The sequence below is a fragment of the Triticum aestivum genome, chromosome 1A (genome assembly GCF_018294505.1).
Source record: "Triticum aestivum cultivar Chinese Spring chromosome 1A, IWGSC CS RefSeq v2.1, whole genome shotgun sequence".
Lineage (NCBI taxonomy): Eukaryota > Viridiplantae > Streptophyta > Magnoliopsida > Poales > Poaceae > Triticum > Triticum aestivum.
The window spans coordinates 13,821,781-13,893,869 of NC_057794.1; the positions used below are offsets into that span (position 1 = coordinate 13,821,781).

The window sequence follows — 72,089 nt, forward strand, 5'->3', positions numbered from 1 at the left end:
CCCCAAGTATTTGGCGGATAAGAAGGATGGCAAAGTGAACAAAAGTATATTTGATATACATATTATTGATGTGTACTTTACTAGTGTTTATAGCAACCCCTCAGTATTTGATACTGGATCAGTTGCTAAGATTAGTAACTCGAAACGGGAGTTGCAGAATAAACAGAGACTGGTTAAGGGTGAAGTGACGATGTGTGTTGGAAGTGGTTCCAAGATTGATATGATCATCATCGAACACTCCCCTATACTTTTGGGATTAGTGTTGAACCTAAATAAGTGTTATTTGGTTTTTGCGTTAAGCATGAATATGATTTGATCATGTTTATTGCAATACGGTTATTCATTAAAGTCAGAGAATAATTGTTGTTCTGTTTAAATGAATAAAACCTTATATGGTTACACACCCAATGAAAATAGTTCATTGGATCTCGATCTTAATGATACACATATTCATAATATTGAAACCAAAAAGATGCGAAGTTAATAATGATAGTGCAACTTATTTGTGGCACTGCCGTTTAGGTCATATTGGTGTAAAGCGCATGAAGAAACTCCATGCTGATGGGATTTTGGAATCACTTGATTATGAATCACTTGATGCTTGCGAACCATGCCTCATGGGCAAGATGACTAAGACTCCGTTCTCCGGAGCGAGCAACTGACTTATTGGAAATAATACATACTGATGTATGCGGTCCGATGAGTGTTAAGGCTCACGGCAAGTATCGTTATTTTCTGAACTTCACAGATGATTTGAGCAGATATGAGTATATCTACTTGATGAAACATAAGTTTGAAACACTTGAAAAGTTCAAAGAATTTCAGAGTGAAGTGGAAAATCATCGTGACAAGAAAATAAAGTTTCTACGATCTGATCGCAGAGACAAATATTTGAGTTACGAGTTTGGTCTTCAATTAAAACAATGTGGAATAGTTTCACAAACTCATGCCACATGGAACACCACAACATAATGGTGTGACCAAACGTCATAACCGTACTTTATTGGATATAGTGCAATCTATGATGTCTCTTACCGATCTACCACTATCGTTTTGGGGTTATGCATTAGAGACAGCTGCATTCACGTTAAATAGGGCACCATCTAAATCCGTTGAGACGACACCGTATGAACTATGGTTTGGCAAGAAACCTAAGCTGTCGTTTCTTGAAGTTTGGGGTTGCGATGCTTATGTGAAAAAGTTTCATCCTGATAAGCTCAAACTCAAATCGAAGAAGTGCGTCTTCATAGGATATCCAAAGGAAACTATTGGATACACCTTCTATCACAGATCCGAAGGCAAGACATTCGTTGCTAAGAATGGATCCTTTCTAGAGAAGGAGTTTCTCTCGAAAGAAGTGAGTGGGAGGAAAGTAGAACTAGACGAGGTAATTGTACCTGCTCCCTTACTGGAAAGTAGTTCATCACAGAAAACTGTTTCAGTGACACCTACACCAGTTAGTGAGGAAGTTAATGATAATGATCATGAAACTTCAGATCAAGATACTACTGAACCTCGTAGATCAACCAGAGTAAGATCCGCGCCAGAGTGGTACGGTAATCTTGTTCTGGAAGTCATGCTACTAGATCATGATGAACCTACGAACTATGAAGAAGCGATGGTGAGCCCAGATTCCGCAAAGTGGCTTGAAGCCATGAAATCTGAGATGGGATCCATGTATGAGAACAAAGTATGGACTTTGGTTGACTTGCCCGATGATCGGCAAGCAATTGAGAATAAATGGATCTTTAAGAAGAAGACTGACGCTGATGGTAATGTTACTGTCTACAAAGCTAGAATTGTCGCAAAAGGTTTTTGACAAGTTCAAGGTGTTGAATACGATGAGAGTTTCTCACTCGTATCTATGCTTAAGTCTGTCCGAATCATGTTAGCAATTGCCGCATTTTATGAAATCTGGCAAATGGATAAACAAAACTGCATTCCTTAATAGATTTATTAAAGAAGAGTTGTATATGATACAACCAGAAGGTTTTGTCAATCCTAAAGGTGCTAACAAAATATGCAAGCTCCAGCGATCCATCTATGGACTGGTGCAAGCATCTCGGAGTTGGAATATACGCTTTGATAAGTTGATCAAAGCATATAGTTTTATACAGACTTGCGATGAAGTCTGTATTTACAAGAAAGTGAGTGGGAGCACTACAATATTTCTGATAAGTATATGTGAATGACATATTATTGATCGGAAATAATGTAGAATTATTCTGTAAAGCATAAAGGAGTGTTTGAAAGGAGTTTTTCAAAGAAAGACTTCGGTGAAGCTGCTTACATATTGAGCTTCAAGATCTATAGAGATAGATCAAGACGCTTGATAAGTTTTTCAATGAGTACATACCTTGACAAGATTTTGAAGTAGTTCAAAATGGAACAGTCAAAGAAAAGTTTCTTGCCTGTATAACAAGGTGTGAAGTTGAGTAAGACTCAAAGCCCGACCACGGCAGAAGATAGAAAAAGAATGAAAGTCATTCCCTATGCCTTGGCCATAGGTTCTATAAAGTATGTCATGCTGTGTACCAGATCTATTGTATACCCTGCACTGATTTGGCAAGGGAGTACAATAATGATCTAGGAGTAGATCACTGGACAGCGGTCAAAATTATCCTTAGTGGAATAAGGATATGTTTCTCGATTATGGAGGTGAAAAAAAGGGTTCGCCGTAAAGGGTTACGTCGATACAAGTTTTGACACAGATCTGGATGACTCTAAGTCTTGATCTCGATACATATTGAAAGTGGGAGCAATTAGCTAGAGTAGCTCCGTGCAGAGCATTGTTGACATAAATATTTGCAAAATACTTACGGATCTGAATGTGACAGACCCGTTGACTAAGATTCTCTCACAAGCAAAACATGATCACACCTTAGTACTCCTTGGGTGTTAATCACATAGCGATGTGAACTAGATTACTGAATCTAGTAAACCCTTTGGGTGTTGATCACATATCGATGTGAAGTATGGGTGTTAATCACATGGTGATGTGAACTATTGCTGTTAAATCACATGGCGATGTGAACTAGATTATTGACTCTAGTGCAAGTGGGAGACTGAAGGAAATATGCCCTAGAGGCAATAATAAAGTTATTATTTATTTCCTTATAATCATGATAAATGTTTATTATTCATGCTAGAATTGTATTAACCGGAAACATAATACATGTGTGAATACATAGACAAACAAAGTGTCACTAGTATGCCTCTACTTGACTAGCTCGTTAATCAAAGATGGTTATGTTTCCTAACCATGAACAATGAGTTGTTATTTGATTAACGAGGTCACATCATTAGTTGAATGATCTGATTGACATGACCCATTCCATTAGCTTAGCACACGATCGTTTAGTATGTTGCTACTGCTTTCTTCATGACTTATACATGTTCCTATGACTATGAGATTATGCAACTCCCGTTTGCCGGAGGAACACTTTGGGTGCTACCAAATGTCACAACGTAACTGAGTGATTATAAAGGAGCATTACAGGTGTCTCCAAAGGTAGATGTTGGGTTGGCGTATTTCGAGATTAGGATTTGTCACTCCAATTGTCGGAGAGGTATCTCTGGGCCCTCTCGGTAATACACATCACATAAGCCTTGCAAGCATTACAACTAATATGTTAGTTGTGAGATGATGTATTACGGAACGAGTAAAGAGACTTGCCGGTAACGAGATTGAACTAGGTATTGGATACCGACGATCGAATCTCGGGCAAGTAACATACCGATGACAAAGGGAACAACGTATGTTGTTATGCGGTCTGACCGATAAAGATCTTCGTAGAATATGTAGGAGCCAATATGGGCATCCAGGTCCCGCTATTGGTTATTGACCGGAGACATGTCTCGGTCATGTCTACATTGTTCTCGAACCCGTAGGGTCCGCACGCTTAAGGTTACGATGACAGTTATATTATGAGTTTATGCATTTTGATGTACCGAAGGTTGTTCGGAGTCCCGGATGTGATCACGGACATGACGAGGAGTCTCGAAATGGTCGAGACGTAAAGATTGATATATTGGAAGCCTATATTTGGATATCGGAAGTGTTCCGGGTGAAATCGGGATTTTACCGGGTTACCGGGAGGTTACCGGAACCCCCCGGGAGCCATATGGGCCTTCATGGGCCTTAGTGGAAAGGTGAAAGGGCTGCCCACAAGGGCTGCGCGCCTCCCCCCTTTCCCTAGTCCTATTAGGACTAGGAGAGGTGGCCAGCCACCCTTCTCCCTCTTTCCCACTTGGGGAGTCCTAGTTGGAATAGGATTGGGGGGAGTCCTACTCCCGGAAGGAGTAGGACTTCTCCTGCGCCCTCTCCTCCTGGCCGGCGCCCCCTCCCCCCTTGGCTCCTTTATATACTGAGGTAGAGGCACCCCAAAGACACACAAGTTGATCCACGTGATCTATTCCTTAGCCATGTGCGGTGCCCCCTGCCACCATATACCTCGATAATATTGTAGCGGAGTTTAGGCGAAGCCCTGCTGCTGTAGTTCATCAAGATCGTCACCACGCCGTTGTGCTGACGGAACTCTTCCCCGACACTTTGCTGGATCGGAGTCCGGGGATCGTCATCGAGCTGAACGTGTGCTCGAACTCGGAGGTGCCATAGTTTCGGTGCTTGATCGGTTGGATCGTGAAGACGTACGACTACTTCCACTACGTTGTGTGATCGCTTCCGCAGTCGGTCTGCGTTGGGTACGTAGACAACACTCTCCCCCTTGTTGCTATGCATCACATGATCTTGCGTGTGCGTAGGAATTTTTTTGAAATTACTACGAAACCCAACACCTCCCTCCCGAGATCCAGGGCGTGCTCGTCCTCGCCGTCGTGGTCCACGGGATCCAGGACACCGGGGAAAGCAGCGGCGCAGCACGGCCCCTCGTCGCTGGCGACCCCAAGCCAGCAGCGCACCCGCGCGTACGACCCATCCGCTGCATCCTCCTCTGGCGGCCGTCCTACCACCGCCCGATGAGGACGCGGCATCACCGGCCGACGGTGACACGCCGCCCTCTTCCCCCTCTGGGCGCTGTGGCCATGGCTGACGACGACGGAAACCACGGGATTGGCGGCGGCTGTGGTGCAGCAGCCGCTGGAGTCGTCGTCGGAACTGGCGGGGTTGTACTACCCGCAGGCGTCTAGGGGACAGGAGTGGACCACGAGGGTTGACCCGTGCACGGCCTGGGCGCAGGGTCGCGAGCACCGCTGCCTCCTCGACAGACCCGTGCATGGCCTGGCGGTGACCGGCGACCCTGTGTTCGCATTCCAGGTGGGTGACCGCGGGTGACCCCGACAGATCCAGGTGGGTGCTCGGGATGGCCGAGGAACTCCAGGCCACGGAGGTTCATCGCGCGGGGGAGGCCGGTCCAAAGGGGCAGGCGGATGCGTTCTTCCACCGGCGAGCTCGGGCTGCCACAAGGACGGCGGCGACGGACGGCTCTGCGGCGGGCCATGCTCGAGGTCTGAGCAACTAGCCAACGACGGCGAGCAAGCAGCAGGAGCGGCGCACAGCACGGGCGCATCCAAGCAGGAACCCTCGCCGGTGAGCTCCGCCGCCCCCGGGGCACCGGCGTGGACAAGAGCGCACGAGCGCGGGATGGCCGGCGGCAGAGTATGTCTGAGCTGGGTATGACAAGGGCCTAATTGCATTTTTGTTTTCAGATTGAAGGGTGCCTCTGTAAAAATACCAGGAACTGACAGTTATGATACATCATCAAATATAGGCCCCACATGTCATAATCACGGTTAAAATGTCCAAATAGACCTATCAGTGTTTTTTGCAAAAGATTAGGCCAAAAATCAGTGGTTTCTGGCCCAAATTCGTAAAAGAGTCTTTTCTGCAAACCTATGCGCTAATGTGGTGGTTTTCTATAATTCACTCTAAGGCCCCGTACATAACTATTTGCTTGCACTTCTTATGGCTCCGTAGAAAATTATTTACAAATTAGTGAGTAGCTTGCGGGTTCCGGAAGTCATTTTCGTTTTTTAGGGCAAAACTAAGCTTTATTGATGATAATCCACATGGAGTGGGATACAAATCGGATTGTAGGGGTTAACCAACAAGTGTGGCGCCCCGCACCGACAGAAAGTGCATGCTTAGCTAAACTATGGGCTTCGCCTTTCAAAGAGCGGCTTTCAAACACAAAATTACAAGTGAAATCCGAAGAACAAAGTTTAATTTCTGTGATCACAGAACCATAAGTGCCCTGGTTGCCAAGATTGATGTCGTCAACAACCCGCTTGCAATCTGAAGCGATGATTAAATTCATGACGAGAAGATCCTCCGCCAGAGCAAGGCCTTCACAACACGCTATTGCTTCCAACGTGGGCGGATCCGTTATCCCTAGAACGATAAGTGCCGAACTTCTCATATAGTTACCCGCCTGATCACGGCAGACAGCCACCGTGACACCTCGCCGGTTGCGTAGAACAGCGCCATCTACATGGATCTTGACGTATCCCACCGGTGGCGCTTTGGGTCTTGCATGTGCTGTCACATTTGCCCGAGGGGCAACTGATACGTCTCCATCGTATCTATAATTTTTGATTGTTCCATGCCAATATTATTCAATTTTCATATACTTTTTGGCAACTTTTTATATTATTTTTGGGACTAACATATTCATCCAGTGCCAGTTCCTGTCTGTTGCATGTTTTTGGTTTCGTAGAATATCCATATCAAACGGAGTCCAAATGGGATAAAAACAGACGGAGCTTATTTTTGGAAAATATGGAAAATTCGAAAGGAAAATCAACGCGAACCAGTGCCCGAGGTGGTCACGAGGCAGGGGGCACCCCCCTAGGGCGCGGCCCCTACCCTCGTGAGCCCACCGTAAGGCGGTTGACGCTCTTCTTTTGCCACAAGAAAGCTAATATTCGGAAAAAAATCACGGCGAAGGTTTCAGGCAATCGCAGTTACGGATCTCCATATATACACGAAACGGTGAAATAGAGCCGGAACAGAACGCAGAACCAGAGAGAGACAGAGAGACAGATCCAATCTCGGAGGGTCTCTCGCCCCTCCCACGCCATGAAGGCCATGGACCAGAGTGGAAACCCTTCTCCCATCTAGCGAGGAGGTCAAGAAAGAAGAAGAAGGAGGGGGGCTCTCTCCCCCTCGCTTCCGGTGGCACCGGAGTGCCACCGGGGGCCATCATCGTCACCACGATCTACACCAACACCTCCGCCATCTTCACCAACATCTCCATCACCTTCCCCCCTCTATCTACAGCGGTCCACTCTCCCGCAACCCGCTGTACCCTCTACTTGAACATGGTGCTTTATACTTCATATTATTATCCAATGATGTGTTGCCATCCTATGATGTCTGAGTAGATTTTCGTTGTCCTATCGGTGGTTGATGAATTGCTATGATTGATTTAACTTGCTTGTGGTTATGTTGCTGTCCTTTGGTGCCCATCATATGATTGCGCGCGTGGATCACACCCTAGGGTTAGTTGTACATTGATAGGACTATGTATTGGAGGGCAAGAGTGACGGAAGCTTCAACCTAGCATAGAAATTGATGCATACGGTGAAGGAAATATGCCCTAGAGGCAATAATAAAGTTATTATTTATTTCCTTATATCATGATAAATGTTTATTATTCATGCTAGAATTGTATTAACCGGAAACATAATACATGTGTGAATACATAGACAAACAGTATGTCACTAGTATGCCTCTACTTGACTAGCTCGTTGAATCAAAGATGGTTAAGTTTCCTAGCCATAGACATGAGTTGTCATTTGATTAAACAGGGTCACATCATTAGAGAATGATGTGATTGACTTGACCCATTCCGTTAGCATAACACTTGATCGTTTAGTTTGTTGCTATTGCTTTCTTCATGACTTATACATGTTCCTATGACTATGAGATTATGCAACTCCCGTTTATCGGAGGAACACTTTGTGTGCTACCAAACGTCACAACATAACTGGGTGATTATAAAGGTGCTCTACAGGTGTCTCCGAAGGTACTTGTTGGGTTGGCGTATTTCGAGATTAGGATTTGTCACTCCGATTGTTGGAGAGGTATCTCTGGGCCCACTCGGTAATGCACACCACTATAAGCCTTGCAAGCATTGCAACTAATGAGTTAGTTGCGGGATGATGTGTTACGGAACGAGTAAAGATACTTGCCGGTAACGAGATTGAACTAGGTATTGAGATACCGACGATCGAATCTCGGGCAAGAACATATCGATGACAAAGGGAACAACGTATGTTGTTATGCGGTTTGACTGATAAAGATCTTCGTAGAATATGTAGGAGGCAATATGAGCATCCAGGTTCCGCTATTGGTTATTGACCGTAGACGTGTCTCGGTCATGTCTACATAGTTCTCGAACCCATAGGGTCCGCACGCTTAAAGTTCGATGACGGTTATATTATGAGTTTATGTGTTTTGATGTACCGAAGGAGTTCGGAGTCCCGAATGAGATCGGGGACATGAAGAGGAATCTCGAAATGGTCGAGACGTAAAAATCGATATATTGGACGACTATATTCAGACATCGGATAGGTTCCGAGTGATTCGGGTATTTTCAGGAGTACCGGGGAGTTACGGGAATTCATATTGGGCCTTAATGGGCCATACGGGAAAGGAGAGAAAGGCCTCAAAGGGTGGCCGCACCCATCCCCATGGGCTGGTCCGAATTGGACTAGGGAGGGGGGCGCCCCCTTCCTTCCTTCCCTCCTACTCCTAATACTTGGTAGGACTCCCCTAGGGCGCACCATAGAGAGGGCCGGCCCTTCCCCTCCTCCACTCCTTTATATACGGGGGCAGAGGGCACCCCAAAGACACAACAATCGATCTCTTGATCTCTTAGCCGTGTGCGGTGCCCCTCTCCACCATAATCCACCTCGGTCATATCGTAGCATTGCTTAGGCGAAGCCCTGCTTCAGTAGAATATCATCATCGTCACCACGCCGTCATGCTGACAAAACTCTCCCTCAACACTCGACTAGATCGGAGTTCGAGGGACGTCATCGAGTTGAACGCGTGCAGAACTCGGAGGTGCCGTGCGTTCGGTACTTGATCGGTCGGATCGTGAAGACGCACGACTACATCAACCGCGTTGTGCTAACACTTCCGCTTTCGGTCTACGAGGGTACGTAGACAACACTCTCCCTTCTCGTTGCTATGCATCACCATGATCTTGCGTGTGCGTAGGAAATTTTTGAAATTACTACGTTCCCCAACATACGGGATTGAAGAGGGACCAATATATCTTAATGCTATGGTTGGGTTTTACCTTAATGAACATTAGTAGTTGCGGATGCTTGCTAATAGTTCCAATCATAAGTGCATAGAATTCCAAGTCAGGGATGACATGCTTGTTGGGGAACGTAGTAATTTCAAAATTTTCCTACGCACACGCAAGATCATGTGATGCATAGCAACGAGATGGGAGAGTGTTGTCTACGTACCCAACGCAGACCGACTGCGGAAGCGATCACACAACGTAGAGGAAGTAGTCGTACGTCTTCACGATCCAACCGATCAAGCACCGAAACTATGGCACCTCCGAGTTCGAGCACACGTTCAGCTCGATGACGATCCCCAGACTCCGATACAGCAAAGTGTCGGGGAAGAGTTCCGTCAGCACGGCGGCGTGGTGACGATCTTGATGTACTACTGCAGCAGGGCTTCGCCTAATCTCCGCTACAGTATTATTGAGGTATATGGTGGCAGGGGGCACCGCACACGGCTAAGGAATAGATCACGTGGATCAACTTGTGTGTCTAGAGGTGTCCCCTGCCTCTGTATATAAAGGAGCCAAGGGGGAGGGCTGGCCGGCCAAGGAGGGGGGGCGCAGGAGAGTCCTACTCCCTCTGGGAGTAGGATTCCCCCCCCCCCCCAATCCTAGTCCAACTAGGATTCCTCGGTGGGGAAAAGAGGAGGAGGGGGCCGGCCACCTCTCCTAGTCCTAATAGGACTAGGGGAAGGGGGAGGCACGCAGCCCATCTAGGGCAGCCCCTTCTCTTTTCCACGAAGGCCCACTATGGCCCATATAGCTCCCGAGGGGTTCCGGTAACCCTCCCGGTACTCCGGTAAAATCCCGATTTCACCCGGAACACTTCCGATGTCCAAACATAGGCTTCCAATATATCAATCTTTACGTCTCGACCATTTCGAGACTCCTCGTCATGTCCGTGATCACATCCGGGACTCCGAAAAACCTTCGGTACATCAAAATGTATAAACTCATAATATAACTGTCATCGTAACCTTAAGCGTGCGGACCCTACGGGTTCGAGAACAATGTAGACATGACCGAGACACGTCTCCGGTCAATAACCAATAGCGGGACCTGGATGCCCATATTGGCTCCTACATATTCTACGAAGATCTTTATCGGTCAGACCGCATAACAACATACGTTGTTCCCTTTGTCATCGGTATGTTACTTGCCTGAGATTCGATCGTCGGTATCCAATACCTAGTTCAATCTCGTTACCGGCAAGTCTCTTTACTCGTTCCGTAATACATCATCTCACAACTAACATATTAGTTGTAATGCTTGCAAGGCTTATGTGATGTGTATTACCGAGAGGTCCCAGAGATACCTCTCCGACAATCGGAGTGACAAATCCTAATCTCGAAATACGCCAACCCAACATCTACCTTTGGAGACACCTGTAATGCTCCTTTATAATCACCCAGTTACGTTGTGACGTTTCGTAGCACCCAAAGTGTTCCTCCGGCAAACGGGAGTTGCATAATCTCATAGTCATAGGAACATGTATAAGTCATGAAGAAAAGCAATAGCAACATACTAAACGATCGGGTGCTAAGCTAATGGATTGGGTCATGTCAATCAGATCATTCAACTAATGATGTGACCTCGTTAATCAAATAACAACTCATTGTTCATGGTTAGGAAACATAACCATCTTTGATTAACGAGCTAGTCAAGTAGAGGCATACTAGTGACACTTTGTTTGTCTATGTATTCACACATGTATTATGTTTCCGGTTAATACAATTCTAGCATGAATAATAAATATTTATCATGATTATAAGGAAATAAATAATAACTTTATTATTGCCTCTAGGGCATATTTCCTTCAATGCTAGCAGTGGCCTCTCCCACATAATACTTGCTATCAGTCTAGTAAAGTAGTCAATTGCTTAAGGGGCAATTTCGCAACTCCTACCACCAATTTTCCACACTCGCTATATTTATTTTATTGTTTCTTTACCTAAATAGCCCCTACTTTTTATTTACGTACTCTTTATTATCTTGCAAACCTATCCAACAACACCTACAAAGTACTTCTAGTTTCATACTTGTTCTTGGTAAAGTGAACGTCAAGCGTGCGTAGAGTTGTATCGGTGGTTGATAAAACTTGAGGGAATATTTGTTCTACCTTTAGCTCCTCATTGGGTTCGACACTCTTACTTATCGAAAACTGTTGCGATCCCCTATACTTGTGGGTTATCAAGACCTTTTTCTGGCGCCGTTGCTGGGGAGCAATAGCGTGGGGTGAATATTCTCGTGTGTGCTTGTTTGCTTTATCACTAAGTAATTTTTATTTGCTGTTCTTAGTTGTTTTCTACCTTTAGTTATGGGTAGGAAACGTAAAATACCTAAAAAATTAGCTGTACCTACTGAACCAATGGTTGAAGAACCACTCAAAATCTATCACACTGTTGAAGCTTTTTACTTGGATCATCTTCGATCCCTTTGTGCTCGTGCCGAAACCCCAACTAGCTTAGTTGAGGGCAAATCTTTAGATGAGCATGCTTGTTATGTGCGACACCGTATATCTAAAAAAGGGAAACTATTATGGGGTCAAATTCAACGTTTGCAATGCTATGCTTGGAATTTATGTGAAATATATGATTTTACTTGTTGTTCTGAAAACCCTAAGAAACACCTTCCCTATCAATGTGAGTTTAGTAATAATGGAATCGTATCTTTGTATGCTAAGGGTGTTTACAATTACTATGATGTTCAACAAATTGAAGAATTTGTTGCTTTTAAGGGTGCTTATGAAATTGCTTCTTTGATTGAAAAGTATGATGCTACTTTTCACAAATCTGAATTTTTTTCCATACTTGAATATTGTTATGAGAATTATGCTTCTAATGCCTATGTTAAACTATATATTGAGGAATACTCCGCTGACCAAGGAGAGACTAATATTTTGCTGGAGTCTATGGAAGAAGAAATTGATGAAACTGTGAGCTCATTGGATGAAAAAGATGAGGAGGAGAGCGAGCAACAAAAGGATGAAGATCGGATTGATCACCCGTGCCCACCTTCTAATGAGAGTAACTCTTCAACTCATACATTGTTTAATTCCCCTTCGTGCTTACCGAAGGATGATTGCTATGATGACTTTTATGATCCCATTGATTCTCTTGAAATATCCCTTTTTGATGATGCTTGCTATGCTTATGGCCAAGATGCCAATATGAATTATGCTTATGGAGATGAACTTGCTATAGTTCCTTATGTTAAATATGAAATTGTTGCTATTGCACCCACGCATGATAGTCCTATTATCTTTTTGAATTCTCCCGATTATACTATATCGGAGAAGTTTGCACTTATTAAGGATTATATTGATGGGTTGCCTTTTACCGTTGCACATGATGATTTCGATAAATATAATATGCATGTGCTTGCTGCTCCTACTTGCAATTATTATGAGAGAGGAACTATATCTCCACCTCTCTATGTTTCCAACATGATAAAATAGCAAGAAACTGTTTATACTATGCATTGGCCTTTACTTTGTGTGCATGAATTGTTCTTTTATGACATGCCGATGCATAGGAAGAGAATTAGACTTCGTCATTACATGATACATGTTACTTTATGCTCACTACTAAATAACAAATCATTGTTAATTAAAATTGGCTTTGATATACCTTGGGATCCGGGTGGATTCACTACTTGAGCACTATATGCCTAGCTTAATGGCTTTAAAGAAAGCGCTGCCAGGGAGACAACCCGGAAGTTTCAGAGAGTCATTTATTTCTGTTGAGTGCTTTCATATAGTTTAAAAACAACAAAAAGAAAGAGGGGAACCCAAAACTTTTTCAAAAAGGAAAGCGAAAGTGAGAAAGACAAGCATTGTTGAAGTGGGAGAGCTCCTTGAAGTTTGTTCATGCTCACGGCAACTTTGTGAATCTTGATTACAGAAACTTTTAAATAAAAATAATTATCCCCTTGTACAATTCCATTGTATTATAAAAATAATGTGCCAAGGTTTGCCTTTAGGATGTTTACATTTGCTTGATGGTTTGTACGGTGCAGGACAGAAACTTTGGCTGTAGTGCGCGATTTTACATTTTTAGCTGAAACGTCAAATGGTTCTGATTCTTTTTGCACTGTCTTCCTATTCAAATTGTTTATTTTTCTTAATTTTGGTAGAATTTTTCAGGTATGAAAATTATGGTGAATGTTCAAATTATTACAGACTGTTCTGTTTTAGACAGATTCTGTTTTTGATGCATAGTTTGCTTGTTTTGATGAAACTATCGATTCATATTAGTGGATTAAGCCATGAAAAAGTTATACTACAGTAGAAACAATGAAAAAACAAAATATTAATTGGTTTGCAATAGTACTTATAGTGGTGATTTGCTTTATTATACTAACGGATCTTACCGAGTTTTCTGTTGAAGTTTTGTGTGGATGAAGTGTTCGATGATCGAGAAGGTCTCGATGTGAGAAGAAGGAAGAGAGGCAAGAGCTCAATCTTGGGGATGCCCAAGGCACCCCAAGTAAATATTCAAGGAGACTCAAGCGTCTAAGTTTGGGGATGCTGGGGAGGCATCCCCTCTTTCTTCAACAAGTATCGGTATGTTTTCTAATTCGTTTCGTTCATGCGATATGTGCAATCTTGGAGCGTCTTTGCTTTAGTTTTCATGTTTCTTTTTTGCACCATGCTGGTATGAGATAGTCCTTGGTTGATTTATAGAATGCTCTTTGCACTTCACTTATATTCTTTGAGTATGGCTTTATAGAATGCTTCATGTGCTTCACTTATATCATTTGAAGTTTGGATTGCCTGTTTCTCTTCACTTAGACAACCGTCATTTGTAGAATGCTCTTTTGCTTCACTTATATTTGTTAGAGCGTGAGCATATCTTTTGTAGAAAGAATTAAACTCTCTTGCTTCACTTATATCTATTTAGAGAGATGACAGGAACTGGTCATTCACATGGTTAGTCATAAAATCCTACATAAACTTGTAGATCGCTGAATATGATATGTTTGATTCCTTGCAATAGTTTTGCGATATAAAGGTGGTGATATTAGAGTCGTGCTAGTTGAGTAATTGTGAAATTGAGAAATACTTGTGCTGAGGTTTGCAAGTCCCGTAGCATGCACGTATGGTGAACCGTTATGTAATGAAGTCGGAGCATGAGGTGTTTATTGATTGTCTTCCTTATGAGTGACGGTCGGGGACGAGCGATGGTCTTTTCCTACCAATCTATCCCCCTAGGAGCATGCGCGTAGTACTTTGTTTCGATGATTAATATATTTTTGCAATAAGTATGTGAGTTCTTTATGACTAATGTTGAGTTCATGGATTATACGCACTCTCACCCTTCCATCATTGCTAGCCTCTCTAGTACCACGAAACTTTCGCCGGTACCATAAACCCACCATATACCTTCCTCAAAACAGCCACCATACCTACCTATTATAACATTTCCATAGCCATTTCGAGATATATTGCCATGCAACTTCCATCATCATCATATACATGACTTGAGCATTTATTGCCATATTGCTTTGCATGATCGTAAGATAGCTAGCATGATGTTTTCATGGCTTGCCCGTTTTTTTGATGTCATTGCTACGCTAGATCATTGCACATCCCGGTACACCGCCGGAGGCATTCATATAGAGTCATATCTTTGTTCTAGTATCGAGTTGTAATATCGAGTTGTAAGTAAATAAAAGTGTGATGATCATCATTATTAGAGCATTGCCCCAGTGAGGAAAGGATGATGGAGACTATGATTCCCCCATAAGTCGGGATGAGACTCCGGACTTTAAAAAAAAGAGGCCAAAGAAGCCCAAATAAAAAAAAGAGGCCAAAGAAGCCCACCAAAAAAAAACAAAAAAATGAGAGAAAAAGAGAGATGGGGCAGTGCTACTATCATTTTTCCACACTTGTGCTTCAAAGTAGCACCATGTTCTTCATATAGAGAGTCTCTTGAGTTATCACTTTCATATACTAGTGGGAATTTTTATTATAGAAGTTGGCTTGTATATTCTGATGATGGGCTTCCTCAAACGCCCGAGGTCTTCATGAGCAAGCAAGTTGGATGCACACCCACTTAGTTTTCAGTTTGAGCTTTCATACACTTATAGCTCTTAGTGCATCCGTCACATGGCAATCCCTACTCCTCACATTGATATCTATTAATGGGCATCTCCATAGCCCGTTGATACGCCTAGTTGATGTGAGGCTTTCTCCTTTTTTGTCTTCTCCACATAACCCCCATCATCATATTCTATTCCACCTAAAGTGCTATGTCCATGGCTCACGCTCATGTATTGCGTGAAAGTTGAAAAGGTTTGAGAACGTCAAAAGTATGAAACAATTGCTTGGCTTGTCATCGGGGTTGTGCATGATGTAAATATTTTGTGTGGTGAAGATGGAGCATAGCCAGACTATATGATTTTGTAGGGATGAGCTTTCTTTGGCTATGTTATTTCAATAAGACATAATTGCTTGGTTGGTATGCTTGAAATATTATTGTCTTTATGTCAAAAGATAGATTATTGTTTTGAATCACTCGTGTCTTAATATTCATGCCATGATTAGACATATGATAAGAGTTATGCTAGTTAGCATTCCACATAAAAAAATATCTTTTTTATCATTTACCTACTCGAGGACGAGCAGGAATTAAGCTTGAGGATGCTGATACGTCTCCGTTGTATCTATAATTTTTGATTATTCCATGCCAATATTATTCAATTTTCATATACTTTTTTGTAACTTTTTATATTATTTTTGGGACTAACATATTGATCCAGTGCCAGTTCCTGTCTGTTGCATGTTTTTGGTCGCAGAATATCCATATCAAACGGAGTCCAAACGGGATAAAAACGGACGGAGCTTATTTTTGGAAAATATGGAAAATTCGGAAGGAAAATCAACGCGAACCAGTGCCCGAGGTGGTCACGAGGCAGGGGGGCGCCCCCCCTAGGGCGCGCCCCCTACCCTCGTGAGCCCACCGTAAGGCGGTTGACTCTCTTCTTTTGCCGCAAGAAAGCTAATATTCGGAAAAAATCACGGCGAAGGTTTCAGCCCAATCCGAGTTACGGATCTCCATATATACACGAAACGGTGAAACAGAGCCAGAACAGAACGCAGAACCAGAGAGAGACAGAGAGACATATCCAATCTCGGAGGGGCTCTCGCCCCTCCCACGCCATGAAGGCCATGGACCAGAGGGGAAACCCTTCTCCCATCTAGGGAGGAGGTCAAGAAAGAAGAAGAAGGAGGGGGGCTCTCTCCCCCTCGCTTCCGGTGGCACCGGAGTGCCACCGGGGGCCATCATCATCACCGTGATCTACACCAACACCTCCGCCATCTTCACCAACATCTCCATCACCTCCCCCCTCTATCTACAGCGGTCCACTCTCCCGCAACCCGCTGTACCCTCTACTTGAACATGATGCTTTATACTTCATATTATTATCCAATGATGTGTTGCCATCCTATGATGTCTGAGTAGATTTTCGTTGTCCTATCGGTGGTTGATGAATTGCTATGATTGATTTAATTTGCTTGTGGTTATGTTGCTGTCCTTTGGTGCCCATCATATGATTGCGCACATGGATCACACCCTAGGGTTAGTTGTATGTTGATAGGACTATGTATTGGAGGGCAAGAGTGACAGAAGCTTCAACCTAGCATAGAAATTGATGCATACGGGATTGAAGGGGGACCAATATATCTTAATGCTATGGTTGAGTTTTACCTTAATGAACATTAATAGTTGCGGATGCTTGCTAATAGTTCCAATCATAAGTGCATAGAATTTCAAGTCAGGGATGACATGCTAGCAGTGGCCTCTCCCACATAATACTTGCTATCGGTCTAGTAAAGTAGTCAATTGCTTAAGGGGCAATTTCGCAACTCCTACCACCACTTTTCCACACTCGCTATATTTACTTTATTGTTTCTTTACCTAAGCAGCCCCTACTTTTTATTTACGTACTCTTTATTATCTTGCAAACCTATCCAACAACACCTACAAAGTACTTCTAGTTTCATACTTGTTCTAGGTAAAGCGAACGTCAAGCGTGCGTAGAGTTGTATCGGTGGTCGATAGAACTTGAGGGAATATTTGTTCTACCTTTAGCTCCTCGTTGGGTTCGACACTCTTACTTATCAAAAACTATTGCAATCCCCTAACTTGTGGGTTATCAGCAACCTACAAAGTGCGCTGGGGGTAGTATTAATCAGCTCTAGCTCTTTCAAAAATCTGCTGACAAATAGAGAAGTGCCCTGCGGACTCTGAGTAATCCCCTCATGTATATATTTTCGCCGTGCTGCCCAGATGGCCCATAGAGTGACTGCCACACGGACGAAAATGCTATGATCCAAGGACGCCATGAGGGTGAAAAGCCACTGTCTTGCAGTTGGTTCAGACGTTGCGATCATGCAGTCCACCGTTTCACCATCTTCCAGAGCCCATACGGATCTTGCAACTGAGCACTCAAGGAGAGAGTGTCTCCAGGAATCCCTCGCGCCGCAAAAGGCACAGGAGCTAGAGGTCGACATGTTGCGGTGAGCGCGGACATCCTCGGTGGGAAGGGATTGCCTTGCTAACCGCCATAGGAACATTCTGATTTTAGCTGGCACATGCATATTCCATAATTGCTTCCATGACTTCTCCTCATTTCTCCTAGTCAAGGGCCGGCTGCTTCTTCGAGCCAAGCTCCTCTACGGTTCCGTATCGCCACCATCATCCGATACGCTGAGCGATCTGAGAACTTGCCGTTTCTCTCGAAGTGCCACGCCCAATAATCATCAAAGTTTCGGGTGCTAATGGGAATAGCTAGGATGGCTTCGACATCCATGGGCATGAAGGTCTGCTCAACTTTTTGCTTGTCCCATGCTGCGGGTTCCGGAAGTCATTTTCGTGGATCGCCTTCATGCGGGCATGCCAGATGGCCCAAAGGGTGACCAGTTTGGAAATAAAATCATCATGCGGGAGAGCGTCCATTAAAAAGAAAATCCATCTCCTAGGGCCCAAACACACCTTGACATGCTGCATTCGAGAAGGAAATATCTCCAAGAATCAGTATCTCCGCACAAGCCACAGTTACCCACCATAGAAAAAGATAGTTCAAACGGTCAGATTAAGAAGGAGATCATTTATAGATCCGAGAAACATTGGGGCTTGGGTAAGATTAGGCTCACTCATGGGCCTTATGAGGGCTAGAATTGGTTCAACATGTTGCAAAAAAAGGTTTTTTATCTGACAAAATGAAAAAGGCTCCGTTCAAGGCGCGACGGAACTTAGGAATCTTCTTCCTCCGCCCTACAAAAGTCCACCAGCAAAGCACCAACAAAAAAACCCATATCTCACTCCCTGCATTTCACTCTTTTCAATCAAAAGGTATATTATATGTGTAAGTTCCATGTATTATAGAGACGAGAAACACATATTTACATGCTAAGACCGGGAACTCATATTTCCTACCTTCCTGCCTTAAATGAGAACAAAGGACCCTCGGCCTAAAGGGTCGATGTTGCAAAAAGATGAGAACAAAGGACCCTCGGCCAAAAAATAAATCCCTTTCGAGCACATGCATTTTTTTGGCTCGAAAAAAAAAACACATGCATTTTTGTTAGCCAAGAATATTCATTTTTAACTAGGTGAAAATTTTCTATATAAATTGTTTTAGTTACAACAATAAATAAATATCTGATTTCTATGGGCATGTTTTTGAAGAGTAGCATGAACTATGAATATAGGTTTCTAGTCTCATTCATCCCCTTGTGAGCATTGGATTTTATTCAAGACCGCCTCTTCTTCCTCCCTTTCTTCATTTAGGCAAATCCTAGTTGACGTCCATGGGCGTCAACAACTCGAGGCCACACCACAGGCGGAGTGAGGTGGGCTGATCCAGTTCCGGGGTTCGCGTACCTGGGCTGCTGTTTCTTTCGTTGGCTGTTGTGATTTTTTTCTTTCTTCTATGATTTTTTATGTTGTTTTTTCTTTACGCTTTCTTGTTTTTCCTATCCTCTTCCGGGTTTGGTTTTCTCCCTTTCCTTCCTTTTTTATTTTCGTATTTTAAAATTGTTTTATATATTATAATTTTTTTCCTAATACATGGTGAATATTTTTCAAATACACGCCAAACCTTTTTTATTAGACAGTGCCTATTATTTTAAATTCACACTAAACAATATTTTAATATACATTGAACATTTTTCAACATACAGTGATATTGTTTTCATTTGATGGTGAACTTTTTGCACTACAATTTTTTAAATACACACTGAATTTTTACTATTTATTGTATTTTTAATAGGTTTTTATTTATTTAGAACTCTTCAAAAAATCCAACATAGTTTTTCGGAAAAAATGATTGAAAACCGAAGAGAAAAAATGGCAACGCAAACCTTTTTATTTTTGGAGGCAGGCAAAGCAAACCTGCGTAACTAATCACTTCAGAGTGGGCCGGCACATTAGGGGAAACCAATTCTACCTTTGGCCCATTAGCATCAACGCACGCGGTGCCCAGGTCGCTGCCTCCACCCCGACGCCGCCGCCGGCTCTCCTTCTCGCACCGGCGGCGCCTCCTCCCCAGGTGCGACCTCTCGCTTCCGGCACTTATGCTCCGAACCCTGCCCACAGTGCACAGCAGATTTGTTCCTAGTTCGGTATATTTGTTCCAAATTACTCCTTCCGTTTCATAATATAAGAACGTTTTTGACACTACACTTGTGTCAAAAACGCTCTTATATTATGAGACGGAGGGAGTAGATTCTATGCGTTGTGTCCTTCAGACCTGTACCAAATTTGCACATTACTTACGCATCCTGTTCTAGATAAATTTAGTTTTTTCTAGATTAAAAAAATTAGAATATGATGTTGTGTTTATTGGAACATACTCCTATGAAATAGCAGCATTACTGGAACGGTATCAACGCACATAACTGGACTTTTCTATACGGAATGAAGTTGAAACTTGTGATTTTAGTGGAATAACAGCTCGGAGTCAGTGTATTGCTTGGAGCTGTCAAATCTATAATGGTTTTAGATTTCACTTGCTGTCAAAATCTTGTTCAATTCCCTTCACCTGATCATGCTCTGTGTCAATTTCGCTGGTACTTGTAAGCTCCCTTTGATGCCATCTTCTGACAATCTGTTCCTGGTTCATAAATTTTCTTCGGGAATTTGTCATTGTAAGCCCGTTTACTTGCAACACTGACTTCTTGTATTTCCATGTCTAATCTGTTGCCTTTACGAAATTGTACTACTTGAATCTTAACACCAAGTTTTTTTTCAAAAAGATAACTGGGTGAATTCCGTATATGCCACTCAAAACTTGCCCGTACCCTCATCTGCCATTGGCAATTTCCCTCTGTCAAATATGCCACCGAAAATTTGCACCGTGTACAGATATGCCACTATAACCAGTTTGACCGTTAGTTGACCGTCAAGTGGAAGATGAAAAGACAATTTTGCCCCTGATGTACACTGTAGCAACAGAGCGGCACTGCAGCGTCTGATGCACTGTAGCGTCCACTTCTAAAAAATGTGAATATCTGTACCGCCTACTTTTTTCAAATTTTGTTCACTTTAAAAAAATGTTCGCAATATGGGACGGAGTCGGCTGTAGCAACAATTACTGTAGCACGCGATTTTTAAAAAAACTGTGCTACCCACTTTTTCCAAATTTTGTTCACTTTAAAAAAAATGTTGGCAACACAGGCTCCGTCGCAGTAATTGTTCACTTTCAAAGAAATATTATTAAAAATTGTTCGCAATATAGAAGGACACATTTTAAAAAAAATCATGCGCTACAATAATTGTTACTACAGTGCACTAGTTGCTCCAGTACTGGACGCGAAAGTATTCTGCGTAGTGCATCGAACGCTACAGTACTGGATCGACAAAGTTGGTGCTGCAGTGCACAAGAACGCCCAGGGGCTAAATCGTCTTTTCACCTTCCACTTGACAGTCAACTAACGGTCAAACTGGCCATAGTGGCATATCTGTACGCGGTGCAAATTTTCGATGACATATTTGACAGAAGGAAATTTCCAATGGCATATGCGGATACGGGCAAGTTTTGAGTGACATATACGGAATTCACCCAAGATAATTAACTCAGTCCCTATCATCTGATCGAAGACATTTGCATTGGGTATGGCGCAACTGTGCTGCGCAAACATTGTGACAAGTATATGTGTAGCACATAGGATTGTTAGAGCAGTTTCCATCACTTGAAAATCAAAGAAATGAAATGTTAATGCGCTCAAACGCACATGATGACATCACACACAGGAAACGTGGTAGTACAATGTGGTTTAATACAGTAGAGTACATGTGAATGAACAGACGCAAATCCATATATCAAAAGAAAAAAGTCTGACACAAATCCATGGCAAATAATCTAGCTTGTTTGCACTGAGAGAGCTAGTTATCTGGCTCTATCTCTGAGTCTTGGTGCTTCATTTCTCTGTGGAGTTGCCGTGCTTTCTTCACGAGGGAATCAAGGGTGTCGGCAGTGGCAGGTACCGCCATCGTGATCTCGGTGGCGAAAACCATGCTGCCCTCGAGATCCAGCATGGTCTCTGAAGCGCTGGACAGCGAGTCCATGAGGCTCTCGAGATTAATTCGGGCGCCATGGCCCCTGAGTTTCTGCATTTCTGCTATCACCATCCTAGTGGTAAGCTTCATCGCTGTCAGGCTATCGGTGGTGATGATACCCCTGTTTAACTGCACCATCTTTGTCGCAAGGCTGAACATGGTATATTCTTCTGGATCTGTAGCTTGGTCTCTTACCTCTCTCAAAATTGTGTCGAGATCAAGGTGATATTTGTTACATGCCGTCACACAGAGGGATAGCAGGGCAGGATGCAACTTGTGATGTTGGTTTTGGCCAGGAGAGGATGAAGTCTTCTTGCTCGTTGTCTTCTTCTTCTTCTTCTTCCTCTTCTTCATTTTGCTTTGGCTTTCGACGTCAGTATCTAATTTGGCATACCCGGGAATTCCTTCTCCTATTGACGCATGGTGATAGAGTATTTCTTTGAGCACCTACAACGGTAATAACCAGAGAGAGAGAGAGAGAGAGAGAGAGAGTTGTTGCGACTACTTTATAATTGGAAAAGAATGAAATGTTCTAGAAACGCAAAGAAGGAAATGTGGCAATTGTCATCAAAGGGGAATGAATGAATGGCTTAGCTGGAGGAATATTCACCTTGCATGCTTGAAGAAAGAAAGACAAAAAGGAAGAAATAACAGACATATAATAAAGAAACAATTATCTATGTATGTACCTGTGGCATAATATCTATAATGTATTCCTTGAGTGTACTATTATCCTCAGTGTTCTCAGTGTAATGAACACATAGATGCTCCAGAATTTCTGCTGCAATTTTTCTGCATATGTTGTCGTCCTGTACAAGTATCTTCGCGAGTTGACCAACAAACACATCGTTTTCTTTCTTGGGGAGGAGGGTGGCAGTACTTTTGCTGCCGAGAAACAACGCCAACAGTGTTTTCCCTGCAGTCTTTCTGATGGAGCCATTGTCACCACGAATGAAGACGTTTATGAGCGTCTTAGTTAGACTAGCAAAAGGGCCCGCGCGTTGCAACAGGTTAATAAAATTGTGGCGTTCAAATCAATCCATCGAGGACATAAATAAATATCTAAATGAGTATATAAGTAATATATTAATTCAAATCAAATGAAATTGGTGGCTGGCTGCACTTAAGAAATAGTCGTGCTAATATGTGCTGATATTACACATTTAGTAATTGAGTACACACAAGCTTAGAGGCCACAATTTATTCTGAAAGCCTTCGTTTAATTTAGCGCGATTGAAACTATCCAGTGCGTAAATACAAACTGTGACTTTATATTTGTTTTTGTTTGGAATTTTCTTTTTAGACATAACAATGCATGCAAGCACAACACAAATTAGAAATTGTTCTTCTGAAATTAATATGGCATGTGAATATGCCGGCAGAATAGATAACCATTTAAACAAGTAACAATATAAGTGAGTTGCCTAGCTTATACTCTATCAGCTGTCTTGAACTACGGTGCAAATAGCCTCTCCAAATATCCTGAAACAAATCATCAGCAATAAAATTTAGAGCCATGATAAAATCATATTTAAAGTTATTACTGTTGGCACTACTACTCGTATCCAATCAACTTTAGCCAAAAAGTGATATTTGAACCAATCACAGAGCAAAATCAAATATGGGTGTTTCTTGTCATGCAGATAATATTGCAAGAAACTACTGTGTATTACTGGTAAAATCCAGTAGCTTACTCAATCAAGTGTTTGCCACTACTTTTATCAGTTTTCATTAATCAAACTGTATAGCGTACAAACCCGACATCAAAAAAGTATTCAAATCTCAAGCAAATATGCTTCACTCTCTCAGTCTTGTACAGACTTCTGAGTAATAGAATAGAACAAACTTGGACAAAAAAGAAGGATGCACTTACTTAATTTGATGTAGCAGCTTCTATAGAGCAGAGGATATGGGAAAACAGGAAGAACTTGAAGAAAAAAATTCAAGTAAGATGCAAGTAACAGCAGAAAAGAATTTGTGACCTCAAGCAAATCTATGTCACTCACTCAGTCCCAACTCCTCCGTAAAGATTTCCGATGGACATAATAGAACAAACACCTGTGTTTTGCCACGGAACAATGGCTAGTTGCTAGAATTACTGTTTTTCCCTTCCCTTTCCTTATCTCCCGTTCTCCACTAATAATAAAGTGAAACTTCTTATAAAGCCAAATTTCATAATGTGGCTTTTGAAAGGAAAAAATGGACTACAACATGAAGTGATGTTTGACACACAACCTGGCAAACAAATAAAGATTAATTTGGTCAGAACTAAGGTCAAATTCTGCCTGACTCGGTAATATTATTCTTCATACATAATTATTCTTTTACTCTAAAGTGTTACAACACAACACTTAAGAAATCACATTATGCCACTTAAGAAAAATAAGGTTCCTACACATTTTGTAGTGATAAAAGAATTGTTGGGAGAGTAATAGTACCATTTATTGAAATTCTCCCTGCAAGGAAAGCAGAGTCTGGCTCCTAAGATCGACTAAGTACCCTTCTCCGTAATGGAACATGCAGTAGCTGAAAGAACCACCTCAAGATGATTGGTCTCCTTGCAGACCATGCTTCTCCTCGAGTTGGATGCTTCATCTGATTGTTCAATCCATTTTCCTTGATGCTTCATCTGATTGTTCAATCCATTTTCCTTGATGCTTCATCTGATTGTTCCCTATTTGTTTCTTCCCTTCCTTATTTCCCTGTTAAGGGAACTCAATTCTTGAACTTATTTCTCGCTGTTGGCTTATTGATGATTCCGAAGACTGCTTGTTGACACCTAGGAAATTCAAAGGCATAAGGAAATTAAGAGGATTGGGTGTAAAGGGGCGAGGTGGGACTATTTAATAGAAGGAACAACCATCTTTTCCACAAAAAACACTGGGCTAGCTTAGTTGGTTGTGGCAATAGGTATGCGACACGGAGATGGCTTCATTGGGCGGGTGTTTTTTCCCAAGAAAATTGAGCGAGGGAGGGTAGGTGAACAGATCAAAAATACCATCAAGTCAAGTTGGTCTTTGCTGCAGCTAGTTGCACCAAGAGTTGCTCTATTACATGTACTGATGCGCGGTAAAAGGATTTAGATTCTCTAATGTTATTGTCTAAAACCAAGAAGGAATAATAAAAATAATATTTGATCAAGGATGATGCAACTCCTTCAGCAAATTTTCGTGAAGTTCTGCTACCTGGTATAACATGTTTACTATTTGTATTATCACAGCTAACCACTAATGCGCACCTTCAGCCAAATAACTACAGAGATGTACAGTGGAACCATTTAGTACCTGTGACCACGGCGGCGATCTTTTTTTGCTGGAACTGTTCTTTTTTTTTGCTGGGGCTGGCCAACTTTTTTGCTGGAAACATAAATTTGTTCTGTTGGCAAAAAATATAAATAGAGCATTAACTAACAGCAAGGCTATTGGATTTTGAAACCACAATAGTGAAATAAATAGGTAGAAATTCAGAAGAACTACTGCTATTTAGAACTGTAGTTGTTTAAGTCTGATATTAAAAAGACCAGTGTCTAAGAGTCAAACTACCTAACTGTGGTATTAAGCACGGCAATCAAATGTTAAAAAGATCAGCTTTGTGGTACGTCGTAACTAAACATATTCTGAAATCTGCATCCACGGGGAGATAAAAGTCGCTAGCTAGCACAACACATAATCTTTTTGACATCTAAAGGACCAGCAGAGTAGCACATCACTGTTATACCTTAATAGTAACTGTTAAGAGAAGGAACAAATCTTGCTGGGAGACACCAGATACCATCACAACTTTGAACCTGCCACAAGGGATATCTCCCACGACGTGCCTCTTAAGACCAAATTCAGCAATCAACACCTCGTCAATTTGCTCTACGAAGTTCAGGCAACCATCATTAGGCACAAAGTCAGCAATCTTCTCCCGTTCTTCATCAGGTGGTGGACACAAACACACTTAAGGATGACCGAGCTAAGTTGCTTGGCCTCAATAGTGGATACCACACCCGGGTAGCGTGTTGGTCAAGTACTTGCAGATGCTATTGCCGTCGCTCGCGCTCGAACATAGGGTTCGTGGGATTCCCAGTGGTATGTGTGCGTGACCTCGTCGGAATGGGGGTGCAGCAAAAAAAACTGATTCCAATCCACACCTCTTTTAGATAATAGCACAAAAGATGGGAGAAGTTACAACATAAGTACATGATGAAGGTTGATTTCTTATCTCAAAAAGATAATATGGTTGGTCCATAGAGATTTAGCTACCCTTAAACATAGGCTTAAAAACTGCATTAAATTTTTATGCAGCGATGACAGATGAATAGGGGGCACATGGGATACTGACCTGATACTTCAGAGAAGAATGCTCAACAGTTAGCATTAGAGGATGTCAATTCTTGTTGCGCTTCATTCAGAGATATGTGCCTCGCATCATGTCATACATAACCAGAGGTCCTTTTTCTGTCTAACCAATCCTCCATCGTGACAGAGATATGCCAATGACATTTTTCCGATATCTGACTTTTAGACGTAATGGAGGCACAATTACAATATCTATTCTTCATATAAAAAACAGAGGGCTTGATGATCCTTATTGAAGATCTGAAAACAACTGAAGATATTGTTTGTACATAAATCAACAATTATATGTCCAATTAGTTGTTGCCAGCAACCAATTAGTGAATCAAATAACAACGATTTGGAGCTTGAATTAAAGGAATTGGTTCAGTTAAATCTTGAGTCGATGGCTAGGTTGTTACCTGACGAAAACATCATGCTGCCCCTGCCACCGGCCCAACAACTTGAACCCCGTCCTTCTCTGCATCAGGACAAGCCATTACGCTAGTCAGAGATCTAGCTTGTGAACTCTGCCACCATGCGCTCGCTGTATGGCGCCACCATGCATGTGAATTTCAGCAATTTTGTTTTGAGGAGAACACATCACTCTTCTTATTTGTAATTCCTTTTTATGAGTTGTATATAAGAGCAACCATACTGTGCTTTTCTATTTAAAAATTGAAAATAAGTCATCTCTTATAGGCATAACAAAAAAAAAGTGGAGGGCACTGTGAACATCAAATTTGTATATTAGCACATCTCACGGGAAATATTTTGCTAATTCATGAATTAATACACATGCATTAGCCATCACATTAGCAAGTCTATAGATACATGCCACTCTGTAGCTGAGAATCAATTAGAGATTGAAAGCGAGATCTGTTTTCGGTGGCCCACTGTGCATCAATTGAGGAACTTTTTGTGGCTGCTCTCCACCGAATAGCAATTGAATCTCAACAAGATAGCTGTTGTTTGTGTTGAACCTATAGCAGAAAGATGATGGGCCCTTGATTGTGCCTGCCAATAAAATGCATCATCTGTGGTCCAGAAATCATGCCCTTCAGTCCTGCAAGCACAATTAAGCATCAAACCTCATCTTCATTTGTTGAAACAACTTAGCAGCCACTTCAGCTAACATAGTTCCTCTGCGTAACATATTTTACATTTTTCTGTAAAAGAACTTCACCTTCAACAATGATTGTTTGAGAGCAAGCATGGGCATCTGAGGAGTAGAAGGAGCAGCAGCAGAGGCGTGGGGAGAGAAGAATTAGCAGCAGCAGGGTAGCTCGCTCAGGTGTCCAAAACTCCAGACACCATCGGTCCTGCCGCCGGCCGGTCACCGGAGGCGCCACCGCCGGCGACCATCTCCCTCACCTTGCGCCCCCCTCTCCTTCTCCTTTCTTCCTCTCTTTCCTATCTCCCTCACGCCCTGCCTCTCCCTTTCTCTGGATGAGAAGGACGCCGCCGCCACCGAAGCCCCCCGCACCACCCGCCAGATCCCTCTCCCTCACCTTGCGCCCCTGCTCCTTCTCCTTTTTCATCTCTTTCCTCTCTCCCTCATGCCCTGTTTCTCTGGATAAGCAGGACACCGCGGCCACCGGAGCAAGCCGCCGCACCAGCCGCCAGATCCCTCGACGCTGCGCCCAGATCCGCCTGTCTTCCTTGCGATTTTCTCACATTAAAAGGACCGCGGGTTGAATACAGGAAACCACAAGGTTTTCCTGGTAAAATTTCTAAACGAAACGTTTTTTTCAACTTAAAAAGGGACTGCGGGTTTAATTACCAAAAACCATAAGGACTTTTTTGTAAAAACGGCGACGACGGACGAGCAGAAGCACTCCGTGCTTTATTAGTAGGGAAAGATTATCTCTGCTGGCATTTTCGTCCATCGATAGTTGCGAGAGTATCTGCATGCCCTTCATCTTCAGCTCATATTTACATTCTTCGCAGGTAACAATTCTTTCAATGGTGGCGATTGCTCCCTCATTCTTTGACAACCGTTGACGCAAGTCTTCCCTTGTGTTTTCCTTGCTAGTCACAATCAGCTGAAGCATCACCCCCAGAGATCTCTCTACTGCCATAGTCGACCATGCACTATGACCTGAGCGGTGCACTAGGTCGTAGCTGACAGGTGCCATGATCTTGTAGACAACATGTTTGGCGTTGATTATGATTTCACAGTTGACCTCATTGCCTGCAAGGCTCCAAAGGAGACTCAGTCCAGTCAGTACCAGCTCTTTGTAGCAAGCGAGCACCTTAGATGATGGTTGCTGATCAACATCGCTGTCCGACTCCGAGTCCAACTCCAGTGGTGAAGTGTTGTGTGCCTGGAGTAGGTGATATTCTTCGAAAGTGTTGATGAGTGAAGATATGCATTGGATCCATCGTGGGAACTGCTCCAAACGGATCTGGCCAGCAAGCTGCTCCAATATCCTCATAGCGGCCTCTCTCATCTTTCTGTTGTATGAGTCTCTCGAATCTAACGTCTGAAGGAGTTTCTCTAGAATGTGGGAGGAGGATGCAGACCCAAATATGAGCCGCTTGATCAGCCTACTTTGCTGTATAATAATCCTTTCTTCCTTTTGCTGATGCTGCGGCCTCTTCTTCCACTCCTCCCTCTTCCTCTTCATTTCTTCTCTCTTATTCTTCTCATCCATTCTAACCAATGGAGCTCCAGTCCTGTTCTCTAATTCTAATTGCTGCCTGTGCTCTTCTTGTTGGACCAAATGCTGCCGGGTGAGTAGTCTCTCCAGTATCAGTGTCCCAGAAAGGAAGTTACGAGGCGAGTTGGACTCCATGAGTTGTACAGCATATGTGATGAGGTTCCTTCCTCTGACGGAGGATGGCTTCTGGAAGCATTCCTTCCTGATTTCATTCAAGTAGCCTGAAACTGCAGGGTCCCCATCTTGGAAGCCGTATGATTGGCTCACTTGTTTCACTATCCTCTTCTCCGTAAGCAGCAAGATGATTCTATAAAGGAACAATGCACCTTGGACCATACACATAACGTACAAGAGATTATGCGCCGGATCCATGTTTGTTCTGCCCTCGACCGTGTCGCCATAGTAGTCGTGCTCCATTAGACCGAATATCGAGATCCAAGCGGTGATGATCATCCCAAAGAGCACGAGACACGGCGCAGAGACAACACAAAGGTACACCATCACACTGTGAAGCTGCACTAGAACCCATCCAGCCACCACAAACACGACTGTAAAAACTCTCTTAACCACTGCCAGTTCCTGGTGATCATTTCGTGTATTATCAGCCAACTCCCAGTTGGTGGTCAATAGATTCTTCACTGTCCTCAAGCTCGAGATCAGATCACCAGCAGAGCCTATCCTTTCAATGAAAGAGGCATTGATGCTGTTGTATATAGGGTCAAGTTAGATACATGCTGGCTCTATATATAAGCGTGCGGCAAGAAACAATATTAAGCAACAAGAAAAATCTCAGATATACTCTCTCCGTCCGGGCTTACAAGACCCGTACGTATTTTAAGATTATGTTGTTCATCATTCATGAATTACACCAATAATGTACACATTGTGTACCATAAAAGTACTACTATGAAGTTTGCTCGAATGGGAATCCAATCCTATACTCTTTGTGCATCTGCCATATATTTTGTTGCACAAATAGATGGTCAAAGCTGTTAGAATTTACACGTGGCAAGTAGAATACGGCCTAAAGCCTCCCCTTTATGCCTTGCAGTAATGATTTGCCTGGAATTACGATTTACGACCTTTACCACAACGGCGTCATCCAGGCATCAAACTATTTTCTGGATTAGGTTTGATTGCTACTTATGCGAGCCCTTTTAGATTAGGAAGTCCTCAGAGAGGGCTACTTTACTAAATTAACATTTCAAAGAGTGTACAAAGGAGATCTTTCTGAACGAGAGGGCCTAAACCTGTCCTCTTTGTTCCACGACGATGCTATGTACACCCATCGCCGGTGTGTCCAAGACGTCGTCTTTCTCGGATCGGATCGAGTCCTGCCACCCACTTGCCACTTTCTCTTAGGCGATAAGAGTGGATGGTGCGTCGACAAGTGGAGCTCTGCGGAAGTTGGTGGTCTTTGGAGGTGTCCGGCGTTGGTCGAGACTCGAGACGTGGTGTAGTGTTTCAGTTGGGATAGGCTCTTTTCTTTTGTAGTTTGCTTGTGGTGTTGTTTGTTTTTGGTGTGGTGTTCGTGCTACTCTCGTTGTTCGCAACGAGTGTAGTTTTTTGTAACTGAAATTTTGCCTTCTATAAAGCTATGGTACGCTTAGACATACTCTCGAAAAAAAACCGTGATCTAGAGATGGAGAGCATCTCTACCATGCAGCATGCATTAGTACATTCCCAATCTCATCACATTCAATTATGCCATGCTTAATCTCTTTTGTTAAGATTTTAATTTTTATTCAATTTGGTGAAATTTCTCGTAGGCTATAAATCTATACAATATTTTGAAATCATACATTCAATTCTGCAGCAACACACGGGGAATCTTCCAGTAACAGAAAAAAAATGCTCCTAGACCCCTCCACCTATCACTCGCATGTGTCGCTCCCGTCCCCGGTGATAGCGTATTCAAGTGAGTTTTGATCTTCAACTTGACCACTAGACAGGTGCTGTGATATGTGTGTGTGCAACGTGTTGATTTCTGCCCAACATATGCTTTTGTGGAACCTATGCAATTTAGTTAGCATTTTGAATTATCACAAAATGGTTTAACATTAATATGTGTTAAATTATTTATTATCAATCAAACTAAAATTACTAGGTCATTAACTAACACTCAACAAATTACGATGATCTGAACACTCAAGGGGCATTTTAGACATTTCCTTAGCTCACATACATACTTTGTAACCATGTTACCAAACAATTATTCTTCGTCGCTACTACTTCTTCGGCACCACAACTTTCTCATCACATCATGACGAGTGCTTTGAAATAAGACACATTTTGAATACGTTTTGGTCAGTTTTTAAAACTTTGTTAAGTTTTATCTGCTGAAACTTGATGCGAGAAGGACAAAAATCACAAGTTTCAGACACTAAAGTTAAAACTTGGTGTGCCCTCATGCCATATCCAATGACTTTGTGGATAAAGAGAAAATCGTGCGGCTGATCACGCTGGGTAGATGTGTGCCCCTCGCACCAAACTTCTGTTGTTCTTGTAAGATGTTTTCACCGCAAGCTAGAAGGAATATTCCGATGTGAACAGTAAGGTTGGAGAGGAAATTCTTTTTGTCTCTAACCAGACTTTTAATTTTTTAAAAAGTATTTGTTATTCATCTGTCGGTGGGGGGGTGGAACATTTTCTAATCTGATGATGGATTTTGGTTCGTGGTTCATCTCTACTATTAAAGGGGGATCGAACATCGTGATGGTTCGACCGCCTCGTATGTCAGCCATCGCGCGGTGTCCCCGCACGCGAAAAAATCGGATCGCCTCCTCCTCCACGCCTCGCACGAACGAAAAAACCACGAACGCACATGCCACCTACCCCACCTTCCACTCCTCCAAATCCCTCGATGTCTATCCCGTGGCTTTCCAGAGAGGAATCGCCGCCGCCGACCTTCTTAGCGAACTTGAGCGGCAGCACACGGTGGATCCTCGCTCTTGCCATCTCATCTCGTCCTCACCGAGTCTAGGAGAAGCTCGACGAGCAGGAGCGCTTCGTCGATGGAGGAAGGGGCTGAGGCAGGACGCCACGATGAAGGCCGCCATGTCGGCGAGCCCGACCATTCGCGCCTCGCGCCCGTGCAAGGTGAGGAAGAGGAACAACTCCAATCTCCGTGGGCAGGCCGTCCAGGAGGAGGAGGAGGAGGTGGTGCCGATCTCAATGATTGCAGAGAGGTTGGAGGAAGACCGAAGATGTCGATGTACCGATTGCCCTGGACGATGATCGCTACCCTACCTGGATCGCCTTCGCCTATGCTTCCTCCTCTCACCTAGTCATGGACCTGTGAGCGACCTTTCTTCCCTCCCTCGTGGTGCGATCTATGTTCTTTACTTATGCGGGGAGTGTGATCTATGTTCTCTAGTTCAAAATTGTGTTGGTCTGGTCCGAAGTAAGAGAAGCGACCTTGGAAGGAAAAGGAGCCTTTGCACGCTAGCAGCGGGGAGTTTCCGTGGCAACGGTTTTTAATTTTTCTTAGATAACTACCAAGCAGGTGGTCGACTGTTTCAAAAAAACCAAAAACACTCCTTGCTAGCGATTTAAACCATTTTACGACAGGTTGGGCCCACCCCTAAACAATCTATTTGTTTAACCGTTACCTTATATGTGGGACCCACGTGTAAGTTGTCTCTTCTTCCTCTACCTTCTCTTCTTTCCTCTGGCTCTTTCTTCTTCCTCTCCCCTTGCCCGACTACCCCCCCCCCCCCCCCCCCACCGACGGCCACCTCCACCATCCGTCGCGCGCCAAGACAAGGTCGACGGTGGAAAGAAAGGCCGCCCGGAGGAGTAGCCACATCGCAGGAGCACGGGCCGCTGCCATCCGTGTGCCATTACTAGGAGCGCCCCCGCAGCGCCCACGAGCAAGGGTCGCCGCCAGCCGCGCCAAGGAGAACAGGTCGCCACCAGCCACGCCAAGGAGCACGGGCCGCCACCAACCGCGCCATGGCCAGGGGCTCGGGCCGCCGCGCGCCATGGCCAGGAGCAGCGGCAACGGTCGGCAGGGAACTCCGCGACACAATCTGTCGCCCGCCTCGCGCCAAGGAACGCGGCGGCCTCACCGCCTCCTTTCGCCTGGCCGACGACCTGGCCGTCGGTGAGCTGTCGGCGCCGTTTTTCTGGACGCACGCGAGTTATCCGCAAGGGCCCGATTGCTTTTCTAAAAACATTTAGGGACGTAGTTGCTTTTTTAGAAAACTTACAGGGGCTGTCTGTAAATGTATAAAAGAACAGATTTTTTTATAAGAATATGACTAAAGGGACACTGACATGTGGGCCCCACATGTAAGGTAACGGTCAAACAAACGGTTTTCTTACATGTGGGTCCCAACTGTCATAATCGCGGTCAATTTTAAAGCACTTTATGATTAGGGTTTTTTAAAACAGCCGACCACGCGTCTGGTAGTTTTCTAAAAAAAATTTAAAATCGGTACTTTTTTGAAATCCTAACCTGTAAAGTAAGAGTAGTAGTTTTATGCTATTTGCTCGGCTGAAGAGGAAAATCAGGGGGAAGCTAGACGACGAGAGAGAAAATATCCTCCGTCGTGCGTATGCATATGTTTGATTATAGACAGAAATCAACGAACCAACTTAATCCCGAGTGAAGTAAACAGTAAAGATGCATGAAGTGAGAAGATAGAAATACTAACCAGGCTAGCTCTACGGCGGTAATAAGGGTCAGCCGCCAAAAATCTTTCCTGTCTAACATGGAGACGAAGCCACCGAGAAGAACCACCGTGATCCAGGTAACCACGAGGACGCCTACCCCTCTGATGGCGGACATCACGTAGGCGAGAAGCACGGCATGGCCATTGATAAGCTGTACCTCCTTCCATTGGGAGTCATATCTTTGGCTTGCCATTCTTCACATCAAGTGTAGTTCTAGATACATAGACGCCAATAAGTATGCATAAAAGCATGCGCACACTAAGCTTATCTTACTTCATACATACATAGCACATCGGTACGGCAGATATGTTTTATCTATGCCGAAAACGAGGTTGGATCTTGACCAACAATTAACACGCTAAACGAGGACGACCGGCAGTTGCTATAATAATTTGAACTGCCAGCTTTGTTTACCTCACTTCATGCCAACGCCAACCAAGTCACAATGAAAAAACTGAGCAAGCCCCTAGGTTTTTGTCTTTTTCTGTCAAACATGTATCTGAACGATTTCTGCGATCCTTTTTAGCCTGGCTGGTCATAGCAGGGAGTAACCTATACTAGTGTCATGCATATGACACTAATCTAAGTCTCTATAGTATAAAGTAATATGATACTAGTGTCATAGATGGCTTTCTTTATTAGCTTCTAGAGTCATCTTTCTTGGGAAACGCTATGCTACAGTAACATATTATGTTACTCTAAACACCTCTCTCCTCATTAACTACATGTTACATAAACAAATTTTTTTTGGAATGCATTATGTTACTATCTAAGTTACTTCCACTATGACTAGCCTTATCTACGTCGTTGCTACAGTAACATATTATGTTACTCTAAACACATTTCTCCTCATTAACTACATGTCACATAAACAAAATTTTCTTAGAGTACATTATGTTACTATCTAAGTTACTTCCACTATGACTAGCCTTATCTACGTCGTTGCTTTTTCTTGCTAGGGTATGTGTCGTTGCTTTTTTAACACTTTCACTCAATAATCATACTCCCTCTGTCCAAGTGTGTTGGGTACTTACTACTTCCTCCATTCTACAATTAGTGCGCCCGTGCTTCTCAAGATTTAAGTTTGACCATTAATTTGACTACCGAGAACGACATCGGCAGGAGCAAAAACTATACCATTGAATTCGTATTTTCGATATGAATTCAGTGATATAATTTTTGTTCCCGTCGCAGTCGGTCTTGTTGGTTAAATTTACGGTCAAACTTGGATCTCGGAAAACGCAGGTGCACTACTTTGTGAAATGTAGGGAGTATCTAAGATCATCTACACATGGGCGCCCCACCCGGTCATTGACCGGTCACGAAAATCTGACTCAGACAGGCCTCAAATGCTCGGGCTAACTGGCACCCCTTATATCCAGCCCAAATATGGGGCAGATATGGGGCGCGCCCGCCACATTGGACTGACGGCCCGTAGAATTGCCCGAAAAACCGGCGGTCCAAAACTTGTTTCCCCTGTCAGACCGATGTCGCCGCGTGGCGCCGCTCTGGTGGGCCGCGTAGTGCCTAGCGCGGCTATTTAAGTCGACCGCCGGCACCGAAACCCTACCATCCACATTTTTCTCCGCATGTCCGCCGCTGCCGCCACTTTCCACTCCCTGTCCTCCTAGTAGCCATGTCTCCATGCCGCTGGATGAGGAGCCACCCATTTCTAACGCCGAAGCGCCGGCTGGAGCTCCTTGAGTAGATCCGTGCGCGCCTTGCACAGATCTGCTCAAGGAGCTCCAGCCGACGCGAAGCCTAGATTGCCGCTGGGCTACCTCTGGATGCAGTGGATCCGGAGAAGGAGTTGGAGGAGAGCGAGGACGAGGAGGAGGAGATTGAGAAGGAGGAGGATAAGACGAACGAGGAGGAGGATGTGGGGGACGCTGGCGGTGCGGATCTGCAGGCGGAGTAGCAGGTCATCCTCGATTTCCTCCGCTCGGAGTTGGCTGTGGAGGCCAGACGTCGTCGTCGTCGCCTACAAGAGACGGAGGCCGCCGAGGAGGCGGAGATGCTCGCCTAGATGGATGAGGTCGAGCAGGAGGGGGGATGAGTCGGAGCCCTCCTACACGCCCGTCCAGCCGGCGCCCGGCACTGACGTCGTGGATATCTTCAAGGACGAAGATTAGCTAGGGTAATACGTAGTATCTAGGATTTTTGTTTTGCATGCTTTGTATAGATTTAGGGGTTAAAATATGAGAGACTCGGATAAAGAGTAGCTAATTTAAAGTGTGACCGGTCACTGTTCGCGGACGCGCTCGGCGGGCGTTTGAGGGGCCGAATTTGCAAAGTCCGGCTGTAGATGCTCTAAGAGTAGTCGAACTTGATAAATCTGACCTCTCAAATACCCGCGAATGCGCCCAAGCGCGTTTGCGGACACTGTCCGATCATTGATAAACAGAGTCATATCTTTGGCCAACCATTCTTCACATCAAGTGCAGTTAGATGCACAGATGCCAATATGTATGCATAAAGCATGCGTGCGCTAAGCCTATCTTAGAGCATCTATAGCCGGACTTGGCAAATCCGACCCCTCAAACGCTCGTGGACACGTCTAGACGCGTTCGTGGATAGTGACCGGTCGTGTCTTAAAAAATGCATTGCATATTCAGATACCTCAAATTACAAATCTCAAATTCATATTATTACATGCAACGTAGCGATGTTTAAGCGGAGCTCGTCCGGTCACCAAGGCCATGTCCATCGGGGGGCTGCGCTTCCGAGAGTGTTGGTTCGGTCCCCGGCAAGATAGAGTAGGGCATGGGACACGAGCCAACCCACGGGACTCAAGGCGCCGCCGTCTCCCATGCCCTACTCTTCTTTGTCGGAGCCCGTAACCTATTGGGTGCCGGTGGACGTCAGATCGTTGACGAATCCGTCCTAGGATGAGTTGCCGACGTCCACCACGATGCGGTTGCGGCGCCCGGATTGATGCGCCATACGAGGCACCAGAGAATGCGACTCCGCCTCGTCGACGTCCACCGCAATGAGGGCTGCCGCCGCTTCCCGCGCCCGGTGCCTGGCACAGCGGGCACACCGTGCCATGTTCTCGTCGGACGAGGCCCATGGTGTGTCTCGATGCTCGGCGCACCAATGGAGGGGTTGCGTGTCCGCCATCGTCTTCGGATGCTAGACGGACCGCACCGCCTTTGACGAGGCAGCTACGGCTGGCCTAGCGTCGGATCCATGCGCCATTTGGGCGGACGCAATGGATTCCCGACGGAAGGAGTCTGAGTGCTGCCGTGCATGGCCCCCTCCCGGGTGCGGCGTCGCGCAAGCTGGACGGGCATCTCCTTCTCGAGTCCGCGGGGGATGAGCTCAGGGTCAACGGATCTGAAGGTGAAGGACTCTGATTCACTGCCCGCCATGCCGGAAGGCGTCAGAGACAAGTTTGGTTGGCAAAGGAGAGTGGAGTGAAGTGATTAGGGTTTGTCCAGTGAGCGGATGGGGAGAAATATATGTGGGATCGGGTGGACCAGCATGGATCGGGTCTGATGTGGCGGGCTTGCCCGGGTGCGCCCATGCGCTTCTAATATCCGCCCATATTTAGGCTGGATATGAATGGTGCCGGTTAACTCAGGTGTTCGAGGAGCGTTTGAGGCGTCTGTCTAGGTTAAAATTTTAAGATTGAATGGACACTGACCGGGCAGCCCGCCGGAAAGTTTAAGGCGCCCAGCTAAAGATGCACTTACTACTTCATACATATGTGTAACACATCAATAAAAAAGTACAGTTACATACTTACGACATGTATGTTTATCTATGCCGAAAACGAGATTGAATCTTGAACGAATTAACAAGCTAAGCGAGGACGACCGGCAGTTGGTATAATTAATTTGGAGGTGCCAGCTTTGTTCACCCCAGTTCGTCGCTTCGTGCCAACGCCAACCAAGTCACAACGGGAAAAAAAGAGCGAGCCCCTAGGTTTTTGTCTTTTTCTGCTAACATGTGTTTGGACGGATTTTGCGCGTCTTTTTAGCCGCAAGCGCATTGTGCACGCGTTTATCGGTATCGTTGCTTTTTGTGTAGTTGCTTTTTTTTAACACTTTTACTCCATGATCATAAAAAATGCTCGTGCACGGGTGCCTGGGTGCGTTCGCGGATACTGACCGGTCAAATCTTAAATTTTCCTTCTCACAATCAAACATCTCAATTATCATACCTTAAATTCATACAAACTTATGCAACTAAAGGCATCTCCAATGGTTGTAACATAGTTGTTGGTAGACTTTGCCACATAAGATTTTTGATGATGTGTCATACAATAAATGAAGAAAGAGAGGAAGGTTGTATGTACATGAACCAACACCCATTGCACAAGCTCCAATGTAGAATGAGAGAGCACCCCATTTATTATCTCACATCCTATTGGGCAAACTAGATACAACCCATTGAAGTTGTTGTATGTTAAGGTGTCGGTTGATGACATGTCATATTTTATCAACAAGCTAACATACAAACTATTGAAGATGCCTTAAGTAACGATGCATTACATGTATCGTTCGACTACAACATCACTAACATGTTGCCGGACTACCAAAATTTGGCATGTTTGGCTATAGTGGAGAAGATCATCCATGACCGCCCATGCCCTTGCCGTCCTTGTCTCGCAAGTACCGGTCGAAGGCGCATAGGGATCGAGCCGGATCTGATCGTCGTCGGAACTGCTTGACTTGTCGGTGTCCTCCTCCTACTCTTTGGGTGGCAGTCCAGCCATTGCACAGACCGCCCGATTCTACTCTTGGACGAGGGCGCACGTGTTCCTCTGCTCTGCTCTACAATGCGGACGCGGATGGCTTCCTCCTTAATGGCCGCCCGCGCCGCCGCATCAGCCGCCTCCGCCGCCCTTATCTTTTTCTTCCCATGATGGGTACACTGTTCTCGGTGGGACTCATAATCCGCCAGAGCGGTGATGGGGAAGGGGGCATTTGAAGGCTATCGGGCTCGCGATGATCTAGTAGCGAAGGATCCGAGCGCCTGTCTCGCCGACGCTATGGAGTCGCGCCGGACAGATCTTGTCGTCGCCCGGGCGCTGTCGTCCTGAGAGCGGCATAATGCACTCTCTGGTGAAGAAGGATGGACGGCACGGCCGGCCGTCCGCGAGGGACAGACGCAGTCGCGCGAGGGGTCGCGTCCCTCAGAAGGAAGAAAACCCGTTTCCTGACAAATAAAATCACACTACCATATAGACCCAGGACACCAATTCCTTGCTGCGAGGAACTAAAATTATTGAGTTTGTCTGATGTTTCATACTCTTTCCGTTCCAAAATACTTGTCATGGTTTAAGTTCAAATCCACGACAAGTATTTTCAGTGAGGGAGTAGTATGCATGTACTCTGCCATCTCTCTGTTTTCTAGACACTGCAATGCATTAATCACTACAAGAAATTAGCCATGGAGCATTTTGTCACCAAGCGTTGGCTGCGGCGTCTACAGCCGGGCAGCGTTGAGTGCTAGACTGTGTGATATTCGACTAGTATGTTGGGGCGTGAATGCTAGAGTTCCACATAAACAAATCCGGCCATTGTCATTTGCAGCTACGAGAACAAAGTACTCTTCTATGTTTATAGAATCATATACTAATTACAGTGGGGAGGATTAAAATTAGGCCATTTTCTTACCAGCTAATTGTATTGTTTTACATTTAAATACGTGTGATGATGCTCTGATTCATCAAGTTCTGTATGGTAGTTTATTTGTTTCCCGAGTGGCAGCGTTAGTCTGGAATAAATAATATACTCCTACTTGATAGGCTTAGTCATTACCGAAAAAGGCTTTCGCCCCGCTTTATAAATAAAGCAACGATCATCAACATGGCAGTACAAACTCACACCACACACACCTAAGGCATAATACATAGGCGCTGAGGGCAACAACACCATCCCTAGCTACGAAGAGATGAAGCCGCATACGGTGAACCGTGAACTCCAAGGCGGCGCCTTCAGAAAGGATACAACACTGGAGCGCCGCCACCGCCCGACCTGAGGGTCAGAGTTTTCTCTGGAGCAACACAACGGGCAATGAGAGTTGCGACGACGCCTTCAAGAAGGGAACGAGCTTCGTCGCCGCCGGTCCATCCGGGGATAGAACATGTTTTCACCCCAACCAACACTCACCGCCACCGAACACCACACCGCGGCCATCACGCCGCCCGCACGGCCATGACAGTCCGGCAGCACCCAGCCACGGGCTCTGCCCATGAGCACCGGGCTATCACCACCAGGGCCGCCGCCCCGGCATCCAAGACCAAGACGCCACCTCACCTGAGACCCGCCGCTACACCAACCAAAGAGACGAGCGGAAAGGCTCAGCCTTTCGCACACCTGAGCGGCCCCCAGCGCCGAGACCCAATAGGCCGGCCAAAGACGGCCACCATCGCCCCGTCCTGCAGCATCGGGCGCGAGACGAGCTCGATCTTGCCGCCGGGCGCGAGACGAGCTTGGTCCCGCGGCCCCAGGTGCGAGACGTGCGATGGACCGCAGCTGGGAGCGGGCCAGCCCTTCGAGTCAAGTAGAGGCCAGGCGACGAGGAGATGAAGCAAGGTCGAAACAGCTCGACCGCAGATCAGCCGACGCCGGAGAAGCCGGCCGCCGCCGCGGGCAACGCTGTCGGCCACCGTGCATGTAGCCGCCACGCCACCGGAAGGCCACCACCTGGACCTTCCCGCGCCGCCGCCCACGGCCGAAGCACCAGCCACACCCGGCCGCTGCCCCAACCCGTGCCGCCTGCCGGAGAAGTCGCGTCAAATCCGGTCGGCACGCCCCCCACCTCCACCAGCTCCAGCCCAACTTCAGCCCCGACCGAGAGGAGAGGGAGACCAAGCCGAAGCCCGTAGAGAAGGGGTCCACCATAACCGCCCGCTGCAGCCCGTGACCAGATCCGATCCACCGCCGCCACCACGGGCACGCAGCCGCCACGCTGCCACCCTCGCCCACCACGCCGTCGCTCGCACGTCGCCGTCGGAAGCCACCGCCGCCGCACCGCCAGGCCCTGCGCACGCCCGGCGCCGCCGCCAGAGCAGGCCGCCCCGCACCGGACACCCCCGAGCGGGAGAGAGAGAGGGGCCCCGCCGCCAGCCACCGCGAGGGGCTTTGCCCCGGCGGCTGCGGCCGGCGGCAAGGGCGGGGGAGGGTGGGAAGGAGGAGAGGGGGGGGGGGGGAGCCGCGCCGCCGCCCGAGTCGCCCGCGGGGGGACGACGTGGGGGCTAGGTCTCCATGATGCGGTCTACAACTATTCACCCAAAGCCTAGGCTTAGTCATTTAATATTAAATTGTGATAAATAGCTTGTGTATGTTGCATAGTGCTACTTTGTTGTATTATGTCTGTATTTTTTTACCAATTTGGTTCACTTTCTGAATGTGCATGTGCTTTTTTTAATGTTCTTGTTGGATTGGAGATTCTAATTAGGCTTGATTGTAGTGCCAGGCTTCCTGCACCTTTGGTTTTTCAAAGATCTGAAGCCAAAGGTAGAACAGGGGAAGGTCAAAGCAGGCTCACAGAAATTGGTTGGCTCAAGCATCTTGCGTCATTCTGAAGATGGAAACAGACAGCCGCTGAACTGAACTGAACTAGTTACACATGTGCGTATAACTATAGATTGATAGTGCAGTTTGGGGAAAAAGACAGATAGTGCCGTTAATTGATCCTGTTTATGATAAACTTATAATGGATTCGATCTGTACAAAATGGTTCCAAAATCATTTGTTCAGTAATTTTGTAGACAAGATAACCACATTATTATTAAAAAATTATATAGACAAGGTGACCAGCAAGCTGGTCTGAATTTCATTTTCTTTTGTAAAGCTACCTGTAATACAACTATGTGTGTTTTTACTATCGTGCAAATTATTTATTGGTATTTATGCACATATAGTTCCCCATTTCAGTACTGAATCCTGCTTTACTATGTGATTTTTTTGGGTGTAACCAAGTACATTATCTTGATACTCAGTCTTGAAACCTTATCTAGTTTAGTCCCTTACTCTTTTCCAGTCTAGTCTAGTCTCCTTTATCATTGATACTATGTCTCTTCCTGGGTTGCTCCTAGTAAAAAGAGATGTTAGAAACTGGCACTATGATTCATTCCTTTAATCCAGTCTGCTGCAAACACTTTTTGTCAGAGATGGTATGATCAGTTTACCTCAGATGGAAACAGTAAATATTCTGTTTGATTTGGTACATTTATTCGTGAGATTCAACTTGATGGTTCAAATTTACAGATCATAGGCCCTCCTGGTCTCAGATGGAGAAGCAATTTTGAGAGGTACACTCTGCTTGTGCTCTGTTATCACGTGTTCTTGTCCATTCTTGTCTGTCTGAAATTGTTCCCAGTTCATTCGATGCATTTAAAATTCAGTTTATGGCCAGAAGTAAGCAGAGACTCGGCCGGGGGAACAGGGGGCTGTTGCTCGAGACGAATTCCTGGAAATCTGTATGAGGAAAATACACTAAAAAGGTGGTACAGTTTAAGAGAAATTATCGATCCTGAAAAGGAAAATTAATGCACCTTCTGTTAGGCAAGTTCTTCGTGGACGATGGCCATGATGTGATAGACAAGATTGCTTCTTCGTCGACCTTTCGTGGGTGAAGCCCTCTGTGGACTCGCGCAACCGTTACCCATCGTGGGTTAAAGTCTTCACCAACGTGGATATACGATAGCACCATCTATCGGAATCATGCCAAAAATCTTCGTGTCTCCGATTGCGTTCGCACAATCCAATCCCATCTCTTTACTTTCTTGCAAGTTGCATGCTTTATTTTTTGCTGCTCATATACTTTTGCCATGCTTACTTGAAATGTATTGTGAATGTTTAAACTTATACTAAAAATTCACCTAACTTGAAGAATTTAAAAATTGCTACTTCTCTTTGTTGAGGTCTAATCACCCACCCCCTCTAGACACCTCTTCTTGATCCTTTCAGGTAGCGAGGCACGTATTGTATTATTGCCATCAAGGATAAAAACATGGAGTTTGTATCATATTGCTTGAGTTTATCCCTCTACATCATGTCATCTTAATTAAGGCATTACTCCGTTCTTATTAACTTAATACTCTAGATGCATGCTGTATAGCGGTCGATGTGTGGAGTAATAGTAGTAGATGCAGGCAGGAGTCAGTCTACTTCTCACGGAAGTGATGCCTACATTCATTATCATTGTCTTAGATATCGTCATAACTTTGCGCTTTTTCTATCAATTGCTCAACAGTAATTTGTTTACCCACCATATGCTTTCTTCAAGAGAGAAGCCTTTAGTGAAATCCATGGCCCCCGGGTCTATTTTTTCATCATATAATTTCAATTCTATAAACCAAACAACCCAAAAATACATTGCTGTAATTTATTTATATTTAATTTGTTTTACGTTTTAGTAATATTTTATATCTATCTCTATCAGATCTCATCCTTGCAAGTGACTGTGAAGGGATTGACAACCCCTTTATCACCTTGGGTGCAAGTGTTTGATTGTTTGTGCAGGTGCATAGATTGAAGAGTTGCTTGTACCTCTTATTGGATTGATACCCTAGTTCTCAAACTGAGGGAAATACTTATCTCTGCTTTGCTTCATCACCCTTTCTCTTCAAGGGAAAAACCAACTCAAGCTTAAGAAGTACCAGGAAAAATTTCTGGTGTCATTGCAGGGGAGGTTCTACATCAAGCCTACCAAGTATCCATCCTAAACTCTCATCTCTTGCATTACATTATTTGCCAATTGTCTCTCATTTTCCTCTTCCCCACTTATAAAACATTTTCAGAAAAACACAAAAATACTTGCTTTTTTATTTGCCTTCTTTTTGTTCGCTTGCTCGTTTGCTATCTTTGTTTGTGTTGCCATGTGCCTTCTATTTGTTTGCATCTTTACTTGTTAAAAATCTATTGACATGGATCCACTTAAAGTTTTCCACTTGGATCATCTTCGATCCATATGTGCTCATGCTGAAACCCAAACTAGTTTAGTTAAGAGAAAATCTTTCGATGAGCATATTCATTTTATGCGTCGCCGTTTGTCTCAAAAAGAAAGACTCTTATGGAATCAAATAAATTGTTTGCTATACTATACTTGGAATCTTTGTGAACCTTGTGATTTTACTTGTTGCTCTAAGAATAGAGAGAAATGAAAACAAACTCTCAAATAAGAAAATAATTGTGTGAGTCTTTTTTCCGCAGCTAGTTTATTTCATTGAATAGGTGCCGTGCACCATCAGCTTAGCAAGGATTTCAGGGCTCGTTAGTTGCTACCCTGAGAGACATGCTTGAGAAATTTAGGTGGCCAGAGGATTTTTTTATTTATTTCTACAAGCAACTTACTGGAGATGCTGTTTTGTTAGTTACCTGCACCTAAGAACTTTAAATACTTTTTTCGATAAAGGGTGGATTTTATTGACTCAAAGTGAAGCATCAAAAGGATACAAACAAATGAGTATACACCCGGTCTCTGCATAGCTAAGATGCACATAGCCAACACCAACGCACGCACACAAAACACGCCGACAAATAGCGAAGTCATACTAGACCAAAGCTATGCATAGGCGAGGAAAAAAGAAAAAAGCCCCAAAGCGATCAGATCATGATCGGCAAACTATAACAATGACCATATCTGCACCGACAATCTCATGACACCACGCGGACGACGACGTTCTTCAACAGCAACGCCTTAAGGAAGAGAGCAACACTCAAGTGTCACCGTCACCGGATCCAGCCATCCAAGACTAGAATCTAGGTTTTCACCCTGAAGAATCAGTCCGAGCATTCCGAACAATGCCTTCAACAAGGTAATGATGTAAAAACATCGCAATTGTCAGGTATACCCAACACGGGCGAGACCAAGGCTTTCACCTCGGAGCTCTAGACTGGGTGCTCAAGTAGCACCACCATCGAGGTCATTCATGTGTTGTCGCCACCACTTTTCCACGATCCCAGTAGCTATAGGCGATATGCCCACCGCCACCGCACAACAATCCCTCTGCATCAAGACATCGTCCACAGTTTGCATTTCGCCGCCGAAGTCAGCCATCACATCTGCAGAGATGAAACTCTCATAGAATCTTTTGATGGAGGCCATAATCCACGGCGAGGCCGCCGCCGTCCCAGATCCAATCTCCCATGACATAGTCCTAGGTGGACACCAACAGCCAACACCATGGGTTGTAGCTAGCTGGCAACCTGGGCGGCCGCCGATCATGTGCATGCATGTCCACGCATGTGTATGCATATGCCTCCATGAACCAGTCCCGTGTGCTTCCCCTGATCATACTCCATGCTATCGAGATCATCCAAATCGGAGCCTGAATCACCAGTTAGTTGCCAGATCTGAAAAGATCGGGAAACTAGCAACATGGGAAGACGAGGCCAGATCGGGAGACACCATGCCATGGACAGATCAGGAAGCGAGCGACATGGGACAACGACAGGCAGATCAGAAGGCAATCAACTGAGGAAAGAATAGAAAAAACGGGCTGGGACACCCCGCCGCCGCTGTCCGTCCACCGGGCGGCCGGCCTCCTCCGGTGGCGGCAAGTTAAACGGGGCTGCGTGGAAGGGCCTCCGAAGGTAGCTGCGGCGGCGCGGCTAGCGGGTTGTTTTGAACTAATTACGGTTCTTCTTACTCTGATCTTTCCTCTCTTTCCCGTGAATGTTTACAATCTGCAATAGCATAAGACAATTCATAAGATGAACAAGAGCACGAATCCAATCAAAAGGCTCGGTTCTCTTGCGGTTCGACACAGTAAGAAAAGAAAAGAAAAATCCATCGAATACAGAATAAGCATAGATCAAGGTCAATCCCTATTTCACGTCCAGAGAAATTAAAAGGTAAACAATGAGAACGAGAAGGGGGAACACGGAGCTCGCTGGAACTCGAAGATGATTGGTATCCTTGCCGCCCACGAACATGGACGGAGCTCACCACCGGCCGGCTGTCCAACTCCTTGTACAAACCTCGACGGAGTTTGAAGCCGTCTGACCTCCACGCACACGCACCTGGCCGGAGCCTGCGTCCGGCTGACCTCTTTGTGCACGCACCTCCTTGGAGCTCGCCGGAACCCCTCGGGCGAGTCGCATCCCGCGGCTCCAACCAATCAACAGCACGCGCATGGCCTTGCCTCGATCCCGATCCAATCGAGCGTCACTTGGAGTCTTGGAGAGCCACACAGCGTCACTTGACCGAAGGGCAACTGGGCTGGACTGGGCTAGCCGACAGCCCAGTTTACCACAGAGCTTTGTTTAGGCCTATGGAGCAGCAGCCCAAAGAACAGCTGGGTCAGCTTCGGAAGAGTGGGCATACAAGGAGATCAAACGGTCAGAAACTCTCAGATCGCGAAAACGAACGGCCGAAAACACAAATCACCATGAGGGCAGGGATTAGATGCGGTTATACTGTCCTTAATCAGTAGATCGCCGTTCATGTTGCTTGAACAAAGCCTACGTTACCATCTCTATAAGCGGCTGAACCTAGAGGCCATTTAGTACTGCAAACCGGTAGACACATGCATTTGTGTTTTCTTGTGGGGGGGGGGGGGGGGGGGTTTCATTAATTAATCATATTTTTTAACACAATGCAGATACAAACGCTCATACATATGCACATGCTCCTTGGGGAGGGGGAACTTTTCATTAATTAATCATATTTTTAAGACAATATAGACACAAACGCTCGTACATATGCACACGCTTCCTTCGTTTCTAAATATTTGTCTATCTAAAGATTTCAACAAGTGACTACATACGGAGCAAAATGAATGAATCTACACTTTAAAATATGTCTATATACATTTGTATGTGGTAGTCCATTTAAAATCTCTAAAAGGACAAATAGTTAGGAATGGAGGAAGTACATTTCACCTTTATGAATGTACGCATGCATACCCTATGTGTATGAGCACCTCCGAAAGACTGAGTCGACACATCATTTTGAGATTGACGAAGTCGTCACAGACGCCTTCGTAGTTGGCAAGAACGTCTCCTTCCACTAAAGGCACATCACCGAAAGGCTTGAAATAAATTCAGAAAAATATGAGCACCAATACCAAATTTAGGATGTAAACCCTATGGGTTGGTTCCACGACAAGGAATCTAACCATACGAGCTACACTCAGACCGTAGTTGATCATAGTTAAATAATCCTTATTAATGATAATGGCAATGTCAATAGACCACCAATTTGACTATTAGTATAACTCCACTGAAAAGCTCTGATGCTAAAATTAATACTTCCCTCATCTCATAATATTTTATGTTTTTTTAACTCTAGTGTGGTGTCAAAAGACATCTTACGTTATGGGAGAGAGGAAAGTTTATGTGTGTGTATATTCCCCTGTCCACTAGGAGTGTCTGGTAGTGTGTGAAATTTATACTATGAGCCTGCAAGAGTTGTACGTGTAACACCCTGGATGTAATTTACCTTAATTGTATTTCAACTCTTGCCGTTTCCGGCACTAAGTTATTCTATTTCCTCGTTGTCGGGTTTTTGTCTCCGTGTGTTTTGTCTTTGTCATGCATCTCATACCATGTCATCATGTGCATTGCATTTGCATACGTGTTCGTCTCATGCATCCGAGCATCTTCCCCATTGTCCGTTTTGCATTCCGGCGCTCCTATGTCCTCCGGTGGTCCTTTCTACTTCTTTTCGTGTGTGGGGGTTAAACATTTCCGGATTGGACCGAGACTTGTCATGCGGCATTGGTTTACTACCAGTAGACCGCCTGTCAAGTTTCGTGCCATTTGGACTTCGTTTGATGCTCCAACGGTTAACCGAGGGACCGAAAAGGCCTCATGTGTTTTGCAGCCCAACACCTCTCCAAAGTGGCCCAAAACCCACCTAAACCTCTCCCATCATCTAGAGCGTTCGATCACGATCGCGTGGCCGCAAACCGCACCTCATTTGGAGCTTCCTAGCTCCCTCTACCTCTATAAATAGATCCCTCCATGAAATCCCGGGTCTCTTCTCCGCCGAAACCCTAGAAATTCATCCCCGCCGCCGGACACGTCCGGTTCCCACCGGACGAGTCGCCGCCACCGCCCGCAGCCAATCGGAGGCTGCCACGTGGCCGGCCGCCTCCTCCCACCGTCGTGGCCCGCCCGGCCCGCAGCCGGCCCCCGAGGGCCCGAGGCACGCCGCCCATCTCCTTCCTCCCGCGCCGCCCGCGCCCTGGAGTGCCGCCGCCGACTTCGCCGCCCTCCGCCGCGTCCCTCGCCGGGGTTGACGCCCTACCTCGCCGTCGTCCTCCTCCGCAAGCGCCGCGCCGTCCTCCTCCGCCGGCGCCGCGCCGCCCGGCCCCCACAGCGCCCGCCGGCGACCTCTCCGCCTCCCTCGTCTCCGGCGCTGCCCCGACACATCTCCGGCAAGGTCCTCGCCAAGTCCGGCGACTCCGACTCCGGTGCCGGCCATCCTCGTTTCTCATGCAGCTACAGTGCTCGTTCGGATCTCAGATCTGAAAAAAACCCTAGATCCGGTTGACTTTTCCCTCTTCTCCCAGTAATTTTATGCGTACTTTGACATGCCATAACTCTGCATCCGTAGCTCTGATTCGTGCGTGTAGCATATCAAAATGTTCGTCTCGACGAGTACATCATTTCATCTCATTGTATCATTTTCATTTGAGGTCATCTTGATGCCCGAAATGTTGTTGGAAGAGGGCTATGTGAGGAATATTTCAGATCTGTTTCAGCAAATGACCTTTTGTAATTTTTGCCATGATTAATGTGTGCATGCTATGATCCTGAGCTCTACATGTGTTTTGTAGAATGCTATGCCATCTTTACAGGGGTGTACACCATGCATTTTTGTGATCTTTGTGGTGACTAGCACAAGCATTCAAAGTAGCTTACTCAATGATGCTGATTTCAGGGACTTAGAATTTCACCAAGTCCTTGCCCTGTCATTATTTTTATGCCATATGTTCATGTTGTTTCCTAGTGATCCGTGCCTCTTTTGAGGATGATCAGTAAGGATGTTTTGTTAATACTGTTGTGCTTTATCCATCCATGCCTTTTTTTGCAATTATGGAGCACCGTAGCTTGAGTCAACCGAGCTCTACTTTTGCTATAAACTGTTCCTGGCAGGTTGTTAACATGTTTAGCGATTTTGCCAAGGTTGTTGCTATTGATCCGTGCATGTTATGTTGTTGTTCTTACCATGTCTAGCTTCTATGCCATGTCTTCCTGATGGGTGTATGCTTATATTGTCATGCAATGCCTCGTAGTGAGTGCATCGAGCTCGTAAACATGCCTACTCGTTATCTGTTTTGCATGCTCCAGTTTTTCACTAAGTCTGAATCTGTTTATGTTTTTGCTATGTTCGCATGCTTGCAATTGTATTTTATGATCCTTTTTGGCTCAAGGTCACTAAGGGACTTTTGTTATATGCTTAGAGTAGCTTCATGCCATGCCTTGCCTTGCCATGATATATTCCTGTAGCATGTAGTTTTCATGCTCTAAAGATTGCTTCCTGATGATAAATTCCCGACTTGTGTTATTTTTACTAAGTCTGAAACCAGTAATCTTTTGCACTTTTGCCATGCTTGTTTGAACCTGTTAATGAGTGAATTAGCCGTAGCTCAGTGTTCATCTTTTGTTAAGCATCATGAGTGGATCCCTGCCATGTATTTTGTTGTTATGTTTGAGTGTTGTAGCATATTTATCTTGATGCATTTAGTTGGTCACTTGCTGATTATCGCAGACCAGTGCCATATTTGTTTTGCTTGCCATTTCCAAACCGTGCATCCGATTCCGGTGATCTTTATATCGATTTCGACCGAAATCACCTCACCTTTCCAGTGGCACTCTTGGATTTCCAAGTTGAGGCCATGTTCAATCATTCCTTTCCAAATCTTGCATATGCATCACATATCGCATCCCGCATATCATCACATATCACATCTTTATTTAAAACCCCCCGGGCCAGTGCTCCTCTGAGTGTTGGTCCAAACTAGAGCCCTGTGCAGCGCCCCCTCGGGGAAACTCGAGGTTTGGTTTTAGTTGTATGGAGCGCTCATCTAAGTATGCCTTGAGAACGAGATATGTGCAGCTCTTATCGGGATTTGTCGGCACATTCGGACGGTGTTGCTGGACTTGTTTTACCATTATCGAGGATGTCTTGTAACCAGGATGCCGAGTCTGATCGGATTGTCTTGGGAGAAGGAATATCCTTCGTTGACCGTGAGAGCTTGTGATGGGCTAAGTTGGGACTCCCCTGCAGGGATTTGAACTTTCGGAAGCCGTGCCCGCGGTTATGGACAGATGGGAATTTGTTAATGTTCGGTTGTAGATAACCTAAAACTTAACTTAATTAAGATACACCAACCTCGTGTGTAACCATGATGGTCTCTTCTCGGAGGAGTCCGGGAAGTGAAGACGGTGTTGGAGTAATGTTTGACGTAGGTTGTTCTACGATCACTTCTTGATCATAGTTGTTCGACCGTGCTTTTGCCTTCTCTTCTCGCTCTCTTTTGCGCATATGTTAGCCACCAAATATGCTAGTCGCTTGTTGCAGCTCCACATCATACCTTACCTTTCCTATAAGCTTAAATAGTCTTGATCGCGAGGGTGTGAGATTGCTGAGTCCCCGTGACTCACAGATTCCTTCCAAACCAGATGCAGGGACCGATGATACCGCTCCAGATGATATGACCAGGCTCAAGTGGGAGTTCGATGAAGACTCTCGTTGTTACTATGTGTCTTTCCCAGATGATCAGTAGAGGTGCCCAGTTGGGGCGATCGGGGACTTTGTCGCATTTGGGGGTTGATCTTTATTTTGGTTCCGTAGTCGGACCTTGAGTGTATTGGATGAATGTAATGTAATGACTTATTTATGTATTTGTGTGACGTGGCGAGTGTAAGCCAACTATGTACCTTTCCCCTTTATTTATTTATATGGGTTGTTGTGAAGATTACCTCACTTGCGACATTGCTTTCAATGCGGTTATGCCTCTAAGTCGTGCTTCGACACGTAGGAGATATAGCCGCATCGAGGGCGTTACAAGTTGGTAATCAGAGCCTTCCCCGACCTTAGGAGCCCCCTGCTTGATCGAATCGTTGGCGTTGTTGAGTCTAGAAAAAATGTTTTGAGTCATCTAGGATTATATATATCGGAGAGTTAGGAATTCTTTTTACTCCTCAGTCCCTTCGTCGCTCTAGTGAGGCATCCTGACGTAGAGTTTTGACTCTTCTCTTCTCAAATTTCACTAAAAAAATTAGGATCACGCGGGTATCTTGGAATCGTTCCGATGGTTTTGTGACGAGAACATTGTTCTTGGTGCCTCTTGACATTTAGGGGTTGTGGCAGTGTCCCGGGGAGTTGAGCTCCGAGGTGTTGTCGTCACAATTTTATCGTTGAGATTCTGGAATACCTGAGTTTCGCCGACATCGAAAATCTCTTTTATGCAGTTGTTGGTGAGATAACCTCGACGCCACCCAGTACTGGGGCGGGAGTTCGGGAGTATTGCCATAACTCGTATAACGGATGCTTTTCGAAGGTTGAGGTAAATGATTTCCGAAGGTTTCTTGGTTATGTGTTGAAGGATGGATATAGCTGGATGTTGGATTTGGTAGCTTTGGGTGAGATATTATGCTTCCCCTGTATCCCCAACACCTGATTGCATAACTGGAAAGGTTCGGGAGTTTCATAGGTGGGAATTCTTGTAGCTCTTGTTCTTCTTCCGCGGATATTTTGTTTGGGATCGGGTAATCCTCAGCAAGTATTTGTTCTTGGCCGTACCTTGTTGTTTTATTCTTCTACCTCCATCTAAGTGGCTCCTCAATTTATGGAAATGTGACCATTTCAATTGGAATGCATTCGTTCATTTTGTTCGGATGTGAAGACTTTATGTTGCAATTTCAATCCGTTTGATTTAGCTTGAATATTTGTCTGTCAATATGCTAGCGGATGTCACCCTCTTTAGGATGGCTCCTGCTAAGGGTCAGAATCAGAATCAGGATCTGCCACCACCACCTCCACCTCCGGAGGCATGGCAAGCTGTGATGGCCGCTACCAATGCAAACACGCAGCTGATCATGCAAATTCTGCAAGAGCGCAACCAAGGCCATGGCAACAATCAGAATCAGTTTGCTACACTCAACCAGTTCCTTGCTAACCAGCCGAAGAACTTCAGCAACTGTGTCGAGGCCTCAGACGCTGATGATTGGCTCGTGGATATATGCAAGCATTTCGAGTGCAGCAACGTCAGGCCTGCGGACTTTATCAAGTTTGCCTCCTTCCAACTCAAAGACCAAGCTGTAGAATGGTTTCAGCAATACAAAGATTCCAGAGGAGGCCGTCTGATTACCTGGGATGAATTCCGTCAAGACTTCAGAGCTCATCACATTCCTCAGAGTGTTGTTGAAAGCAAGCGTGAGAAATTCTGCAACCTGAAGCAAGGCAGCTTGTCTGTTTACCAGTACAACATCATGTTTCAGAAGCTCGCCCATTTCGCTAAGCAAGACGTCCCTGACAAGAAGAGCATGATTTATCAGTTTAGGGGTGGCCTCAGAGAAGATCTCCAACTAGCTCTCGTCCTTTTTGAGCCGAAGAAGTACGATGAGTTTTACAACATGGCACTGAAACAAGAGACTGCTCAACTCAAGTGCGATGCTTCCAAGAAGCGAGTCAGAGATGCAACTCCTTCTTCCTCTACTCAAGTGGCTAAGCAGCAAAAGTATTGGCTTCCTCCTCCTCCGTTCCGTCAGCCTTATCAGCAGAAGAGCAAAGGTGGCAATGGATATTCCCACCCACCCAACCCTGGCTTTTAGAACAAGACTTCATCTCAAGCTCCAAGATCAAGTGCTCCGTATCACCGTCCGCTCTTGGAGGTCACATGCAACAAGTGCCAACAGAAGGGTCACTATGCCAACAAATGCTTCAATCAGAGGCGTCTTCCTCCTCCTCCTCCTGTGAGATCTGCTAGCAATGCAGTGGTCAAGCACAACCCCAAGCACGCCAAGGTCAATTTGTTGAATGCAGCTCAGGCAGAGGACTTGTCAGATGTCATCATGGGTAACCTTCCTTTAACGATGTTCCTGCAAAAGTACTTTTTGACACTGGTGCATCACATTGTTTCATCTCGAGACCTTTTGCATCTAAGCATGAGTTGTCTTCTCAAGTTTTGCATAAACCGTTAGCAGTTGTCTCACCGGGTAAATGTTTGCTCGCAAACTACGAGGTTCCGGATATTTTTATCATGATGGGCGACTTCAAGTTTCTGGCTTCTCCAATGGTCCTTGGTAACTCGGATATTGATCTTATTCTCGGAATGGACTGGCTTTCTAAGCACAAGGCTCAGCTTGATTGTGCAGCCAGGCAGATTCAATTGACTCATTCGTCTAAGGATGTAATCGTCTTTGCCGCTCGGGATAATACCATCCGTCTATTTTCTCTCAATGAGAAGGGCGAGCTGGATGCCATCTCTCAAATTCCAGTCGTTTGTGAATATCAAGACGTCTTTCCAGAAGAGCTTCCAGGAATGCCTCCGCACCGGCCAGTTGAATTCGTCATCGATCTTGAGCCTGGCACGGAACCTGTTTGCAAACGTCCTTACAAGCTTGGACCTGAAGAGTTGAAGGAGCTGAAGAAGCAACTCGATATTCAAGAGCGAATGGGTCTCATCCGACCTAGTTCTTCTCCGTGGGGTTGTGGAGTTCTTTTTGTGAAGAAGAAGGATGGAACGGACCGACTTTGTGTTGACTACCGTCCATTGAACAAGAAGACCATAAAGAACAAGTACCCACTTTCCAACATCAACGAGCTGTTTGAACAACTCAAAGGTGCTCAAGTATTCTCCAAGCTTGATCTCCGTATGGGCTATCATCAGATTCGCATTCGTGAGCAAGATATCCCCAAGACAGCATTCAGAGCAAGCTATGGTTCATATGAATACACTGTCATGTCTTTTGGCCTCGTCAACGCTCCTCCGACATTCTCTCGCTGAACTTCATCTTCAACCCCTACACAAATGACTTTGTCTTGGTCTACCTCAATGACATTTTGGTCTTTTCCAAGAACAAGGAAGATCATGCCAAGCACTTGCGTTTGGTGCTAGATAAGCTCAGAGAACATCAGTTCTATGCCAAGTTTTCAAAGTGCGAGTTTTGGCTCGATGAGGTTCTCTACCTTGGGCATATCATCTCTGCCAAGGGCATAGCGGTTAATCCTGAGAAGGTGTCTGCAATCGTGAATTGGGAACCACCTCAGTATGTGAAGCAACTCCGCAGCTTCCTTGGTCTCGCAAGCTATTGTCGAAGGTTCGCTGAGAACTTTTCAAAGATCGTGAAGCCTCTTTCCAACCTTCTCTAGAAGCACGTCAAGCATGTTTGGTCTCCTGAATGTGACATCGCTTTCAACACCTTGAAAGAGAAGTTAGTCACTGCTCCAGTTCTGACTCCTCCTGATGAATCCAAATCGTTCGAGGTCTTTTGTGATGCCTCTCTTCAAGGTCTTGGTGCAGTGTTGATGCAAGAGAAAAAGTTGTGGGCTATACCTCTCGCCAGTTGAAGCCCAATGAAAAGAACTACCCCACTCATGACCTCGAGTTGGCGGCAGTTGTGCATGCTCTTTTAACTTGGAGACATCTCTTATTGGGAAGAAAAGTGGACATCTTCACTGACCACAAGAGTCTCAAGTACATCTTCACTCAGCCTAATCTCAACCTCGGGCAGACTCGTTGGGTCGAGATGATTCAAGAGTATAATCCGAGTATCGAATATACTCCAGGCAAGGCCAATGTAATTGCTGACGCATTGAGCAGGAAGGCTTACTGCAACAGTTTGATTCTCAAGCCTTACCAACCCGAGCTTTGTGAAGCTTTCCGCAAACTCAATCTGCAAGTTGTTCCTCAAGGTTTTCTCGCCAACCTCCAAGTCTCTCCTACTTTGGAAGATCAGATTCGCGAGGCTCAACTTCTTGATGCTATGGTGAAGAAGGTGAAGATTGGGATTGCCAAGAGTCAACCTAAGTACAAGTGCTATCGTCTTGATGATACCAGGATTGTCGGTGTCAAAACCGGCGGATCTCGGGTAGGGGGTCCCGAACTGTGCGTCTAGGCCGGATGGTAACAGGAGGCAGGGGACACGAAGTTTTACCCAGGTTCGGGCCCTCTCGATGGAGGTAAAACCCTACGTCCTGCTTGATTAATATTGATGGTATGGGTATTACAAGAGTTGATCTACCACGAGATCAGAGAGGCTAAACCCTAGAAGCTAGCCTATGGTATGATTGTTGATGTGTATGTTGTCCTACGGACTAAAACCCTCCGGTTTATATAGACACCGGATAGGGTTAGGGTTACATAGAGTCGGTTACAATGGTAGGAGATCTGAATATCCGTATCGCCAAGCTTGCCTTCCACACCAAGGAAAGTCCCTTCCGGACACGGGACGAAGTCTTCAATCTTGTATCTTCATAGTCCTGGAGTCCGGCTGAAGGTATAGTCCGGCCATCCGGACACCCCCTAATCCAGGACTCCCTCAGTAGCCCCTGAACCAGGCTTCAATGACGACGAGTCCGGCGTGCAAATTGTCTTTGGCATTGCAAGGCGGGTTCCTCCTCCAAGTACTTCTTAGAAGATTTTGAACACAAAGGTAGTGTCCGGCTCTGCAAAATAAGTTTCCACATATCGCCATAGAGAGAATAATATTTACACAAATCTAATCTGCTGACGCACTCCGTAGTGTGACATCACACCACGGCCAAGCTTTTATTCGAACCGTTTTACTGTCCCATCTCAGCGCGTTATGCGAGGCGGTTTCCTTGGCACGTCTTGTTAAAGCAGAGATCGTGTCCCCTTATTCCGGGATTCTCATCAATACGGGCGTGGGTAACCCAACCGCGCCTTTGATTACGGCGCTTGGGAGATAAGCGAGTTTTACCAGGCTGGTGGGGACATGTAGTTGCGTCCACCCATATAAGGGGATAAGGACCCACCTTTTCACCTACGCCCTCTTCCTCCTTCGCCTATCCATTCTTGCGCACTCGAGCTCCAGCGCCCAAGTCCGCACTCCTCACCTCAACCTTCTCCAGCCATGTCCGGAGCGGGAGGCAAGTGGATGGTCTCCTCCGTCACGGAGGGACATATCAAAAAGCTGAGGAAGGCCGGATACCTGTCTAACGACATCGCGTACCGGCTCCCCGAAAAGGGGCAGCTCATCCCCACCCCTAGGCCCCATGAGCGGGTGGTGTTCCTCCCCCATTTCCTCCGCGGACTGGGCTTCCCTCTCCACCCATTTGTCCGGGGGCTCATGTTCTACTACGGCCTGGATTTCCACGATCTGGCCCCGAATTTTGTCCTCAACATCTCGGCGTTTATCGTCGTGTGCGAGGCTTTCCTCCGCATCCGCCCCCATTTCGGCCTATGGCTCAAGACCTTCAACGTCAAGCCAAAGGTGGTGCGCGGCAACCAGGCGGAGTGCGGAGGCACCATGGTTGGCAAGATGGCCAACGTCCTATGGCTCGAGGGCTCCTTTGTGGAGACCCTGAAGGGGTGGCAATCGGGGTGGTTCTACATCACCGAGCCGCGCAACGCCGAATGGGTCGCACCCCCTGAGTTCCGGTCCGGACCCCCAACGCGGCTCACATCCTGGAAAGAGACGGGCCTGTCGTGGGGTAGCAAAAAGGAGGTGACCGGACTACAAACATGCATCCAATCCCTGGTGAACAAGCAGCTCAGGCTTGTCAATGTAGTCCAGGTTATGCTCATCCGCTTGATCCTCCCGTGCCAACAACGGGCTTTTAACCTGTGGGAGTTTGATCCGGCGCGGCACCAAACACGACATACGAAGATGCCTGGAAGGTGCTCTTCAAAGGCGCCGAGGCTCCCGCATCTGTAGCCGAGGATCGTGGATACGGCGCACAGCGTCACGCTAGCACGGTAAGTTTTTTGTACCTTTTACAGGGCACTAGTTTTTCATAGTTCAACTCTGTGCGGGATCTAAGCGCCCTTACCTTTGACAGGATTGGCAGGTGAAGTCTGGGCAGATCAACTGTCCGGCTCCTCTGCCCGAAGGCCCAGCGGACGCTGAATTGGCGAAGCTGCTGGTTCCGGCACCCTATGTGGTGCCAGAGAAGAAGGCCGCGAAAAAGGCCGCGGGGACTCGAAAGAGTGCCCGGCGCCAGGAGGCGTCGGATCCATCATCCGACGGTTCCGAGGCGCACTCCTCCCACGAAGATGAGGAGGAGGAAGAAGAGACCCCTCCCCCTCCAGCGGGGGAAGGGAAGAAAAGGAAGGCCGCCCCAACTGGGGAGGCCGAAGGGTCCAAGAAGGGGAGAATCCCTCCTCCGGACTACTCCACCAACGCTGACGACGGTGAAGAGGAGTGGCCACCCAGGGCCAAGCCCCTGGCGAAATCGTAAGTATCCGGATACCGGAGTGATTTCATAGTATTCGTTTATTGCACAGCTTTCCCTTATGTCGAATATGTTTATGCAGCCCACCCAAAGACCGGCTCGACGCGTCGTCGAGCGGCTCACTGGACTCGTCGGACGTGAACTCGCTGCCGACGGCTTCCTCCCCCCGCCCTACGGACGACACCGAAGTGTTGTCCCAACAGGGTCCAATCCGGGAGGAGGTGGTCCTGGAGGCGCCGCAAGGTGACCACCCGGACCCCAGGAGTAAAGGGGACGAAACCCCCAGGGCTCCAAGTCCGGCCCTAGGCCGGACACCGCTCCGGAACCTTCAAAGGTTCCAGAGTCCGGCGGGGAACCTCCTTCCAAGAGGAGCAAACCCACCGCGGCAGCGACCTCCGTCCAACCGGAGGCGCCGGACAATATGTTGGAGGCGCTCCAAGGCGCCTCCATCGACGAGGGGCACCGCACTATTATGAGTGCGGTGATACAGAAGGTTCAGTCCGCCAAGAGCGGACTGATTGAAGCTTGTACAAGCCTTTTAACAGGCTTTGAGGTAAGTAAAGAATGTGTAAATAACATTACCGCATAGACAGTAGCCCCTGATGCTCTGTTTGGCGTTCGGAAAGAAAAGCCGAATAGAGGATCAAATAAAAAATCGCAGGAGTCTAAAAAGAGTCAATATGCGTGTGCAGGCTTCCCTGCTGGCGTCCGCCGCACTGACTGCGGAAGTGGACGTGCTAAAGCAGAACCTCGAGCGGTCCGAGCAAGAGCTCGGACGTGCCAAGAAGCAGCTCGAGGACAATGAAGGTAAGAAATACCTTATTTAAATAAAATATATGTATATATAAAAAGGTGCAATTGCAAAAAATGACAGGATTATCGTGGCTATTGTAGGGGCCACGTCTGAGGTGGTGACCCTGAAGCAAGTGCTGCTCGAGGCCGAGAAGAGATCGGCCGCGGAGCGCACTGAGCGAGAAAAGTATGAGGCCGAGGTTGGCAAGGTGCGGCAAGAGCTCCAAGCTCTCATGGAAAAACATGAGAGTTTGGAGCGTGACTCAAGGGCGCGAGCGTCCGAGCTCGCGGCGGCTACTGAAAGTGCCAAGTCTGCCAAGGCCGAATCCCAGAAGACCCTCCAGGAGTTGGATGAGGTGAAGAAGATAGCGGCGGGTAAGGCATTCTTTATGCAAAGTAAACACATAAGCGTGAGTTACTTGTTACTTACCCGAATCCGGAGTTCTCCAGGCGCGTTCGCAGATCTTCCCCGGAGTGTATCTGATGCCGCCGCATTCTATCAAGCCGAGGAGGCCAGCTCGACGGAGAAGGTGTTGTGGTCTCAGTACGCTGAGGCTGGACATCCCGTGCCCCTGAGCGACCAGTTGAAGCAACTGGTCGAGCTCCACAAGGCGGCCGAACAGGCCATGAAGGTCCTCATAGTTCGGCTGTGGCCTGGAGAGGCTCAGCCTGAGAGCTATTTCGGGCTGGTGCGGCGGCTGGTGGAGGCCTGTCCAAGGCTCGAAGTCATCAACCGCTCCATCTGCATTGAAGGTGCCCATAGGGCCCTTGCCCGTGCAAAGGTGCACCGGGGCAAGCTGGATGCTGAGAAGCTTGTGAAGGACGGGCCACCACCGGGGAAAGAGCATCGCAAGCCCGAAAATTATTATAAGGATGTTCTGAAGGGTGCCCGCCTTGTGGCGGAGGAATGTTCGATGGATGTAATTTTTGAGTAAAACTCGCTCGTTTTATCCTGTGCGCTGAAAACTTGTTCATATGCGCTTAAGCAATGCTGTTTGAATTTAAAATATTACCTTCTGTGCGGCTGTTTATCAATTCTGAGAGATGGCGAGTCGTCGGCTTCTGCCCCCGTGCCGCTAGTGCTGGGGTGTTCGGGGATAAACCTGAGGGCTCTTTTTCCCATGGTTGGGTCCTTCGAGGGAGGCGCTCAGCCCAACGAACAAGGCAATCGGACTATAATGCGTGAACACTCTCACTTAGCCATAGAATTCTATAATTTTAAATTTCGGCGAAGCCCCTGGTATTCGGAAGACCGAGTTCGGGGCGCTATCCACGCCTTGGCCGGACAGAGCCGGCTCCTCGCCCTAAGCGGCATAAGTCTTTAAGGACTCGAAAAGACCTCTCGAACAGCGACCAGCTCTCGCCTCATCATGACGGTCAGTTTTAGCTTTCTCCACTGAGGTGCTCGACCCAGCTCAACCGGGGCACAATCGCAGTGGTTCTCCTAGTGCTACCTTAGCCGATATAGCGGAACGTAAGGCACCAAAACATAGGAGCCGGGCAAACCCAACTATTGACCCAAGACATGATTCGGAGCCGATGCATATAATGCTATAAGTTCGGGGTGCCGCACTTGTTGAAGTGTTCGGACTTCTCACACCATGTTGAGGGGTACTGAAGCCCCTGGCGTATTTTGGCCGTACCAAAGTGTACGGGTGCGACATGTCGTTAAGGAACATATATAAATAAAAAAAGAGTAATGCAAAAATAGACAAAAGCTATGCATTGTTTATTAAAAAGAGCTGCGATCAAAGCAGAACGATACAAATAAAGTGATAAGCAAAAGGTTGGACTATGTAACATGTCCGCTCCAGGGGCAAGCTGTGGAATAATGTGCGAAACAGGTATACTGCTCGTGATAGAGACCACCTGGGAGTTCCGTAATGCGGCGTGGCTTGTCTGCTTCCCTGGTTCTTGCATCGTTTGTGCGGCAATTGAACTGCCGAACAGGCCTTCCGAAGAGTGGAGTCCTGAAAGTAAGAGAAAATTAAAAATCGGCAGCCCCTGGTACGGTTGAAGCCGTGTTTTGGGCGTGCCGTGATGGTGCCCCTCCCCTGTGCCCATGGTATCTCTAGAGCGTAGTTATGTACGCGAAGTACTGGCGTCGCCTTTTTGCGAGGGTTGGGGTTGGGGCCGCATTGCTACGCCTGCTCGGATCGTGCCAGGCGGTCTTGTTGTAGGTTACTCCGGGCGCGCTTGACGGTGTCCGGTCGTTTAGTGGCCGGACTGGAGAACTGCCTAAAGAGGCTGCTTTGAACTTCCGCCGCAAGGGCCGCCGTGTGCTCCTCCGTTCGGAGGGAGCGTTCGGTGTTTCCATTGACCGTAATTACTCCTCGAGGGCCTGGCATCTTGAGCTTAAGGTATGCGTAATGCGGTACCGCATTGAACTTAGCGAATGCGGTTCGCCCGAGCAGTGCGTGATAACCACTGCGAAACGGGACTATGTCGAAGATTAACTCCTCGCTTCGGAAATTATCCGGAGATCCGAAGACCACTTCAAGTGTGACTGAGCCTGTACAGTTGGCCTCTACACCTGGTATTACGCCTTTAAAGGTCGTTTTGGTGGGCTTAATCCTCGAGGGATCTATGCCCATTTTCCGCACTGTATCCTGGTAAAGCAGGTTCAGGCTGCTGCCGCCGTCCATAAGGACTCTAGTGAGATGAAATCCGTCAATAATTGGGTCTAGAACCAATGCGGCGAAGCCGCCGTGACGGGTGCTAGTGGGGTGGTCCCTTCGATCAAAGGTGATCGGGCAGGAGGACCATGGGTTGAACTTTGGGGCGACTGGCTCTATCGCGTATACGTCCCTTAACGCGCGCTTCCGCTCCCTCTTGGGGATGTGGGTTGCGTATATCATGTTCACCGTCCGCACTTGTGGGGGAAAACCCTTCTGTCCCCTGTTGTTCGGCGGCCGGGGCTCCTCGTCGTCATCGCTATGCAGCCCCTTGTCTTCGTTTTCGGCGTTTAGCTTGCCTGCCTGCTTGAACACCCAACAATCCCTGTTGGTGTGATTGGCCGGCTTTTCGGGGGTGCCATGTATCTGGCATAAGCGGTCGAGTATTCGGTCCAAACTGGACGGGCCCCTAGGATTCCTTTTGAATGGCTTCTTCCGCTGACCGGATTTAGAGCCTCTGAATCCGGCATTAACTGCCGTATCCTCAGCATTGTCGCCGTTAATGCGGCGCTTCTGCTTGGTTCGACGCGACCTGCCACCACTGTCCCTGGTGTCCGAATTACCAGGGTTTTTGGTTATATTGTTGCTACGAGCAAGCCAGCTGTCTTCTCCCGCGCAAAAGCGGGTCATGAGTGTCGTGAGTGCTGCCATAGATTTCGGCTTTTCCTGTCCAAGGTGCCGGGCTAGCCACTCGTCACGGATATTGTGCTTGAAGGCTGCTAGGGCCTCAGCGTCCGGACAGTCGACTATTTGATTTTTCTTTGTTAAGAACCGTGTCCAGAATTGCCTGGCCGATTCATCTGGCTGCTGAATTACGTGGCTTAGGTCATCGGCGTCTGGGGGTCGCACATAAGTGCCCTGGAAATTGTCGAGGAATGCGGCTTCCAGGTCCTCCCAACAACTGATTGATCCTGTTGGCAAGCTGTTAAGCCAATGCCGAGCTGGTCCTTTAAGCTTGAGTGGGAGGTATTTGATGGCGTGGAAATCGTCGCCGCGGGCCATATGGATATGAAGGAGATAATCCTCAATCCATACCGCAGGATCTGTTGTGCCATCATATGATTCGATGTTTACGGGTTTGAAACCCTCGGGGATTTGATGATCCATTATTTCGTCTGTGAAGCAGAGTGGGTGTGCGGCGCCTCTGTACTGGGCTATATCATGACGTAGCTCCAGTGAGCCTTGTCTACTGTGTTCGGCCCTGCCGAATTTGTGGCCGGCGTGACGGATGCCGTCTCGAGCCGTGGGGCGCCCACGCGATCCGTAGATCGATCTTGTTTGTTTAGCCTTGTCCTCCAACATATCTCGTAAGTCCGGCGCATAGTCCCGTGCCTTGGTACGGGGTGCGGCTTGAGTGGAGGGCCGAGAGGCCTCTCTGTCGCGGCCACGAGGTGGCCGGTCGGCCGCATCGAGTGCTTCCTCCTCTAATTGGGGTAGCAACCTGCGCTTTGGGTAGCTCTTGGAGGGGCGTTCGAGTTTATGCTCTTCGGCCGCAAGGACTTCAGTCCATCTGTCAACTAGCAAATCTTGATCAGCTCTGAGCTGTTGCTGTTTTTTCTTGAGGCTTCTTGCCGTGGCCATAAGCCTGCGTTGAAAACGCTCTTGCTCGACGGGATCCTCTGGCACGACGAATTCGTCGTCGTCGAGGCTTGCCTCGTCTTCGGAGGGAGGCATATAATTATCGTCCTCGACCTCTCTGTCTGCCGCTCTCTCATGAGGGCTGGTTTCTCCATCCTCCTGTGCTAAATCTTGCTGGAGGGGGTTTTCTTCGGCGCTTTCCGGAGTATTATTATCTCCCGTGCTGGAATCACCGTGTTTGTTTTGGCGGGATTTTGAGCGGCGCCGCTGACGTCGGCGCTTAGGCTATTTCTTGGAGGGGTCATCCTCCGCTGTTCCATCGCCATCTCCCTCTTTTGGGGTGTCCACCATGTATATGTCATACGACGAGGTGGCTTTCCAGGGCCTAGTAGGCGCTGGTTCTTCATTATCTCCTTCATCGACGTCCATACCGTCGATGTCTTCGTAGTCGAAGTCGAGCATGTCAGTTAAGTCGTCGACAGTGGCTACAAAGTGGGTGGTGAGTGGGCTTTGAATTTCTTCATCGTCCGAATCCTAACCTCGCTGGCCGCAGTCCGGCCAGGGCTCTCCTGATAAAGCGAGAGACTTCAGTGACTTCAGAATATCGCCAAAAGGCGAGTGCTGAAAGATGTCTATGGCAGTGAACTCCATGATCGGCGCCCAATCGGATTCGATAGGCCGGGGCGCGGAGGGTTCGGAGTCCGGAAAGGAGTCCGGCTCCTTGGAGTCATGAGTCTCGCGGAGTGCGGGGCTGGTGTTCGGCTCAATCGCCGTTGGGATTGCAGCCCCCGAGGTGGCGTCCAACCCCCATCCTCGATCAGCGCAGTTGGCTCCGAATTAGGGACCGGAGCCGATGCGGGTGTGGCCTCCAGGGCACTGTTCGGCAGCAGAGCTAGATCATGCTCGTCGGGACAGTGCGGCACGCTCGGCAGTGGCTCGAATCCGTCGAAGATCAAGTCCCCGCGGATGTCAGCCTTGTAGTTAAAACTTCCGAATCTGACCTGACGGCCAGGGGCGTAGCTTTCGATCTGCTCCAGATGGCCAAGTGAATTGGCCCGCAGTGCGAAGCCGCCGAAGACGAAGATCTGTCCGGGGAGGAAGGTCTCACCCTGGACTGCATCGCTGTTGAAGATCGTAGGAGCCATCGGGCCTGACGGCGACGGCACAGAGGAACTCTCAATGAAAGCACCAATGTCGGTGTCAAAACCGGCGGATCTCGGGTAGGGGGTCCCGAACTGTGCGTCTAGGCCGGATGGTAACAGGAGGCAGGGGACACGAAGTTTTACCCAGGTTCGGGCCCTCTCGATGGAGGTAAAACCCTACGTCCTGCTTGATTAATATTGATGGTATGGGTATTACAAGAGTTGATCTACCACGAGATCAGAGAGGCTAAAGCCTAGAAGCTAGCCTATGGTATGATTGTTGATGTGTATGTTGTCCTACGGACTAAAACCCTCTGGTTTATATAGACATCGAATAGGGTTAGGGTTACATAGAGTCGGTTACAATGGTAGGAGATCTGTATATCCGTATCGCCAAGCTTGCCTTCCACGCCAAGGAAAGTCCCTTCTGGACACGGGACGAAGTCTTCAATCTTGTATCTTCATAGTCCTGGAGTCCGGCTGAAGGTATAGTCCGGCCATCCGGACACCCCCTAATCCAGGACTCCCTCAGTGCCTAAAGGTGACCTTCGTAAAGTCATTATGAACGAGGCTCACAATTCACTCCTCTCTATCCACCCTGGAAGTACAAAGATGTACCATGACCTCAAGCATTCGTATTGGTGGACTTGAATGAAGCGCGAGATTGCTCAGTTCGTGAATGAATGTGATGTCTGCAGAAGAGTGAAGACAGAACACCAACGAACAGTTGGTCTCCTCCAACCTCTTGCCATTCCAGAATGGAAGTTTGACCATATTGAGATGGACTTCATGACTGGATTTCCAAAGTCCAAGCGTGGCAATGATGCTATCTTCGTTGTCATCGACAAACTCACTAAAGTGGCTTATTTCCTTCCTATCAAAGAATCTATCACTGCAGCTCAATTGGCAGAGCTATATACCTCCCGGATTGTCTCTCTGCACGGCATTCCGAAGTTGATCTCTTTAGATCGTGGCAGCATCTTCACCTCGAAGTTTTGGGATTCTTTTCAGAAGGCCATGGGCACCAACATCCGTTTCAGCATAGCTTTTCATCCCCAAACTAGTGGCCAAGTCGAGCGTGTCAATCAGATTCTTGAAGATATGCTCAGGGCTTGCGTTATCTCTTTCGGTATGAAGTGGGAAGATTGTCTTCCATATGCCGAGTTCTCCTACAACAACAACTTCCAAGCGAGTTCGGGCAAGGCCCCATTTGAAATTCTCTATGGCAGGAAGTGTCGTACTCCTCTTAACTGGTCAGAGACTGGTGAACGTCAACTTCTTGGCAATGACTTGATCACAGAGGCAGAAGAGATGTGCAAAGTCATTCGTGATAACCTCAAAGCCGCGCAATCGCGCCAGAAGAGTTACTATGATAGCAAGCATCAAGACTTGGCTTTCGAGATCGGAGACCATGTCTACCTCCGCATCTCTCCAATGAAAGGTACTCATCGCTTCGGTATCAAAGGGAAGCTTGCCCCTAGATACACGGGTCCCTTCAAGATCGTCAGCAAGAGAGGCGATCTCGCCTATCAACTTGAGCTTCCTTCCAATTTTGAAAATGTGCACGACGTGTTTCATGTCTCTCAGCTCCGCAAGTGCTTCAGGACCCCTGACCACACCTTCAACTTCGAAGACATTGATCTCCAAGAAGACCTTTCTTATCGTGAGCACCCCGTTGCTATCCTTGAAGAAACTGAGCGCAAGACTCGCAACAGGTCAATCAAATTCCTCAAAGTCAAGTGGTCACATCATTCCGACCGTGAAGCCACCTGGGAACGCGAGGATCACCTCCGTTCTGAGTACCCGGAGTTTTTCCAGTCCAAGATCTCGGGACGAGATCCTTTCGTAGTGGTGGAGTGTTGTAACACCCTGGATGTAATTTACCTTAATTGTATTCCAACTCTTGCCGTTTCCGGCACTAAGTTATTCTATTTCCTCGTTGTCGGGTTTTTGTCTCCATGTGTTTTGTCTTTGTCATGCATCTCATATCATGTCATCATGTGCATTGCATTTGCATATGTGTTCGTCTCATGCATCCGAGCATCTTCCCCGTTGTCCGTTTTGCATTCCGGCGCTCCTATGTCCTCCGGTGGTCCTTTCTACCTCTTTTCGTGTGTGGGGGTTAAACATTTCCGGATTGGACCGAGACTTGTCATGCAGCCTTGGTTTACTACCGGTAGACCGCATGTCAAGTTTCGTGCCATTTGGACTTCGTTTGATGCTCCAATGGTTAACCGAGGGACCGAAAAGGCCTCGTGTGTGGTGCAGCCCAACACCTCTCCAAAGTGGCCCAAAACCCACCTAAACCTCTCCCATCATCTAGATCGTTCAATCACGATCACGTGGCCACAAACCGCACCTCATTTGGAGCTTCCTAGCTCCCTCTACCTCTATAAATAGATCCCTCCACGAAATCACGGGTCTCTTCTCCCCCGAAACCCTAGAAATTAATCACCGCCGCCGGAAACGTCCGGTTCCCACCGGACGAGTCGCCGCCGCCGCCCGCAGCCAATCGGAGGCTGCCACATGGCTGGCGCCTCCTCCCACCACCGTGGCCCGCCCGGCCCGCATCCGGCCCCCGAGGGCCCGAGGCACGCCGCCCATCTCCTTCCTCCCGCGCCGCTCGCGCCCTGGAGCCCCTCCGCCTCCGCCGCTGACTTCGCCGCCCTCCGCCGCGTCCCTCGCCGGTGTTGACGCCCGACCTCGCCGCCGTCCTCCTCCGCAGGCGCTGCTCCGCCCGACCCCCGCAGCGCCGTGCCGTCGACCTCTCCGCCTCCCTCGTCTCCGGCACTGCCCCGGCACATCTCCGGCAAGGTCCTTGCCAAGTCCGGCGACTTCGACTCCGGTGCCGGCCATCCTCGTTTCCCGTGCAGCTACAGTGCTTGTTTGGATCTCAGATCTGAAAAAAACCCTAGATCCGGTTGACTTTTCCCTCTTCTCCCAGTAATTTTATGCGTACTTTGACATGCCATAACTCTGCGTCCATAGCTCTGATTCATGTGTGTAGCATATCAAAATGTTCATCTCGACGAGTACATCATTTCATCTCATTGCATCATTTTCATTTGAGCTCATCTTGATGCCTGAAATGTTGTTGGAAGAGGGCTATGTGAGGAATATTTCAGATCTGTTTCAACAAATGGCCTTTTGTCATTTTTGCAATGATTAACATGTGCATGCTATGATCGTGAGCTCTACATGTGTTTTGTAGAATGCTATGCCATCTTTACAGGGGTGTATGCCATGCATTTTTGTGATCTTTGTGGTGACTAGCACAAGCATGCAAAGTAGCTTACTCAATGACGCTGATTTCAGGGGCTTAGAATTTCACTAAGTCCTTGCCCTATCATTATTTTTATGCCATATGTTCATGTTGTTTCCTAGTGATCCGTGCCTCTTTTGAGGATGATCAGTAAGGAGGTTTTGTTAATATTGTTGTGCTCTATCCATCCATGCCTTTGTTGGCCATTATGGAGCACCCTAGCTTGAGTCAATCGAGCTCTACTTTTGCTATAAACTGTTCCTGGCAGGTTGTTAACATGTTTAGCGATTTTGCCGAGGTTGTTGCTATTGATCCATGCATGCTATATTGTTGTTCTTGCCATGTCTAGCTTCTATGCCATGTCTTCTTGATGGGCGTATGATTATATTGTCATGCAATGCCTCGTAGTGAGTGCGTCGAGTTCGTAAATATGCCTACTCGTTATCTGTTTTGCATGCTCCAGTTTTTCACTAAGTCTAAATCTGTTTATGTTTTTTCTATGTTCGCATGCTTGCAATTGTATTTTATGATCCCTTTTGGCTCAAGGTAACTAAGGGACTTTTTTTATATGCTTAGAGTAGCTTCAGGCCATGCCTTGCTTTGCCATGATATGTTCCTGTAGCATGTAGTTTTCATGATCTAAAGATTGCTTCCTGATGATAAATTCCTGACTTGTTTTGAAACCAGTAATCTTTTGCACTTTTGCCATGCTTGTTTGAACCTGTTAATGAGTGAATTAGCCGTAGCTCAGTGTTCATATTTTGTCAAGCATCATGAGTGGATCCCTGCCATGTATTTTGTTGTTATGTTTGAGTGCTTTAGCATATTTATCTTGATGCATTTAGTTGGTCACTTGCTAATTATCGCAGACCGGTGCCATATTTGTTTTGCTTGCCATTTCCAAACCGTGCATCCGATTCCGGTGATCTTTATATCGATTTCGACCTAAATCACCTCACCTTTCCAGTGGAACTCTTGGATTTCCAAGTTGAGGCCAGGTTCAATCATTCCTTTCCAAATCTTTCATATGCATCACATATCGCATCCCGCATATCATACCATGTTTGCATCATGTTGCTTGGGCATTGCACGTGGTTGATTGTGTTCCTTTTACTTGTTGTTCTTGCTTGGGTAGAGCCGGGAGACGAGTACATGAACGAGGAGCCCGTTGAGTTCGCCTACGAGGATCAAGGCAACTCTGAGAACTTTGCAGGCAAGATGACCATACCCTCGAAATCACTTCTATCTTTGCTTGCTAGATGCTCGCTCTTTTGCTATGTTTATGCTACGATGCCTACCACTTGCTTATCATGCCTCCCATATTTCCATGTCAAACCTCTAACCCACCATGTCCTAGCAAATCATTGTTTGGCTATGTTACCGCTTTGCTCAGCCCCTCTTATAGCGTTGCTAGTTGCAGGTGAAGATTAGAGATCGTTCCTTGTTGGAACAAATTTATTGTTGGGATATCACCATATTATATTGTTTATCTTAATGCACCTATATACTTGGTAAAGGGTGGAAGGCTCGGCCTTATGCCTGGTGTTTTGTTCCACTCTTGCCGCCCTAGTTTCCGTCATATCGGTGTTATGTTCCCGGATTTTGCATTCCTTACACGGTTGGGTTATAATGGGAACCCCTTGACGGTTCGCCTTGAATAAAACTCCTCCAGCAATGCCCAACCTTGGTTTTACCATTTGCCACCTAGCCTCTTTTTCCCTTGGGTTTCCGGAGCCCAAGGGTCATCTTTATTTAACCCCCCCCCTCCCGGGCCAGTGCTCCTCTGAGTGTTGGTCCAAACTAGAGCCCTGTGCAGCGCCCCCTCGGGGAAACTCGAGGTTTGGTTTTAGTTGTATGAAGCGCTCATCTGAGTGTGCCCTGAGAACGAGATATGTGCAGCTCCTATCGGGATTTGTCGGCACATTTGGGCAGTGTTGTTGGACTTGTTTTACCATTGTCGAGGATGTCTTGTAACCGGGATGCCGAGTTTGATCGGATTGTCTTGGGAGAAGGAATATGATTCGTTGACCGTGAGAGCTTGTGATGGGCTAAGTTGGGACTCCCCTGCAGGGATTTGAACTTTCGAAAGCCGTGCCCGCGGTTATGGGCAGATGGGAATTTGTTAATGTCCGGTTGTAGATAACCTGAAACTTAACTTAATTAAAATGCACCAACCGCGTGTGTAACCATGATGGTCTCTTCTCGGCGGAGTCCGGGAAGTGAACACGGTGTTGGAGTAATGTTTGACGTAGGTTGTTCTAGGATCACTTCTTGATCATAGTTGTTCGACCGTGCATTTGCCTTCTCTTCTCGCTCTCTTTTGCGCATATGTTAGCCACCAAATATGCTAGTCGCTTGCTGCAGCTCCACATCATACCTTACCTTTCCTATAAGCTTAAATAGTCTTGATCGCGAGGGTGTGAGATTGCTGAGTCCCCGTGACTCACAGATTCCTTCCAAACCAGATGCAGGGACCGATGATACCGCTCCAGATGATATGACCGAGCTCAAGTGGGAGTTCTATGAAGACTCTCGTCGTTACTATGTGTCTTTCCCAGATGATCAGTAGAGGTGCCCAGTTGGGGCGATCGGGGACTTTGTCACATTTGGGGGTTGATCTTTATTTTGGTTCCGTAGTCGGACCTTGAGTGTATTGGATGAATGTAATGACTTATTTATGTATTTGTGTGACGTGGCGAGTGTAAGCCAACTATGTACCTTTCCCCTTTATTTATTTACATGGGTTGTTGTGAAGATTACCTCACTTGCGACATTGCTTTCAATCCGTTATGCCTCTAAGTCGTGCTTCGACGCGTAGGAGATATAGCCGCATCGAGGGCGTTACAGTACGCCATGTCGAGGAGTCGAAGGACCAGCGGAGAAGAAGACTCGATGACGGTTGCAGTGCCAATCAGCGCGGGGCCGATGTCTCCATTGGTGGTCGGAGTAGACGAAATGGTCGGGGTAGATGACGACGATGCTAGCAAATGGGCTGGTGCTAGACGAAGACGAAAGGGGGTGGACGAGCAACAGCGGTGGCTACGGGGGTAGCAGCGGTAGGGTCCCAAGAAGAGCAGCGGCGGTAGCCTATTGGTGGCGGCGACGGTGCTCGAAGTAGGCGATGAGAACCCAACAACGTGACGAAGACCAGCGCGGACGGTGGCGTTCTCACGCCAAGGGAGGCGGCGCGGCGCATGCCACGGGAGGTCGACGCGCGTGGACGGCGATGGACCACAGGCCGCGGCGCTATGGCCCGTAGGGGCGACGCAATGGCGGCGGGCGGGTCAGGGCGATGGTGGAAGACCTTGGTGCGATTGCGGAGACCGCGAGCTGCGATGCTACCACACGAAGGGATGGTCCAGCTGTTGGGGCACGTAGTAATTTCAAAAAAAATCCTACGCACAGAAGATCTATCATGGTGATGCATAGCAACGAGAGGGGAAGAGTGTTGTCCACGTAACCTCGTAGACCGTAAGCGGAAGCATTATGACAATGCGGTTGATGTAGTCGTACGTCTTCACGATCTGACCGATCCTAGTACCGAAAGTACGACACCTCCACAATCTGCAAATGTTCGGCTCGGTGACGTCCCACGAACTCTCGATCCAGCTGAGTGTCGAGGGAGTGCTTCGTCAGCACAATGGCGTGATGACGGTGATGATGAAGCTACCATCGAAGGGCTTCGCCTAAGCACTACGATGATATGACCGAGGTGCATTATGGTGGAAGGGGGCACCGCACATGGCTAAGGGATCAATGATCAACTTGTGTGTTCTAGGGTGCCCCCTGCCCCCGTATATAAAGGAACAAGGTGGGAGGCCGGCCGGCCCTTGGAGATGCGCCAAGGAGGGGAGGAGTCCTCCTAGTAGGAGTAGGACTCCCCCTTTCCTAGTCCAACTAGGAGGAGAAAGGGGGAAGGAAGGAGAGGGAGAGAAGGAAAGGTGGGAGGGGAGCCGCCCCCCTTCCCTAGTCCAATTCGGACTAGAGGAGGAGGGGCGCACGGCCCTGCCTTGGCCGGCCCTCTCTCTATCCACTAAGGCCCATGTTGGCCCATTAGTTCCCCGGGGGTTTCGATAACCCCCCGGCACTCCGATAATTATCCGGTGACCCCCGAAACTCATCCGGTGTCCGAATATAGTTATCCAATATATTAATCTTTATGTCTCGACCATTTCAAGACTCCCCGTTATGTCCGTGATCATATCCGGGACTCAGGACTACATTCGGTACATCAAAACACATAAACTCATAATACCGATCGTCACCGAATGTTAAGTGTGCGGACCCTACGGGTTCGAGAACTATGTAAACATGACCGAGACACGTCTCCGTTCAATAACCAATTGCAGAGCCTGGATGTTCATATTGGCTCCCACATATTCTACGAAGATCTTTACTGGTCAAACCGTATAATGATATACGTTGTTCGCTTTGTCATCGGTATGTTACTTGCTCGAGATTCGATCGTTGGTATGTTAATACCTAGTTCAATCTCGTTACCGGCAAGTCTCTTTACTCGTTCCATAATGCATCATCCCGTAACTAACTCATTAGTCATATTGCTTGCAAGGCTTATAGTGATGTGCATTACCGAGAGGGCCCAGAGATACCTCTCCAATACTCAGAGTGACAAATCCTAATCTCGATCTATGCCAACTCAACAAACACCATCAGAGACACCTGTAGAGGATCTTTATAGTCACCCAGTTACGCTGTGACGTTTGATGTCACACAAAGTGTTCACAGAGACATGTATAAGTTATGAAGAAACAATAGCAATAAACGAAACGATCATAGTGCTAAGCTAACGGATGGGTCAAGTCAATCACATCATTCTCTAATGATGTGACCCCGTTCATCAAATGACAACTCATGTCTATGGCTAGGAAACTTAACCATCTATGATTAATGAGCTAGTTAAGCAGAGGCATACTAGTGACACTCTGTTTGGCTATGTATTCACACATCTACTAAGTTTCCGGTTAATATAATTCTAGCATGAATAATAAATATTTATCGTGATATAAGGAAATATAACTAACAACTTTATTATTGCCTCTAGGGCATATTTCCTCGAGTCTCCCACTTGCACTAGAGTCACTAATCTAGTTCACATTGTCATGTGATTTCACACCAACCGTTCACATATTTATGTGATTAGTTCACATCTTCATGTGACTAATACCTAAAGGGTTTACTAGAGTCAATAATTTAGTTCACATCGCAATGCGATTAACACCCAAAGAGTGATCATGTTTTGCTTGTGAGAGAAGTTTAGTCTACGGGTCTGCAACATTCAGATCCGTATGTATTATGCAAATTTCTATGTCTACAATACTCTGCATGGAGCTACTTTAGCTAATTGCTCCCACTTTCAATATGTATCTAGATCGAGACTTAGAGTCAGCTAGATCGGTGTCAAAAGCTTGCATCGATGTAACTCTTTACGACAAACTATTTTATCACCTCCATAACCGAGAAATATTTCCTTAGTCCTTTAAGAATAATTTTGACCGCTGTCCAGTGATCTACTCCTAGATCATTATTGTACTCCCTTGCCAAACTCATGCTAAGGTATACAATAGGTCTGGTACAACATAACATACTTTATAGAACCTGTGGCTGAGGCATAGGGAATGACTTTTCATTATCTTTCTATTTTCTGCCATGGTCGGCTTTTGAGTCTTTACTCAACTTCACACCTTTCAACACAGGCAAGAACTCCTTCTTTGATGGTTCCATTTTGAATTGCTTCAAAATCTTGTGAAGGTATGTACTCATTGAAAAATCTTATCAAGCATCTTGATCTATCTCTATA

General features: G+C 46.6%; 1 protein-coding gene across 10 annotated transcripts; it reads right to left on the minus strand.

The window, feature by feature from the left end:
- Positions 1-22,124: 22,124 nt before the first annotated feature.
- LOC123186198 (uncharacterized) lies at positions 22,125-33,698 on the minus strand. 10 transcript variants are annotated; one of them, XM_044598042.1, is made up of 6 exons: positions 33,473-33,698; positions 27,338-29,517; positions 27,135-27,209; positions 26,574-26,632; positions 25,117-26,425; positions 22,125-24,611 (listed from the first exon to the last, which is right to left on the minus strand). In XM_044598042.1, exons 1-2 carry the CDS (start codon positions 33,682-33,684, stop codon positions 27,927-27,929), a joined length of 1,803 nt encoding a protein of 600 aa, XP_044453977.1. In that variant the 5' UTR covers positions 33,685-33,698; the 3' UTR covers positions 22,125-24,611; positions 25,117-26,425; positions 26,574-26,632; positions 27,135-27,209; positions 27,338-27,926. The 10 variants fall into 10 exon arrangements, with proteins under 10 accessions (XP_044453977.1, XP_044453947.1, XP_044453927.1 ...); XM_044598012.1 differs by having other exon boundaries at positions 25,117-26,415; positions 27,135-27,217; XM_044597992.1 differs by having other exon boundaries at positions 27,135-27,217.
- Positions 33,699-72,089: the final 38,391 nt, after the last annotated feature.

Coding starts and splice junctions, on each gene's coding strand:
- LOC123186198 (XM_044598042.1), bottom strand. CDS start 33,684: ATGGCAAGCCAAAGATATGACTCCCAATGGAAGGAGGTACAGCTTATC. Junction 29,518..33,472: donor ACCGCCGTAGAGCTAGCCTG/GTTAGTATTTCT, acceptor TATATACAACAG/CATCAATGCCTCTTTCATTG.